Genomic DNA, 72,089 nt, shown 5'->3' on the forward strand with positions numbered 1-72,089 from the left:
ATAAATTGAAAGGTACATTTGTGAATTATTCTTGTTGCAGTCATCTATACACGAGATGCCTAAAATTATATTCATGTCAAACCTATTGGAACTTCAACCATAGAAAATGTAGAAAATAAATTGAAACTCTTAGGAATTCAATGATAGGTGAATTCCTTGAACCAACCATTGGGAAAATTTCCTAAATTTCAATAATGACCACAAAAAGATCTAGTTGGTGTAAGTTGCATGCATAGAGGATTGATATACTTAAATAAGTTCTTTCTTGTCACTAAATAAGGAATCAAATAGTGATATGACCATGTGATAAAGAGGATGATCCTAAGAAGGTGAAAAATAAATCTACCACTACACTCATAAGAGAAATACAAAATGAATGGTTCCTCGCCATCAAAAAAACTAGAGATCCTTATACCCTCATACCAAGTATTTACATAGTTAAAGGTCCCTGTAGGGATTTCATGGACACGTGACAAAACAACACCCTAAGAACCCTCTCATCCTATTACGACTTTTTATACACTTGCATTCTCTTATAAACCTTACTACAAATTGTTTTCCTATCTTTGTCATCATCATTTCTTGTGAGATTCAAATTTTAGTAACTCTTACTTCGATAGTTAAAGCTATTTGCATGTTTTTCATTTATTTTGTAGGTTCCTAGAGAGATTATAAACCAAAGAATTAACCTATGTGATGACATTCAACAAAGTCCATATGGTTTCTCATGATATCCTTTTATGTCTAAAAAAAGTTTTTTACATCTACATGTTTGTGAGTATTGTACATTCTTTGATATATTTGGAATCATTCTAGGATTCACATTCACCTCAAAGTGGGAAAAATGTAAGGTTGAAATTTGTTGCAAGAGTAATTATGAAGATGCAATATATGGGTCCCGACAACTAGGCCATGTTAGGTACCCATGCACAACTAATCATGCAACTAATCTCTTACAAATGGAGAAAAGGAGAAAAACTCATGCGACAAAACTCATCTCCAAAAAAGACATATGCAAGTGATAGATCATGTGATGTATGGAGGTCTCACATCAATGCCCACCTAGAACTACATCCATCACAAGAATACGAATACAATACAATACCATTTCCACTAAGTTTTTATGTCATGTTGGAGTTTACAACCTCCCATCCCAGGATTATGACTGCTAGCAACTTTCACAAAAAGAGAGAAATATCGTTCACCATGAAAAATATTATATTGAGATTAAAGTGAGATATTTACAAATGTACATATGCTCTGCTTATAAAGGCATGAGTGAGAAATAAAGTACCAATGAGGTGCGAGTGTAGGTACAATCACCTAACACAATTTATTAAATGGAAAGGTAAAAATAATAAACTTTACCTACTCACCTAGACACATGTAATAATACTATGTGCCTAAGTTGGACTTAAGCACCGTAAATAGGGAGAAAGGTTGTTTGTAATCATTGGGCTCTTTTTTGGCCTCTAACATACTTCCATGGTTTTGATGATACTTCATTCAGGGGGGTCAATGTTGTCTCTATCTTTCCCTTCATTGGAGGGGTGATTGTATTGGCATTCTCGTGATGGATGCAGTTATAGGGGGTATTGATGTGAGACCTCCATATATCACATGATCTATCACTTGTATTAATCTTGCATATCTCTATTTTGGAGAGGAGTTTTGTCCAATGAGGTTTTCTCCTTTTCTCCATTTGTGAGAGATTAGTTGCATGATTAGTTGTGCATGGGTACCTAACATGGCCTAGTTGTTGGGACCTATATATATTACATCTTCACATTAGTCTTGCATCATTTGCATAATAATTTCAATGCCTAAGTTGCACTTAAGGAGGGGTGTTGGAGTAAATTAGATTCATTCTGATGCTCTGAAAAAAGGGGTTAGAAAAACCTGTGGAATGGCAACACACACAAGAAACACAAGAAACAAGAGTCAGTGTTAACAACCAAAGATTATTCTAAAAAGGCATACCAAGAGAGACACTATAAGCAAAATAGAGCATTTAACTAAGACAACAAATGCAACAAGGCATATCCAAATGCCTTCCACCATGCTTGTAGCTCCTCCTCCCTTGTTCCTCTCCTCTCCAAGTTTCCAAATGAGTGTAACTCTCAGCAGCTTTTTGCACTATGGATGTCTAATGGAGATTCAACATTGAAATGTTTTAAACTATGCTATGCAAGTGTAAAACAAGCTAAATATGAGATATTATAAAATGAACTAAGATTAATTTTAGTCCAAAATGACAATATGAGTGATTTATGCTAAAATGCTCTTTTAAAATTGACTATAGAGTAAATGCATACAAGTTTTCAGGATCTGGTTTATGAAGAAATGAGCTCTATTTATAGGTAAAATGGAGCAATGGATGGTTGAGATTGAGTAATCTCATCAAGGGCTGGGATTGAAGGGCTTAAGATCCATGTGAGGAATTTCAACCCAATCCCAAGATGACAAATGTCAACAAGAGATGGGTCGAGAGGAAAGGGAATAAGCATTAAATGCTTGACATGACTTGAGGGTTAACTTGGGAGGTAAGGTTAATGTTGAGTTGAAAGAATAAAGCCATTATCCAATAAATAATGTCTTTATCCAATGGATAAACTCTTGTGCAAGAGTTAGTGAGGATAACCATGGTCAAAGCAATAAATGCTTGAGAAGACACATGGGTTACATGAGGGTTAAGTTTAGAGGTAAAGTCTCTAACCATGGGAGCAAGTGGATTTAACCATAAATGGTTATGTAAGAGCCATTAATGGTCATGTTAGAGCCATTAGTGGTTTGGAAGACTTTAGAGGTTAGCTTGTTGGACACATAAAGCATTAAATACTTTTCAAAGACTTTGAAGGCTTTGAGAAGTGACTCCAAGTTGCTTAGGAATGTGACAATATTTAGGGGATGGACTAGGCTAATTAGAAATGGTTAGAAAGTGGTTAGAAGGGTCTAGAAGGGGATTTAGGAGTGCAAGTGGATTTGGTGGGTGAGGGAAAATAGGATTTAAATTAAAATAAAATTAATTTATTTCAATTGTGGTTGCAACTTGCATTTGTAGGAAAATGCAAGTGGGGGGGGTTAAATGATTTAATTAAATGTTTTTAATTTATTTATTTAAAAGAAGAAAAGGGATTAAATTAAATAAATGGGATTTATTCATTTGATTAATTGTGAATTTGGTTTAATGAATTAATTAAAATAAATTGAATAATATATTTAATTAATAGGAGAATGTTTGAAGATGAATTAATTAAATGTTAATTTAATTAACTGCTGGCTAGTGGGTTTTTAATCAAATAAATAGCAAATATTCATTTAATTAAAATGGACAGATTTCTATGACTACACATTCTATTTACTCTAATTAAGTTTATTTATGATAGTTCATGTAAGTTATCTTAGATGTCATTCTAGATAGAGATAAGTTGGTTTTATGCATTTAATTTTATTATAGGGTAGTTGTACCTACTCCTATCTACTCTCTCATCTCATTGAGCCACATCGAATTACCTATGTTATCAATTGTCTAGCCTCTTGTCTATATAAGAAAGCTCATTTGTACATTGTATCATATCAATTCATTCAAATCTTCAATATCATTTGGTGTTCATTACTCAACTACAACATTCTCTTTTGTGTAGTTGGTTGCTGCTTGGTTGTGAAGCTTGGCCAACTTCATCTTGGGCATCTAATTTCTTCAACATGAAGTTGTCACTTACCTTGTAATATTACCCACGTATCTACACACACTGCTATGCGCTTATCCCCCACCTCATCTAAATAAATACATATCCTAAACTATTCATCTAGATTATGTGTTTCTATTTTTTATACATGCATGTATCCCTACACATTCTATTATCCATCTGGTTTAACCATATCTATGTCTCAATACATTTCCAAAAATATGAAATTGATCTGTTAGATATAGACATGACCACTAAATAAATTTAAAATTCAAACTTAGAAATTGGTTGAAGGTTCTCTATCGTTTTCCTACCATAAGTTCATTTAATAAATGTTTCGATGTCCAATTTATTACTATAAATTTATATCCAAATGCATTTAATTTCACTCCTAAATGATGATCATCAAGTAGCATTAAATATCGATAATGTTTTTGAAATGGTCATGTTAGAAATATTTTGATCAAAGTCCTTAAAAATGATTAGGAATATTTTCATCAAAGTATCTAAATGATTTTAGTTCTACAGCAAATCAGTTCGGAGCATTTGGATGACTATTTAAAGTCTATTGTTTATCATCTTTTACTTAAGCTTTCTAAGAGAGACAAATTCCACTTGTATGGAAAGTGATAGTACTCCACCTTGCTTACTAGGCAATGGGATGCTTGTCGTGTCATGGACTAAAGATGATTCTCTATTACCGGTGCCTATTACTACGTACAACATGACTAAGGTGTGGATGGTTGGATAGGATAGGTGAATACTATAAAAATAAACCCAGCTGTACAAAAGATTGCACTATTTGTTAATATGTGTCTGTGTGTATACACAAAGTCTCCCAAAATAAAATAAAAACAAAAAGCAAAATTTATAAATATATATGATTGTGAACCAAGAGGATAGATAAATAGAGTGCCTTGCAAAAGAAGAAAGCAATGTATCCCTTGTGCACTAAAACCTTCTTCATTAGTCGTGTTCTTCACTGTAATTTGAATAAGGTTTTTCTGAGCAAATAATTATCAAAAATAAATTTAATAGCAGTCAGTTTTGTAAGTTGGTAATAGAGTTTATAAGAGTTTTGACATCACCCCAAGGGCCCAAAGGCCATGTGGCCGTCCACAGTGCAAAGAAATTGAAGCTCGTTGCATGGTAAGAAATGAATAACAGCTCTTTCTAAAATATATATAGTTATTTGGGTGGGATCGCAATTATTACAAGTATAGCTTGTTTGGGCTTGAAAATAAAGAATGAAATAATGGGATGATCCTTTGAAGAGGTCAGTTGATGCCTATGCCTCGCGAGTGCATTCAGTAGGAAAGCCCTGTGGAAACCTTTTACTGTCGGAACAGTAATCATAAATCATGTAGTTCTTGCGCACCCATTCAAGTTTCTGCTGCTCACTCGACTCCAACGCCTCTGCAGCGTACCATGAATTCACAGAGCAATCAGAAGAGGCAGAGCATGTCTCTGCTTTGAAATTTCCATAAGACGCCACAAAGGGGGATTTGGTCCAGTCGATCTTCACTGCACCGCCTCTGGTTGCCCATTCGTCTGCGTTCCACAGGCTCGAGTATATCCTCATCGCTTGGTTCTTGGGATATGCCACTCCCAAATCCTCGCTGTTCTTGAACACTCTCACCGGCGTACCATCCACAGATAACCTGCAACATGAATATATATTATAACTACACTGATGATGTTAAATCTAATTGATTTGAAGTTGCAGGGACAATATTAACATGGCTTACATAATTTGTTGGGGATTCCACAGCAGAGAGTAAGTGTGGAAGTCTGCAGTGGGGTCGAACCAGAGGTAGAATTGCTGCTCGCGATTGCCTTTGCCTTGAGAGAAAACATTGGTGTGCATAATATAGGGATCTCCAGACAGATTTCCCAGGAACTCGAAGTCTATTTCGTCGTGCTTATCCCCTTGTGATGACAGCTGCGCCAATTCCAATTGGAAACCATCTAACATTTTATTAGACAACAAATATTAAATACTACTGCCCACTACTAATTTGGGGAGTATAGAATGTATGGAAGAGTAAGAGAGAAACTTACATAGTAAGCAGTGACAGTGCCAGCCGAGTTACCAGCCACTAACTTGATTTGCATATCGATCTTGCCAAAGAGATATTCATTCTTAGATTGGAACCCAGAACCTGGTTTAATATAGCAGAGGAAGAGGCAGAGGAATCAGCATACTGTTAGTAAAAGTCATATATATATTATATGTGCAGCAAGCAAATGAAATAAGGTACCTGAGGACTGATCGAGAGTGAGCTGCAAGCGTTGTCCATTGTCGAGTATCTTAGCACGATCATTTCCCCATGTGATGTCAAAGTCGTTATAAAAATTTGCAGAAACAAGGTGGGAGGAGAAGAGTACAAGGCTTAGCAGGAGGAAACATGGTAACAGATCCATTGGGAACACAGGACAAGAGTAGAAAATGTAGTTGTAGCAGTGGTGAATGGTGATGGCTGAGGAAAATCAATGGGATTTTATTGCAGGAATCCTAACGATAGAGGTATGCAAGTGGTGAATGGTGATTGCTAATGAAAACCAATGGGATATTTATACAGGTAAGGAATGGAATGGGAAGTAGCAAGAAATTTCGCGGAGTTGTTGAGTGGATGAGTTGGAGCGCGCTTTGGATTTAGATAGATATTTTAGTTGTTGGGTTTTATTGCACGCGGAATTCCAGCGAGAAGAAAAGCGTATTCTTGCATACGGCCGCCTTAGCTGTGTGCATATTAAAACAACTGTATTTCATAATTTGGGAGGCTATTCAAAATGATTGTCTCAGATGTTGACATCATTTCTAATCACACGAGCTGGATTTTAGCAGGTAACCAAATGCTTTGGAGAGAAACATTGTGGGCGGGCCCACGCGTCGAATTTCAAAGCAACCACGCAATAATGTAATATATTTATTAGGAAAAACACATGTCACAGACCGACGTCAACTTCTAAATCTCGACAGGTCTATTAATTATGATTTTAACTAGATAAAATCTCATCATTTGACTGCCTTACTTTTATTCTAAGAAAGTAATGCATCAAACCCAAATATGTCATTTCAAATGAATGAGCTTCATGGCATTTTCCGAATGCTAGTTTAAATTATATCATCAACATATAAATAGACTATAACTAGTTTTCAACATGTTTGCATTTGATGTAAAGTTTAGCCTCACTTTCATTCTTGTTGAAACAGCTTTTTAAAAGGTACTCATACATTTTTTGTTGAGACATGGATCAGCTAGGACTCAAACCTAGGACCTTCCATACGCTGTTGGAGTGCTCTACCACTGAGCTACTAGCCCCTCTTGGACCAGTCCATCATTGGTCTGTGGGTGGCTTATTTCCAACACCAACACCCCCCTTAAGTCACACCTCTCGTATGCTTGGGGCTCCTGGCTTGGACCTGGCTCTGATACCATGTTGAGACATGGACCAGCTAGGACTCGAACCGAGGACTTTCCATACGATGTTGGAGTGCTCTACCACTGAGCTACTGGCCCCTCTTGGACCAGTCCATCGTTGGTCCGAGTGTGGCTTATTTCCAACACCAACATTTTTCTATACCAAGCTCATGGTGCTTGCTTGAGTAGATAAATGGCCCTTTCTAACTTATAAATTTTTTTGTTTCTTTTCTTATAACCTCATATTATAGCATTCGTTCTATAAGCACTTCTTCATTTAAGAAACCATTTAGAACAACTTATCTAACATCAAATTGGTGTATTAACCACTTAGATTGTGTTGCTAATGCCCAAAATTAGTTCTTATAATATGCAATCTTGTCATAGGAGCATAGGTTTCATTATAAAAAATTCTTGTGAGAAGCCTTTTATTACCAATTTTTCTGTGTCTTTCAATGGATCCATTAGCATTATATTTTAATTTTTGGACCCATTTTAGTCCAATATCATCCTTAAATTCAACTAGACAATCTTCTAACTCCTCTATTCCATTCCTTTTAATACAAGCGATCTCCTCATCCATGGCCAACTTCATGTCTTGTTGCATCTTAAATTGTGGTTCTATTTGAAAATCAAATAGTAACAAAACTTTGTAAAGAAATCAAAACTAGTAGTTCTTTCATAATTTTTTTGAGATATTTTACCCTCCTTGGAGGAGGAAGTGAACTCAAAGGAAGAATTGATAATTAAGGTGTAAATGACTAGAACATAAGATGTTGCTTAGGCTAGTAGAATAAGATGAAACATCTTATTCCGTTTCTATAATTCATGGATTTTTTAGATATAATTTTTTATTTGATTTTCATTTTTTTTTTGGAAAAATTACATCATTTCTTACTAAATTGTGTGTGTTTTTACTAGATTATGTATGTTATAACTAATCATGTCCTCATTGTAGCCAATAAAAATGCATTTCTTACTATCATTGCCATTTTTTTTCCTTTTATGTCCTTTGAAATATATGAGCATTATCAATGCAACCAAATACCTTATTATGAGCCTCAAGAAGTTTTCTTCCATTCTATATCTCACAAGGAGTCATATTGTTTACACTCTCTTTTTTCAACGTCTATTTATCAACTAAATAAATGTAGCCATTATTTCAACTCAAATAGTACTTAGAAGACCATTGGTCTTGAGTGTGGTTCTAATTGTCTCTACAATTATACAATCCTTATATTCAACTACTCCATTTTGTTGAGGGATATGACTTATAATTAATTTTCTTTTAATAAACTTATTTTTTACAAAAATGTTAAAATTCATTTGAATTAAATTTTCTCCCCTTATATTTGTACATAAAATCTTAAAGGAACCAACAACTTTGTTTTCTATGCTAGCTTTAAATCACTATAGTTAAACCAAGAGGGATGTTGACCTTTCTTTAACTAAATATACCCAATTTATCCTATAATAATAATAATAATGATGATGATGATGATGATGATGATGATGATGATGATGATGATGATGATGATAATAATAATAATAATAATAATAATAATAATAATAATAATAATAATAATAATAATAATAATAATGTACAACTTGAGTTGGCCTAGTGGTGGAGAACTTGTACTCTTGAAATAGAGGTCACAAGTTCAAATCCCACAAAGGGGGTAGGGCATGTACACCTTATCGGCTTCGGCCTATTACCTATCAAAATAATAATAATAATAATAAAATGCCCATTTTGTTAAGTGATAAGGTCTACATTGGACCATAAATATTAGCATGCACTAATTTAGGAGGAACTTTTACTCTCCAAGCTTTCCTTAATAAAAAGACTCTTGGTGTTTTTTACCACTAATATTGCCTTCACAAACTTGATCATCTTGTTTGATAAATGGTAATCCTTACACCATTTTCTTCTAATAAATTAGTTTTATATATTGAAAGTGTAGGTGTCTATTCCCCATTTGCCATAACTAAAATTTATCATTTTAGACATCATTCAAATCTTAAGTTTATCTATATGGAAATCTAAGAGGAAAATTTGTATTTTAAAGCATACCAACTATTGCTACAATATAATTACCACCATTTTTATCACAAATAAAAAATTTATCAATTTGAAAAATAGTAGAATGTCCTTTTTCAACAATTTGTCTTATGTTTAATAGATTAAGATTGATTCTTTGCACATATACAAATAATATGATTATATATTAGATTGAACCTTAGTTGTTCTTAACTTTTCAATGGTTCTTTATCATCTTTGAGTACTTGTGTTTTTGGAGAGTCGTCCATCTTTAAAACATGCTTTATTACTTATCATATGACTACTCCAATTGCTAACCAAAATCCATACAATTTTTAGAGATTTATTTTCTAACATCACATGAAATATATAAGTTAATTTTTAATCCTCTTTTCTTCATGTTTTTTACCATGTTTCTTATGCTTTCTCCACCTCAATCATGTTCATAATGGTCAATTTTTTTATATAAATGACACTACATACTTGAAATTGGTAACGTTTTTACATATTACTCTTTCAATATAGTTATTTTTTATATAGCTGAAGCTTCACACCATAAAATGCAACTAGGTGCCCATTTTTTCCTCTAGTTGAGCTAGCATTACAACTATTGCAATGTTGGATGCATCTAAATGAACATGAAATATTTGTGTCCAATCTTCAAGTATCAAAATAATAGCTTTTACCATCTTATTCTATAGTATATAACATAATTTTTAACACTTGCCTATCCATTCAATTTTTTTATTTTTCTTCTCTTTTCAGATGTTCTTTAATGGGTCCAAAGATAGTTGCATGTTTCATAATGAACTTGTGGTGATAGTCGATGTATCCTTCAAAAAAAAATTATTTCTATTACATTCTTCTGAGGAGGTAAATTAAAAAATATGACTATCTTGAGATAGTCTACCATCATTGTTTATAGATAATGTGTCATAGTAGATTGTCAAAAGGATGAAATATGTACATATGTTTATTTTGAGTGCAATCATGAGACTATGACATCCTAATATTGGGACATGATATTTCAACATCTCACAAACTATCAAATCATCTAAACATAATTCATGGAAGTCTTGTGTAATTTTCTTGAGTGAATTTTTTATCATAATCTTAATATAAAATTTAAGCATGTTCATTAGGCCAAATGTCATTAGTGTGTACATAATTTAGGACCTCATTCAATTGAAAACATGATATTAGACTAATCTTCTTCTAGTGTATTCAATTGGTGATGCCCTTAAATTCAATTTTGGTGAGTATGTTTGATATCACCTCGACAAGGTTTAACCTTAGAGTTATGCTTGAGCCATTGTTTTCTAGGATTTCATGTTTATACTTTCTTATTATTGTATCAGTTTTAGATCTTATTAGGGGTTGTGTTCTTATTTTTAAAATTGATCGATACATCTATAGGTTTTATTATTTATCGCATCACATTAATTTGTACCACCTTATCCAATTTTTGATTCCTCATTAGAGTCTCATTTTTAGACTTTAAAGTTGTAACTAGGAACTTGTCGATACAATAGCTTTTGCCACTTGGACTCAAGCACAACAATAATGGCTAAAGAAGAGTATAAGAAATTATTTGAAATCCCTCTTCACCATCAACACCTAAGAAATTACTCAATGAATTCCATGAAAGAGTTTGAATCTATACAATATTTTTTACTCAAGTGACATGACTAGTAAATAAAAATTAGATATTATAGTGATAATTTAACAAATGAAAAAAATTGTTGAGGTGTGTACCAGCACATTTCAATCCAATTACATAGTATCTATTGAAGAAAGTAAGGATCTATCTTTCTTATCAATAAATATGCCTATAGTATCTCTTCAAACTCACAAGAAAAGGAATTCGAATTGATCTACCAAAAAATCTATTGAACAATATTTTCAATCAAAGTTTATAGTGTTTCAAATAAAAACCTTGGGAAAAGAGTAAAAATGAAGCTAAGTTAAAGATTTAATATGAGAAAAATTAAAATATTAAGTAAAGTGCATTGTATATTTAATATTATAATACTTAAGAATAGGCACTTAGTGTATAGAATGAGTTGTCTCTTAAAAAGAAATACAAATATTCAAGGAATCAAATGTTAGTGACATAAAACATGATGTCGACATAGAGTGCTAGAAAAATAATAAAAGGAGAAATGGCTAATATAGATCCGTAAAATTAGTAGAAAGAAAAAAGATAAGTCCTTGCACGATAGTTAATATATGAGTTTGTTGATTATAGGGAGAAATCAAGTGATTTGTTGAACCCATGGAAAGAACATCTATACAATAACTAACTCATTCCACAGATATTAAAATGACAATATAAAGTTAATTTTAAGAGAAAACCATGGAGAATGAGACAAAAGATGCATTTATCAAGCATTCTTTTTGGGTCCGTCTATACACAAGGTTTTTAAATATATGTTTATGTCAAACTTATAATGGTGGATCATAGAAAATTCAAAACATAAATTGAACTCTTAGAAATCTAATGATAGGTGAATTCTTGGCACCATCCACAAATATTGGGAAGTTGGAACTTCACATTTAGGAAAATATTTTGAATTAAAATAATTACCACACATTTATGTTGTTGGTGCTATGTTGTACGCATGGAGAGTTGATTTACCAATATAAGAACTTCTTTATCACTAGAGAAAAAATGAAATGAGTGATATTGACTTTGTGATAAAGGGAATGATCTTAAGAATGTGGAAAACAAACGTATTGAATTACACTTGTAAGAGAAGCATCGAACGAATTCTTCCTCACCATCAACAAAATTAGAGATCCTTACACTCTCATTCCAAGTTTATAGGTAGTTATAAGTGCCTATAGAGGTTTATCTTGAAGACATGAAAACCCAACACCCCAAGCAACTTATCATCCTATTACCACTTTCGGTATCCTTGAAATTTTCTTAATTTAATTGCCTTCTCTTTGTCTCTTTTATGATAATTTCTTATGAGATTCAAATTATAATAACTCTTAGTTTGTTTGTGGAAGCTAGTTGACATATATTTTTTATCTATTTTGTGGATTTGTATGGAGAGATTGTACCAAATAATGAATTTAAATGACAACATTCAACAAGATGCACCAATCTATAGAGATCCTTGTGATATCCTTTTAAGTATAGAAAAGTAATTCACATTGACGTTTTTGAGTACTACATTCTTTGATATGCATGTGATCATTCTGAGATTTGCATGCACCTCAAGGCAAGGAAAAATGTAATGGTGTAATATGGATAGCCCTACCATTTTGATTTAGTTCTCTGTTTAGTTTGACATAATTCCTTCATAGATTTAAACATTTATAGATGGTGTAATCTTGTACAAAGTTGGATATCTTAGCTTATGATCTTACCCATCCATTTACCCACATTCCTGTGCACTTATACCCCACCTTATCCACATAAACACATTCTATTATCCCTATAAATTCTATTATCCATTTGAATTCACCATATCTATGTCCCAAGTCATTTTAAAACATGGGGAGTTGACCCCTTAGCCATGGATTTGACCCCTAAATTTTTTAAATTCAAAATTAAAATTTTGTCGAAGATTGCTTATCCTTTTCCTACCGTAAGACGATCAAATAACTGTTTGGATAATTAAATATCATCTACTTATAATTAAACACATTTAGCTGCACCCATTTGATGATCATCAAATAATATTAAAGATCATTGACATTTACAAAAGGTTCACAACAGGAATATTTTGATCCTAGTACCTAAATGATTCTATTTCTACTTCTAATGAGTCTCTTGAAATAAATTGGTAGCCCTCCAGAGGTATTTTTAAATGCCCAGAAAATATTCAAAGTTAAAAATTGTAGAGAATAGAAAGGTAACCCAATTTCGTCAAAGAGAAAAATTACACATTTAGTAAGATAGAATCCATGGATAACAAATAGTTGGATGGAGAAAATATCTAAACGTTGAGATAGAAAATAAATATTTGATAGAGTTTAAGGAGTTAAAACTTATAGGTAAAGGCTAGGGGAATGCACCAAACTATGCACAATATTGTCTAATTTGTCAATGTGTACACAAGATATTATATCGAAATGGACATAAAATTGAATGGAAGTGACATCAGTATGAAAATTTCACAATTGCATTTTCACCCATTTTTAGGTGCATATAAATTTTAGAATGATCATGTATCTGACAATATATAGTGAAGACAAACATACATGCAACTTGTAAGCAAAGTAATGGAAGTTAATAGATGTTTCATCATTCGGATTTAACCTTTAGCATGCACTCTCCGTGGAGAATACAAAAGAAAGGAAAATTAAGCGACGTGTAGCCTATTTAATATAATTATCAACAACTATGACTCACTATCAACAATCGTATGAGAGATAGAAGGGAGGTGGGGGAGGGAAATAGGGATAGAAAAAATTAACTTTTCATGCATCATCAGATGCTTGTCATGTCAGGGACTAAAGATGATTCTCTGTAAGCAATGCCTATTACTTTGTACATCGTAGATAAGGTGTGGAAGGGTGGATGTGATAGATAAATACTAGAAAAATAAAACGAAAGATTGCACTATTTATTTATATATAAACATTCTAAGAAATACGAAAGTGTATATTTATATATTTCTGAACCAAGGGCATATATATAAATAAATAGAACGCTGGTTTCTGTGAAAGAAAATAATCTATGCGTTGTGCACTAAAACTCTCTTCCTGAGTCGTGTTCTTCACTATAATGTGAGTAAGGTTGTTTGGGTAAATAATTATTAAAAGTGAATATACTATCTGTCAGTCAGTTTCTTAAATACGTTGGTAAGAGTGTGGAAAGAAATTGAAACTCGATCAATGCTCACAAATGAATAACAGGTATTTTAAAAATATATATTTACTTGGGTGGGATCACAATTGTGACAAGTATAACCTCTTTGGGAAAAAATAAAGAATGAAAGAGTGTAATGATCTTTTGAAGAGGTGAATTGGATGCCTATGCCTGGCGAGTGCATTCAGCAGGAAACCCCTGTGGAAACCTCTTACTGTCTGTACAATAATCGTAGATCATATAGTTCTTTCGCACCCATTGAAGTTTCTGCTGCTCACTCGACTCCAACGCCTTTGCAGCGTACCATGAATTGACAGAGCAATCAGAAGAGGCGGAGCATGTCTCTGCTTTGAAATTTCCATAAGATGCCACAAAGGGGGATTTGGTCCAGTCGGTCTTCACTGCACCGCCTCTGGTTGCCCAATCGTCCGCGTTCCACAGGCTCGAGTATATTCTCATCGCTTGATTCTTGGGATATGCAACTCCCAAATCCTCGCTGTTCTTGAAGACTCTCACCGGCGTTCCATCCACAGAAAACCTGCAACATGAAAATATATTATAACTATAGTGCTAATGTTAACGAATTAACTTGATGATGCTAGAATAATATTAACATGGCTTACATAATTTGCAGGGGATTCCAGAGCAGAGAGTAAGTGTGGAAGTCTGCTGTGGGGTCGAACCAGAGGTAGAATTGCTGCTCGCGATTGCCTTTGCCTTGAGAGAAAACATTAGTGTGCATAATGTAGGGATCTCCAGACAGATTTCCAAGGAACTCAAAGTCTATATCGTCGTGCTTATCCCCTTGTGATGATAGCTGCACCAATTGCATCAACATTTTATTAGACAATAAATATTAATTAAATACTACTGCCCACTACTAATTTGGGGAGTATGGACTGTATGGAAGAGTAAGAGAGAAACTTACATAGTAAGCAGTGACAGTGCCGGCCGAGTTACCAGCCACCAACTTGATCTGCATATCGATTTTGCCAAAGAGATATTCATTCTTAGATTGGAAGCCTGAGCCTGTTTTAATTCAGCAGACGAATCAGCATACTGCTAAAAAATAATATGTATACATTATATGTGTAGCAAGCAAATGAGATAAGATACCTGAGGACTGGTCGAGAGTGAGCTGCAGGCGCTGGCCATTGTCGAGCATCTTAGCACGATCATTTCCCCATGAGATATCAAAGTCGTTATTAAAATTTGCAGAAACAAGGTGGGAGGAGCAGAGTACGAGGCTTAGCAGGATGAAACATGGTAACTGTTGGAAGTGGATTGACTCTGAGAGGGGGGGTGAATCAGAGTCAATAATCAATTTAACTCTCTTTAATTTTTTCTTACTTTGGAAAACTTTTTTAACACACATATGACACCCTAACTTGTATCGAAGCATGCATTTCTGATTAAACAATATATATAATTGAGTAATCTTGATATGCTTCTTATTGAACTTGTCAAAGCATCAAATTATGACTGGTAGAATTAATTAAAAAACAAAGTGACCAGCATAAAGAATTAAAATTTTGTAGAACAACAATGAAGCATAAATAAATGTATCAGAGCATTCATCTAATGGAACACATAAAGTGGATTAGCACACAACACAGATTTTCATGAGTGGAAAACCCTCTTGGGGTAGAAAAACCACTCGATAAAAGAATATTTTATTATCTCAAGAAGCACCCACTCCTTACACTGTATTTAGAAGTCTCAAACTTCAAGGAGCACCGACCCCTATGTCACAAATGATATCAAGAAAATATCTCCAACTATGAGCATTGATAAATTCAGAAGTGCATCATATTATGCAACTCTCAACTTGTCAATCACTGAACAAGATTAATACAAAAGATGGTCTATCACCGCCATATCTATTTTTTTTCGTTACACCCTGTTATATTCAAGAGATCTATCCTTCATCAAGCAAAACCAACTTATCAGGGTCCCAAACTATAATACGGGTTTTATAGAACTGAATCGCAACCGGAATAAAACTGGTTTGATAGAACTGAATCACAACCGGAATAAAACTGTTTTGTGTGTTCATCCTTGAGTAGGGTTACCAAACCCTAACTTAGGTTGGAGTTAATAAAAATTTATCACCAAAATAAATGTACTCCATAGGATCTCTTTAGAAATACTTCTTTCCTTTTCCCAATTTTTGTTTCAAAAAAAAATTACTTGTGATTATTTCTTTGGAAGAATATAGTAGCAAGAAAGATATTTTTAATCTTTGCATTTTTGATAACTAGAAAAATACTCGGGACCATCTTTTTCATTTTTTTTAAAAAAATAGAAGAGTAAACACTTTTATCTTTCTATTTTTTTCTTTCACTTCCATTTTACTTTTTACCCTTCATGGTTTGACAAGAGAAAACACTTTTATCTTTCTTTCTTTTTTTCTTTCACTTCCTTTTTTTTACTTTTGACCCTTCACGGTTTCACAAAACATACTCCAAAAATAACAATTTGACAATTTGATGCTAAAACAATTGCGAGAAATCCCCACAAAATTAGCCATAAAATATTACCATCTGAAGCATTCATACCTGTAGATTATTAAATCAAAAAGTACCACAATGCGAATTTGAAGAACCACTGGTCACTGAACCTACCTTCTTCTCTTCCACAAAAAGTTTCACTATCAATGAATACCAAAAATTAATCTGCTTACACCTGTCCACTATTCATAGAGATAAAGCTATATAGTCACCAAAACCTTTTTGTCATCAAGGACAATGCAGCATAACAAAGGTAACAAACTCCCCCTTTGTCCTTGATGGCAAAAACCTGAACCATCATAAAACTGAACCATCATTAACTGCTAGAAACAACATCATGATACCATAAATACCACCTGAGTAAACTGCAAATTAATTTGTGAAACCTTAGAACAACCTGTAATTCCAACTATCTGTGAAACTCAGAATAACCTGTAAGAACAACTGTCTTCTCCCCCTTTTTGTCTCAAGGACAAAGGGAAAAACTTGGGGAGAGTGATACTCCCCCTCATAGAATGCAAGATATTAAGCAAGAATAGATTGAGAGATAACTCCCAACCTGTCTCTGAAATGTTCAAATACTTCTTTAGATAGAGCCTTGGTGAAAATGTCAGCCACTTGTGCCTGGGAAGGCACATATAAAAGTTGAAATTCATTAGCTAACACCTGTTCACGTAGAAAATGTAACTTTATTGCAACATGTTTAGTGCGTGAGTGCATAATAGGATTTTTAGAAAGATTTATGGCACTAGTGTTATCACAAAAAATAGAGATTGGCTTGTTTACTGTAATACCCATATCAGCAAGTTGATAAGACATCCAGATTAATTGGGTACAACAAGCTGTTGCGGCAATATACTCAGATTCTGCAGTTGATAAAGTGACACATTCTTGCTTTTTGCTATGCCAGGCAACAAGACGATCTCCTAGGAAGAAAGCTGCACCACTGGTGCTTTTTCTATCATCTACACAGCCAGCCCAGTCAGCATCCGTAAAACCAACAAGAGTAAAATCATTATTTCGTGGATACCATAAACCATAGTCTAAAGTATCTTGAATGTACTTTAAAATTCTTTTCACAGCTATCAAATGAGATTGTTTAGGGGCAGATTGAAATCGTGAAACCAAACAGACTGCATGCATTAAATCAGGCCTAGATGCAGTTAAATAAAGTAAGCTGCCTATCATTGATCTGTACTCAGATTGATTGACTTCAGGTGAGTCATCTGCCTTGGTTAATTTACAGCTAGTCTCCATTGGAGTACTAATAGGTTTGCAATCTATCATATTAAACTTCTTTAGCATTTCTTTTGCATATTTGGTTTGTGATAAAAAAATGCCTTGTTCAAGCTGCATTACTTGAAGACCAAGAAAGAAGGTTAATTCACCCAAAATGGACATTTCAAATTCAGATTCCATGAGTTTTGAAAAATTTTTGGATAAAGAATCATTATTGCAGCCAAAAATGATATCATCCACATAGACCTCAACAAGTAAAATATCATTACCTTCAACTTTGACATATAAGTTACTGTCAACTCCACCTCTCGTAAATCCATTTGCTGTAAGGTGAGCATCTAACCTGGAGTACCAAGCTCTTGGAGCTTGTTTAAGACCATATAGAGCCTTTTTCAACCTGTATACATAATTAGGTTTATCTGCAGAGACAAACCCTTCTGGCTGTTCCATATATACCTCTTCATCAAGATAACCATTTAGGAATGCTGTTTTAACATCCATTTGATAAATTTTAAAATTTTTATAACAGGAGTATGCCAGAAATATTCGTATTGACTCTAGCCTAGCAACAGGTGCAAATGTTTCACCAAAATCTACACCTTCTTGCTGTGCATAGCCTTTACACACAAAGCGTGCTTTATTCCTAACAACTTTACCAGATTCATCAAGTTTATTTCTGAAAATCCATTTACCCCCTATAACATTTTTATCATCCGGTCTAGGCACTAGTTCCCAAGTTTTATTCTTTTCTATTTGATTGATTTCATCTTGCATTGCATTCAGCCAACAATCATTAATAAGAGCTTCAGAAACAGACTTAGGTTCAAAATCAGTTACCAGACAGTAATGCTCAGCCATTTGAGCTTGTTCACCAATTCTTGCTCTTCTCCTAGTCAAGATTCCTGCATCTATTTCACCAATAATTTGACTTTGAGGATGTCTTTTAGTAATGATTCTAGAGGGTGTATGTAAAAGATTTTCTGCTTTAGGACTTGATGGAGGACTCTTCTCATTTGTAATTTCTGCTTCAGCAGATTTAGAAACTTGTTCCAGCCTTATTGGTATATCCTCTTCAACATCCTGCATACCATCACTTAGAAAGAATTGCTCATCAAATCTTAAATTAACAGTTTCAACAATTTTGTTCAATCTATTATTGAAACACCTATAAGCTTTGCTATGAGTAGAATATCCAAGAAATATACCCTCATCAGTCTTAGCATCAAAGCTTCCTAGATTCTCTTCATCTCTTTTTATATAACACTTGCACCCAAAAATCTTGAAATACTTAATTGAAGCAGCTTTACCATACCAGAGTTCATAAGGAGTAAAAGTAGATTTTACCCTAATTTGCACACGATTCAGAATATAAACAGCTGTGTGAACAGCTTCTTTCCAATATCTGTCTGGCAGATTTGCCTCATTAAGCATTGTGCGAGCCATCTCTTTGACTGTTCTGTTTTTCCTCTCAACCACCCCATTTTGTTGAGGTGTTCGAGCAGCAGCATACTGTCTTTTAATGCCATGTTTTTCACAATAATCAACAAATTCTTGTGATGTAAATTCACCACCCTTGTCTGATCTTAAACATTTAAGTTTTAAATCAGTTTCACGTTCAACCATTTTCCTAAAAATTTTAAATCTGTCAAATGCTTCAGATTTATGTTTGAGAAAAGTGACCCATACCATTCTTGTATAATCATCCACAAAGAGCATGAAGTATTTTTCACCATTGATGGATTGTGTCCTTGTTGGACCACATAAATCTGTATGAACAAGTTGTAAAGGACTAGTAGAAGAGTGTTCTTTAGATTTAAAAGAAACTTTTGTCTGTTTACCTTTCAAACACTCTTTGCACACAATATTTAATGGTTTGCTCAAGATGGGTAAACCTCTAACATTCTGGTTCTTGCTGATTCGAACTAGATTATCAAAGTTTACATGTCCCAAGCGCTTGTGCCATAACCAGTTTTCTTCTACTTGACCCATAAGACACATACCTACATTATTTTCATAATCTGTGGAGTCAAGTAAATTGTAAACATTCCCAATAGTCCTCAAACCAGTACCAACAATTTTACCAGATTTATTTTTGATAGCACAACCTTGAGAACTAAAAGATACATTATAACCACTATCACAAATTTGACTGACACTCAACAAATTGTGTTTTAATCCTTCAACAAAATAAACATCATGAATAGGAGTGTCATCATTTAGCAGTAATGTGCCTTTACCTCTGACAAAGGCTCCTGAATTATCACCAAATCTTACAAAACCTCCATCAAAGTTTTCAAAATGAAGGAATTTATTTCTGTCTCCTGTCATATGGTGTGAACAGCCACTGTCCAACACCCACAATGACTTTTTACTTGAAAGAAATGCAGTTTGCACTATCATAGACTGTTCAGAACTAGGGACAAACTTTGGTTTCCACACCTTATGAATTTTTTCCTTTGACTTGCATTGAGAAGAAGTATGTCCAAAGAAGTTACACTTAATGCACTTCACAGTATTTGGAAAACCAGAGGCTTGATTATGTCCAAACATAGAAGTTCTATGTTGCAAAAATCTGCAAGTGTTAACCTTATGGCCAAACTTGTTGCAGTAAAAACAGTAACCATGAAAGAACCCAAACCTAAAAGGAGTCATTCTGTTGTAGGCCTGAAATTGTTTTTTGTTTGCAAGTTTAGTAATTTGTTTTGATGATTCAGCACTATCAAAACCTATACCTGTCGAATTCTTCCATTGTTTTTGTTTGCTTAACATTTCATTCAAATGCAAGGTACTTTCATACTGCTCAATCTGCTTATGTAAAGAACTACTTTGCTGTTCCAAAATGTTAACTTTCAATTCACTATCAGCAAGTAAGACTTTCAGATCCTCAACTGTTTGCTTTGAATCTTTTAATTCAATTTGTAAAATCTGTTTTTCACTTTCATGAGAAGCTACAAGTTTCTTAAACCTTTTGATTTCTTTGAGAGCACACAGTAACTCTCCTTCAAGATCAATTTCACCTTGATCTAAATCATCAGATTGATCTACTGATATGTTATTTAAATCTTTCTTTGAGGAAGTTTCTATTGCAGCCATAAACAAGGTTTCATCACCTTCACAAGGTGAGTCATCTGAATCATTTTCAGAATCTTCTTTAATAAAAAGACTCTTCTTTTTCTGAAAAGGATTGAATTTCTTTTTAGAGTTCCATTTTTTCATTTTGAATACTTTTTCTGGTTTTTCTTCTTCATTATTTTGATCACTCAGGGGACATTGAGCAGCAAAGTGCCTAGCTTTGCCGCAATTAAAACATTTGAAGGGTAATTTTCCCTTATACTTCTTTTTTAACTTTCTAACTAGCAAAGCTTCTATAGCATCTGAAAGTTCAGACTCACTATCTAGTTCCTCCTTCTTTTCTACTTTAAATGCAGTTTCTTTAGAACTAGAAGGATTACTACCTATCCTCATTTCATAGGCTGTGAGTATGCTTTGTAGGTTGTCAAGAGACATAGTTGAAAAGCTTTTCTTTTCTTCTAAAGTTGACACCTTAGTTTCAAATTTAGGAAGTAAAGTTCTAATAACCTTTCTGACAACATCTTTTTCATCAACATTTTCACCAAGACCCCTTCTTGAATTCACAACTTCATCAATTCTAAGAAAATAATTTGCAATAGTCTCATCTTCTTTCATTCTCAATGACTCAAATTGATTCTTGAGTGTGAGAATTTTAGATTATTTGACCTTTGCATCACCTTGATAAATGGTTTCAAGCTTGCTCCATATTTCATGAGCAGATGGACAATGCATAACTTTAACAAACACATCCTTGGTAAGACCACACAAGAGAGCATGTTTTGCTCTAGCATTTAACTCATACTGAGATTTAGCATCAGGATCTGAAGGAATAGCATTAGGAACAACATATTTTGTGATAACAATGTTCCACACATTTACATCAACAGAGATAAAGTACGTTTCCATTCTGATCTTCCAAAACACATAATCTGTGCCATCAAAGAGGGGAGCTCTTGAAAGAGAGGCACCTTCTTGTAAATAAGCCATGACAAGACTTCCAAAAGACCAGGAACAATCCCTAGGATAGACCTAAATGATGGGACCCTATGCTCTGATACCACTTGTTGGAAGTGGATTGACTCTGAGAGGGGGGGGTGAATCAGAGTCAATAATCAATTTAACTCTCTTTAATTTTTTCTTACTTTGGAAAACTTTTTTAACACACATATGACACCCTAACTTGTATCGAAGCATGCATTTCTGATTAAACAATATATATAATTGAGTAATCTTGATATGCTTCTTATTGAACTTGTCAAAGCATCAAATTATGACTGGTAGAATTAATTAAAAAACAAAGTGACCAGCATAAAGAATTAAAATTTTGTAGAACAACAATGAAGCATAAATAAATGTATCAGAGCATTCATCTAATGGAACACATAAAGTGGATTAGCACACAACACATATTTTCATGAGTGGAAAACCCTCTTGGGGTAGAAAAACCACTCGATAAAAGAATATTTTATTATCTCAAGAAGCACCCACTCCTTACACTGTATTTAGAAGTCTCAAACTTCAAGGAGCACCGACCCCTATGTCACAAATGATATCAAGAAAATATCTCCAACTATGAGCACTGATAAATTCAGAAGTGCATCATATTATGCAACTCTCAACTTGTCAATCACTGAACAAGATTAATACAAAAGATGGTCTATCACCGCCATATCTATTTTTTTTCGTTACACCCTGTTATATTCAAGAGATCTATCCTTCATCAAGCAAAACCAACTTATCAGGTTCCCAAACTATAATACGGGTTTTATAGAACTGAATCGCAACCGGAATAAAACTGGTTTGATAGAACTGAATCACAACCGGAATAAAACTGTTTTGTGTGTTCATCCTTGAGTAGGGTTACCAAACCCTAACTTAGGTTGGAGTTAATAAAAATTTATCACCAAAATAAATGTACTCCATAGGATCTCTTTAGAAATACTTCTTTCCTTTTCCCAATTTTTGTTTCAAAAAAAAATTACTTGTGATTATTTCTTTGGAAGAATATAGTAGCAAGAAAGATATTTTTAATCTTTGCATTTTTGATAACTGGAAAAATACTCGGGACCATCTTTTTCATTTTTTTTTAAAAAATAGAAGAGTAAACACTTTTATCTTTCTATTTTTTTCTTTCACTTCCATTTTACTTTTTACCCTTCATGGTTTGACAAGAGAAAACACTTTTATCTTTCTTTCTTTTTTTCTTTCACTTCCTTTTTTTTACTTTTGACCCTTCACGGTTTCACAAAACATACTCCAAAAATAACAATTTGACAATTTGATGCTAAAACAATTGCGAGAAATCCCCACAAAATTAGCCATAAAATATTACCATCTGAAGCATTCATACCTGTAGATTATTAAATCAAAAAGTACCACAATGCGAATTTGAAGAACCACTGGTCACTGAACCTACCTTCTTCTCTTCCACAAAAAGTTTCACTATCAATGAATACCAAAAATTAATCTGCTTACACCTGTCCACTATTCATAGAGATAAAGCTATATAGTCACCAAAACCTTTTTGTCATCAAGGACAATGCAGCATAACAAAGGTAACAGGTAACAGATCCATTGGGAACACAGGACAAGAGTAGAAAATGTACAAGTAGGAGTATGGAAGTGGTGAATGGTGATGGCTGAAGAAAATCAATTTGATCTAGTGATAGAGGTATGGAAGTGGTGAATGGTGATGGCTGAAGAATACCAATGGGATTTTTATACAAGGAAGGAATCGATTGGAAAGTAGCAAGAAATTTCACATAGAGTTGTTGAGTGGATGAGTTGGAGAGCGCTTTGGATATCGATAGATATTATAGTTGTTGGGTTCTATTGTACGCGGAATTCCAGCAAGAAGAGCGTGAGCGTGTTGGCTGGCTTATGATAGTTGTGTTTCATAATTTGTGACGCTACTCAAAATGATTGTCTTAGATGTTGACCTCCTTTCTAATCACATGAGCTGTATTTCAGCAGGTAACCAAACGCTTTGGAGGGAAACATTGCGGGCTGGTCCACGCGTGGAATTTCAAAGCAACCGCGCAATCATGTTCTCCAAGCCAATTTATTTATTTAGGAGAAACACGTCACAGCCCGTCAACTTCTAACTCTCCACATACATAAGAATACCAACTAAAGTTGCATTTTCTTTTTCATTATCATCATCTTTGATCAATTTCTAATTTACATTCAATAATGTGTTGATTGATTTGTAATTTTTTATTTTAAATTTATCACGTAGGTCAATTATATATTTTTCTTGTAAGATAAAAATCTCATCATTCGATTGTCTTACTCTTATTTTCAAAAATTAAGGGTCATTTCAAATGTATGAGTTTCATGGCATTCTCAAATTGCCAATTTAAATCATATCATCAGCGTATAAAGAGACTATAACTCGTTTTCAATATGTTTGCATTTCATGTAAAGTTTAGCCTCACTTCCACTCCCGTCGAAGCAATTTTTAAGAAGGTACTCATACACTACTAAACCAAGCTCATGGTGCTTGCTTTTGGTAGATAAATAGCCCTTTGTAATTTACAATTTTTTTGTTTCTTTTCCTGTAACCTCATATTATAGCATTTGTTCTATAAGCACTTCTTCATTTATGAAACCATTTAAAACAACTTATCTAACATCAAATTGACGTACTAACCACTTAAATTGTGTTGCAAATGCCAAAAATTAGTTCTTATAATATCCAATCTCACCCTAGGAGCATAGGTTTCACTATAATCATTGTTGTGAGAAGCCTTTCACTACTGATATTTCTTTGTGTCTTTCAATGGATCCATTAGCATTACAAAATTTTAATTTTTAAACCCATTTAGTCCAATCCTTTTCTACTCAAGGATCTACTAACTCTTGTGTCCCATTCCTTTTAATACAAGTGATATCCTCATCCATGGCCTTAATACAAACTTTATGAATGTCTTATTGCATCTTAAATGTCTTGGTTCTACTTGAAAATCAAATAGTAAAGAAAACTTAACAAAGAAATCAAAACTAGTAGTTATTTCATAAATTTCTTTGAAATTTTTTATCTTCCTTGGAGGAGGAAGTGTATTTGAAGGAACAATTGATGATTAAGGTGTTTGAGTAGAACATAATATGTTGCTTGGGCTGCTAGAATAAGATGAAACATCTTGTTCTATTTTTATAATTCATGGTTTTTTTAGCTGTAATTTTTTTATTCAATTTCCATACATTGTTTTTGGAAAAAATTATATCATTTCTTACTAAGTTGTGTGTTTTTTACTAGATTGTGTATGTTATATCCTCATTGTAGCCAATAAAAAAACATTTCTCACTATCATCATCGTCTTTTTTTCTTTTACATCCTTGGAAATAAATGAGCATTATCAATGCAACCAAACACCTTACGATGAGCCACAAGAAGTTTTCTTCCACTCCATACCTCACAAGGAGTCATATTGTTTGCACTTTTTTTTTCAATGTCTATTTGTCAACTAAATAAATGTAGTCATTTTTCAACCTAGAAAGTACTTAGAAGACCATTGGCCTTGAGTGTTGTTCTAATCATCTCTACAATTTTACAATCCTTATATTCAACTACTCCAGTTTGCGAAAGGATGTAACTTATAATCAATTTCCTTTGAATAGAACTATTTTTTGCAAAAATGTTAAACTTCGTTTGAAGTAAATTCTCTCCCCTTATCTTTACATGAAGTCTTAAAGGAATAACTAACCACTTTTTTTCTATGTTGGCTTCAAATCACTATATTTACATCAAGAGGGATTTTGACCTTGATTTAACTAAATATACCCAGTTTATCCTATTTTAGTTATTAAAAAAAAATGCCCATTTTGTTAAGTGATAAGGTCTACATTGGACCACAAATATTAGCATGCACTAATTTAGGCGGCACTTTTACTCTCCAAGCTTTTCTTAATAGAACAAAGTCTTGCTTCTAATCAATTGGTTTTATATATTGAAAGGTAGGTGTCCATGTCTCATTTGCCATAACTATGATTCATCATTTTAGTGATAATTCAAATATTAAGTTTATCTATGCAAATCTAAGAGGAAAAAATATGTTTTAAAGCATTACCAAATTTTGCAACAATATAATTACCATCATTTTAATCACAAATAAAACATGTATTCACTTGAAAATAGTAGAATATCCTTTTTCAATAATTTTTCTTATGCTTACTAGATTAAGAGTGATTCTTGGCACATATAAAAATAATATGGTTATATAAGATTGAACCTTAGTTGTTCTTGAATTTGCGATGATTCATTTTCCCATAGTGTTAACTTATTTTTCATCATTGAGTACTTGTGTTTTAGGAGACTCACTCATCTTTAAAAACATACTTTACTAATTATCATATGACTACTCCAATTGCTAACCAAAATTTAAACAATTTTTAGAGATTTATTTTCTACCATCACATGAAAAATATAGATTAATTTTTAATCCTTTTCTTCAATTTTTTTTTATCATGTTGCTTATTCTTTCTCCACCTCAATCGTGTTCATAAAGGTCAAAAAAGTTGACACTACATACTTGAAATTGGTAAGGTATTTAATTATTTTCCCGATGATTATAGTGGAGGAAAATGAGTATATTTAATTAAGAAAGGTCAAAAAACTTAATGATATCAAGATTTAAATCAAATTAAAAAAACAAATTGGTTGTTCCTTGAAGACTATGTGTGAAGGTAGAGAGGGAGAATATACTAGCAATTAATTTTAATATTTTTACAAAGAGAATTACCAATCAAACACAATTGATTATGATTTATACCCTTACATAATCATAAAGTTATAGAGATGATCAAAAGAATGCTCAAGGCTAATGTTCCAATTAGTACTTTTTGGGCTAAAAAGTAGCTACATTACTTATTTGATAAATAGATATCTAACCAAAAGTGTAAATGATATAAATCCTTTTGAGACATGGATCAAAAACAAACCTTGTATGCCTCATCATAAGGTTTTTTTTTTGCATTGCTAATTATCATACAATTGAACATAAAAGACAAAAAAAAAAAGTGATTAAAGTGACATAATTATTTTTATTAGCTATAATGAGGACACAATGGGTTATAGGTTATATAATCCAACAAAAGGAATACCTGATTTAGTAAGCCATGGTGTAATTATTTCCAAAGGGTGAATGAAAATTGAATAAAAATTTATATCAAGAACATCCAAGAACGGTAGCAATAGAACAAGATGCTCCAACTTATTCTACTAGCCAACGAAACATCTCATCTTCAACTCAAACACATTCATCGTCAATTATTCCTTCAATTTCACATCTTTTTTTAAGGAAGGTAAAAATTATCAAACAAATTTATAAAATTACTACTAGTATAATTTGATTCATTTATAATTTTTTCTTGACTATCTCATATTCAAGTAGAAGTCTAGATCAAGGACATGGATGAGGAGATCACTTCTATTTAAAGAATGAAAATAGAGTATTTAGTAGGTCCTTCATCACAAGAGGATGTTATTGGACCAAAATGGGTCAACAAAATAAAATCTAAGGTTGATGGATCCATTGAATGGAACAAATTTAAAGAGTGGTTGCAAAAGGATTATCATAGCAACCAATGATAGATTATAATGAAAGCTATGTTCCTATAGTGAGATTGGATATTATAAGAACTATTTTGACATTAGCATGACAATCTAAGAGGTTAGCACATCACTTTGATGTGAAATAAGATGTTTGAAATTGTTTCTTAAATGAAGAAGTTCTTGTAGAGAAAACGTTAGAATATGATGTTGTAGGATAAGAAAGAAAAAAATTATAATTTATAACGGGCCCTTTATGAACTCAAGAAAACATCAAGATCTTGGTATAGAATAATATATGAGTACTTTTCAAAAAAAATCCTTCAATGAGAATGACAATGAACATACACTTTATATAATATGTAGAGGCATTGAAAACTTAATCATGGTCTATTTATATATATGTTGATATTTGATTTAAATTGGCAATGGTGAATTATTAATATAGAGAAATTCAAGAATATCATGAAGCTTACACATTTAAAATTTGACGAATAAGGATTTGATATGTTACTTTTTTTTTAATAAAAGTAAGGTGGTTGAATGATGGTATTTTTATTTCACAAGAAAAGTATCTATTCAATCTACTTGATAGATTTAGAATGAAAAATCAGAAATAAATGAACACATTATTGAATGTGAATGAGAAGTTGGTCAAAGATGATGATAATGAAAAGAAAAATGCAACACTATATTGAAGTTTAGTTGGTATTTTTATGTATCTTACTACCACTGGACTTGAAATCAAGTATGTCATAATCTATTAGTATCAAGATTCATACAAAATCCCACTAAGATTCATTTATATGCAGTAAAAGGAATACACAAGTATGTTCTTATTTCATTCAACTTTGGTATTTTGTATACACCTATTGATAATTTTTTATTGAATTAACAAAATAAAAATGCATTGTAGCAACAACAACAAAATGTCAAACAATGTGGTTGAACATAATATTGGCACATTAACAAAATAATCAACAATTATTTATCATGAAATTAGCTCTACAATTGCAATAGCAAAATGTGACAATTTTCATAGATGGAATAACCATATAGATATTTGCAATCATTTTATTTCAAATATCATGGCAAATGAATAGATTGGTGTGGATTTCCTAAATTTAGGGATTTTTATTTATTTTTTTCATTAATTCAAAATTTATATTTTCATATATTAAATTATGATTTTTTTTTAGGGTTTTGTTTTATGGATTCACTTAAGTTAATTTACAAATTAAAAATCTACAAAAAATTAAAATGGTCTTACATTTCATAGGTCAGTGAAAAAATTCCAAAAAAAATGATGTTTTGTTATTATTGTTTCTTTGTCATTTGGGTCAAATTTTTAAAATATGTAATAATAAGGATAAATAGAACTATTAAAAAGCAACAAATAAATATATATTATTTGTTTCACTTTCCAAAATAGAAATAAAACAAAAGAATTGTGAAAATAACGAATGTTAGCTTATTCAAAAGTATTCTAAAAAATAAAAAATATACCTATTTAATAGATTTGAATTTAATTTTTAATTTTTAAGTTAGGTTTTGAAGTTAAAATTTTAGGTTTAACAATTCCAATATAATTACCTTTTATTTTAAAAAACAAAAAATGTTCTTCTAATAAAATATTAAAAATAAAAATAAAAAAGCTAAAATTTTAACTATTATCAAAAGTTACAAATAAAACCAAACTTTTTTTATATTAAGAATAAGGAGATCAAAAATACAAGAGATCGCAGAGTATCAGAGAACAGAGGCTAAGCCTCACACCATCTAAAAAGAGTATTTACAATGAACCAGCAACATATATAACTTAAATTACGACAACTAGTAAAGCACATCATCCCAGGTGTCCACCCAAGCCAGCCAACCCATAGCGCCATCCATCCACACCATGCTTTTCTGATCTTGAATTTGTTTCAGCATGTAAACCGACTCATTAGTAGCATTGTGAGGTCTTATTTTAATCTCCTTTCTAATTCTGCTGAAAGTTTGATTGAAATCATGTATATTATCCAAATGCAACCTCCAGAAATATACATTCTTAACGTCATTGGAAAAAAAGGTAGCATGACCGTCCTTGAACAGCCTTTTGAATTTAGCCTTGTTGATTTTCATGGTGATCTGAATCTGCGAAAAAAATTTAAAATATGTGAGACTTCGAAAAGACTCAGTAAGCATTTTGGGGATATTTTGAAACCTTTCTTCATTTTTGCACTTCCAAATTTGCCATAAAAATGCTAGGTGAGGTAATATCCCAAAACATGTTAACATCTTTTTTAGCATTAGAGATAAACCCAGTAATAACTTCAAAGAAATTGAAATTACAAGGGATAGAAATACCGAACATTAACCAAACCTCTTTAGCAAAACTGCACTCAAAGAAAATATGATTTCCCATTTCCGGGGTTCTGCAAATGGTGCAATAGTTAACATCAGAGAAAGAGCTCCTAACAGGAAGCTTATTAAGAATAAGTAACCATTTAAAACATTTAATTTTAGGATCAATGGAGCTTTTCCAAAGATAATAAAAATACTTTTTCCAAGAAGAAATATCCAAATCAGTATTCCAAATATTGTTAACATGATTGATAACATCAACATTATAATTTAAAATAGAATAAATATTCTTAGCCTTAAGCTTAGAAATGATAATACCATCAGGCCATTTTATCTTTAAATAACTATTAGAGTCCACATGACACAGAAAAGGAATGTTTTTACTAGCTTTAACAATCATACTATAAGTCTTTTTATGAGAAACAGGAAATTTAAACTTATTCTTAAGATCATCCCAAAGGATAAGTCTGTCCATTTCAAAGATATCAATGAATTGCTTGATTCCAAGGCTAGCCCAATACTTAGCCGAGCACCCTTGGGTAAGAGCAAGAGGTTTATCACCAAGCTTAAGGTTCCACCAAATGGACCTTTCACCGTGGAGGGTTTTATTATCAAAAAAATCTTTGTTAGTGATGAATTGCCTAACATGGTTCCAGGCTTTCCAGATGGATTTAAAGACCGCTGAGCCTTGAACAGTAATAGGAAATTCACCACAAATGAGATCAGTGAGAGGAAGATTTTTCCAGAATTTGGCACTTTTAGGATATCCCCTCTCAATATTGTTACGAATCAAAACTTTCCAAGGCTCATCTCCCTCCAAGGCATGAAAGATCCATTTGGAGGCCAAAGCAAGACCGCTAAGTCTCAGGTCTTTCAACCCCATGCCCCCAAGGAGCTTATCAACATGACACCACTTCCAATTGACAGAATGCATCTTTTTATTTCCCTTCCCATCAGACCAAAGATAATTTCTTATAGCCTTCTGGATTTCCATAACTTGATAGTCATTAAACATCCAAGCAGAGGCATAATAAATGTTGTAAGAGGACAGAATTTTTTGGCAGACTTGGATCCTTCCAGCAAAAGATAGAGACCTATTGTGCCACTTGTTTAGTTTATTATGGATCTTATCCTTAACCCAAGCCCACATCTCTTTCAAAGAGGGGTCAATAGAAAAGGGGATACCCAAATATCTGACAATTTTAGAGGGGCCACCCCATTGGAAATCAAATTTATTAAATCAATTAGGAGGTTGATCATCCCAACCAAGACAAATAGATTTGGCATGAGACAATCTAGCTTCTGAAATTTTACAGAAGAAATTAAGTTTATTAATCATAGCAACAAAATTGTCTTCAGAGGTTTCATGAAACAGAGAAGTATCATCGGCAAACTGGCAGTTAATAATCTCTTTATTATTAGGAAGAATGACACCTTTAACAGCTGGGGATAAAGTTTTGTCTCTAAGAATATAAAAAAGAGCTTCAGAAGCAATAACAAAAAGGGCGGGAGCAAGAGGACACCCTTGTCTAATCGATCTTCCCAAAGGGAAAGAAGTAGACAGGGAACCACTAACATCAATTTGAGCATGAGCATCCTTGAGAAACATATTCACAATGCCACAAAAGAAGGACAGGAAACCAAAGGCCTGGAGCATCATATTAATAAAGCTTCATTCAATTCTGTCATAAGCCTTTTCAAAATCCAGCAAGAACATAGCAACCTTTTGATTAGAATGCTTAGCCCAATTAAGAGCTTCCTAGCTGGTAACAAGATTCTCTAAAATATATTAGCCCTTCACAAATCCAGTTTGGGTAGGACAAACAAATTTGGGGAGAATGGCCTCGAGCCTATTTGACATAATCTTAGCCAAAATTTTATAAGAAACATTTAAGAGAGTCATAGGCCTCCAGTTTTTAATAAGGGATTTATCACCCTCCTTAGGGATAAGCTTAATGATACCAGAATTAATGTCCCTACCCAGGGTTCCAGTATCAATGGCTTCATTATAAATATTAATTAAGACTTTGCTAATCCATTTGATGTTGGCCTTGTAGAATTCAGCAGGCAGCCTGTCAGGTCCGGGAGCTCTATCATTATTAAGGGAATTGATGGATTTCTCAATTTCCTCTAGAGACAAGGGCTGCTCAAGATTAGAAGCATCCTCAGCCGAGATCTTATTAGGAATGAGATTCTTACATTGGTCTCTAAGGGCCCTAGCCTCCTGAGTATCCTTTGAAGTAAAAAGATTTTTATAAAATTCAACAAATTCATTCTTTATAATCTCTATGTCCATAGTCAAGTGATTGTTAATAAGCAGTTTATCTATAGACTCTTTAGCTTGCTTATGTTTAATAAGATTAAAGAAAAAATTACTTCCTCTATCTCCATATTGAAGCCAATGGGCTCTTGAACGAATTTTCGCACCAAGAGCTTTATAATGTTGATGATTTCTGAGAGCATTTTTAGCATGGGCAAGCTGGTGACAGAGATAAGGATCATCTGGATTATTTTGGATATCATTCTCAGCATTATAAAGATTATTATTAAGCCAAGATTCCTTAAACCTATAATCTTTGGCCTTCTTTTGGCCAATAGTTTTTAAAAAATTCTACCAAGCAGAGACATCAAGATTCCACCTAGGGATATAGGATAGAGAGGGAAAATGGGACTCATTGATGAGTCTAATAATGGAGATGGCAGCAAGAATGTCATTATCCTCAAGAAGGCTAGTGTTAAGAATGAATTTATGGTCAAAATGATTACTAGAATTAGGTGAGCAACCAAGATTAACAGATATAGAGATAGGGTGGTGATCCGAAAGGGTGGTAGGGGAGACAAGCACCAAGTTATTATTTTTATCAGGTATCACAGAAAAGAAATTGCTATTAAGATAGAATCTATCAAGCCTAGAGTAGATTCTGTATTGACCTTTCTGAAAATTACACCAAGTAAACCAGAGGCTAGGGTTATTATTCTTGTTTCCCCTTAAAGGATCAAAAAGGGATTTAGCTCTTTTAAAGTTGTTCCAGGTAAGTTTTTCCTGATCTTTCCAAGAAAAAGGCAGACCTCCCATTTTATCTTCCTGATTCTCAACCATATTGAAGTCACCTCCAAACATCCAGGGAATGTCAGGAAGCGAGGTGAGCCAAGTCCAAAACGAGCTTCTTTCCATATAATCATTGGTAGCATAAACAGAACAAACGCCAAATTCCATATCATTATGATTAAAGATTAACCAAATAGCTCTATTACAAGGAGAAAAGCCGAAACTTTTAATCTTAGGTCCCCATTTGGGGCTGAGAAGAATCGCCACACCACCCCTACCCTGAGGGTGATTAGTGGAGAATTTGATAGCATCTCTCCAAATAAAATTAAGATTGGATTCAAGATTGAATCTAGTAGATTTAATTTCTTGCAGCATAATCATATCAATATTAGTTTGAGACTTGATAAAATCCTTGATAATAAACTTTCTATCAAGACATTCCAGCCCTCTAATGTTCCAAGAAACACAATTCATTGTGACATGATTAGAGCATTAGACGCCTCAGCTCCCACAATGTCCTCCATAGGAGAAGCATCTTCAGAGTCTGTTTGATTTTGCTTTTTACTGTTCTTGTTTTTATTCTTGGATCTTGGAGGTCTTCCTTTCCTTCTAGCGGTGAGGATGTCCTCATTATCTGACAGAACAGGGGAGGAAGCCTCCAACTCCGAAAATTGATTATTAGCGACAGGGGTTGCCGGAATGACTTCAACTATGAAATCATCTGTAATCTCTTTAAAATCTTTCACAAGGGGGTTCTGTTTTGAGGAAGTGTGTTTGGTGGGAGCTTTAGGAACAGTCAGAGGGGAGCCAGAGGGTTTGGCAACATCATTAGTAATCATATTAGTTGCTGAAGGAGGGGGTATAAGAAGCATATTAGGGGCTGAGTCCTTTTTGCTCGACCGATTCTTCCTTTTTTTTTTAACAGTTTGAAAACCATCTGTATCCACAATGCTGGTAAATGACACATTTTGAGAGACCGTTGTTTGTATCAGAGAGGGGAAAGATTGAGAGGGAGCATTTAGGGAAGGCACAGGATTAGTTTTAGCAGAGGAAGGCGGAATTGGCTGGTTAGAAATGGGGAGGTTAAAAGGGTTAATAACTTTTTGACTTTTATTTCTGATAATCGGGCAATCTTTCCTAAGATGCCCTTCTTTCCTACATAAAAAACTCGCATTCAAACCACCTAGGGTTTCAATAGGGCGGGAAATTTTCTCATTAACAATGGATATGTTAATTTCTTTGGGTAGATCTTGACCAGGTTTCAGAGCAATAAGAACCCTTGCATCTAAATGCGGGACTAACCGAGCAGAATCATCCATTCTTAGGAATTTCCCTAGAGGTTCAACCAACTGAGGTATAAAACGCCATAAGAAAGGAGGAATTTGTTTTATGAGGACCCATCTTGGAGCCGAAAGACCAACTACCTCATCAAGGTTAGCCTCTGCATTCCAAGCCAGAGCCCTAAACGTGGTGTTGTCGACTGTCCAGTACTCTTTTTTTAGCACAGCCTGTTGAGAATCGTTATTGACAAAAAATACAACAAATAATCCTTTCTGAATCTGCCTACAAAACGAGATTTGATAACCAAGCTTTAAGTTCCAATAATTATAAAACCAGTCATCTAAAAATTTTCTGGCAGGCACTTTATCAATTTCAACCGCAGAGAAGAAAATGGTTGTGTTACTCAACCTTTCTTTTTCCTTAATAATCTCATTCAACATTTCAGGATTGGGAGTAACATGAAATGCAGAAGGGTCCCCAGGATGCCTACCATTTGTTGTGACTTCATTTTGCGCAGGTTTGGCGAATCAAGCATCAAAAGCGATTGCAGGAGAAGATTTAGCAACCGCCTCCAGAAAAGATCTCGGCTTATTGCCAGGGTTTGGGCTCGGTTTTGACACATTGTTGGCAGCGTTTTGGATTGATTTCGCAGCAGATGAATTAATACTACGAGATACTGAAGCAGCCGAAAATTTAAACGGTATATTAAATTTAGGGCTAGAGATTAAGGGCGGATCACACCTGGTAACTTGTCCGGTCGCTGAGTCATCATCCTTATTTCCTGCCACCTCGCCAGTATCGGAATATCCCACGCATCCTGTGATGCCAGTGGTATCCCCTGGCGGATCGTGACCTGACATACTAATTATGTCGGGAGTCACCAAAATTCGCACTTCCGCTATATCAGATCTGCCAAAATTCGCACTCTATATTATAATGCTTGATTGCTGCAAATTCGAGCTTTTTCATAAAACCAAACTTAAGAATTAAAAATCTTAATATTCAATATATATATATAGACACACACACACACACATCAATTATTTATATCTAGCTCTCTCTCCCTATTTCTCTCTCCCTCTCCCCTTCTCTGTATATCTCCTTGCATCTCTCTATCACTCTGTCTCACAATCAATATCTCTCTATCTTTATCTCCCCCTCTCCCTCTTCCTCTATATCTCTATATCCCTCTCTATCTCTCAATTTCTCTCTATCCTCATCTCTCCCTCTTCCTCTCCCTCTTCCTCTCCCTCTATATTCCTCTCTCCCCTTCTATCTTTAGACATTTCTCCCTTCTTTTATCCAAATTCTTTTGTGTTTTCTATTCCAAACTAATCATTCTATTAGTAAGAACTTGACGCATTATGTCTCTTGTTCTTATATGTGATCATTGTGGACACTATTGACTATAAATAAACAATGTATGAATAAAAGAAAGTATTGCTTTCTATTCTATATTTTAATCTTTTAAAGATCATAAACTCCTCTATAATTTCATTTTCTCAGTCTCGAACTCATTAAACCTAGACCCTCAATCGTAAGATATATTTATTAAGGTGCCAAGGTATCATAATAGTTAGACCTGACCAATGTTATAAGTTGACGGTCTGTGACCTGTTTCTCCAGAATAAATAAATTGGCTTCGAGAACGGTATTGCGCGGTCAACATCTGATTAGAAAGTAGGTCAACACAACTCATCTGATTAGAAAGTAGGTCAACATCTGAGACAATCATTTTGAATAGCCTCCCAAATTATGAAATACAACTGGTATAATTAATATGCACACACCACACAGTTAAGCCAGGCGTATGCAACAACACGCTCTTCTTCTTGCTGGAATTCCGCGTGTAATAAAAGCCAACAACTATAATATCTAAATACAAAGTGCGCTCCAACCCATTCACTTCAACAACTTTGAAGTTTCTTGCAACTTTCCATTTTTTATTTCTCATTTGCTCTCTGCGCAGTGCGTATATAATATATAGGATTTTTACAGTATGTTGATTCCTCTGCCTCTTCCTCTGTTGTATTAAAACAGGTTCAGGTTTCGAATCTAAGAATGAATATCTCTTTGGCAAAATCGATATGCAAATCAAGTTGGTGGCTGGTAACTCGGCCGGCACTGTCACTGCTTACCATGTGAGTTTCTCTCTTACTCTTCCATACATTCTATACTCCCCAAATTAGTAGTGAACAGTAGTATTTAATATTTTATTGTCTAATAAAATGTTAATGGTTTCCCATTGCAATTGATGCAGCTGTCATCACAAGGGGATAAGCACGACGAGATAGACTTCGAGTTCCTGGGAAATCTGTCTGGAGATCCCTACATTATGCACACTAATGTTTTCTCTCAAGGCAAGGGCAATCGGGAGCAGCAATTCTACCTCTGGTTCGACCCCACAGCAGACTTCCACACTTACTCTCTGCTCTGGAATCCCCAGCAAATTATGTAAGCCATATTAATATTGTCCCTGCAACTTCAAATCATGTCCTCTTTGGCCTGGCCCTGTAGTTTTAATATCCTTTTTGTACTTATAATGTGTATTTTTTATACTCTGTAGGTTTTCTGTGGATGGAACACCGGTGAGAGTGTTCAAGAACAGCGAGGATTTAGGAGTGGCATATCCGAAGAATCAAGCGATGAGATTATATTCTAGCCTGTGGAACGCAGACGATTGGGCAACCAGAGGCGGTGCAGTGAAGATCGACTGGACCAAATCCCCCTTTGTCGCCTCTTATGGAAATTTCAAAGCACAAACATGCTCTGCCTCTTCTGATTGCTCTGTTAATTCATGGTACGCTGCAGAAGCGTTGGAATCGAGTGAGCAGCAGAAACTTCAATGGGTGCGCAAGAACTATATGATTTACGATTATTGTACAGACAGTAAAAGGTTTCCTCAGGGCTTTCCTCATCAAATTCTTTCATTCTTTGGTTTTTTCCCAAATAAGCTATACTTGTATCCCACCCAAGTAAATATATATATTTTTAAATGACCTCTTATTCATTTGTAAGCATTGAACGAGCTTCAATTTCTCTCGACTCTTTTTCCAACTTACTTACAAAACTAACTAATGAACATCATCCATTAAGGTTTATTATTTTATTTACAAGTCACATGGATGTTTGTATTTGAGAAACATGATCATTCTAAAATTTATATGCAACTAAAGGTGGGGGAATGCAATACTGTAGTTTGCAATGTCATTGTTCTTCAGTTTTGTGCCCATTTTGATAGAATATATTAATACATTTCCACATTCACAATTACACAATATTGTGCAGTAATTGAATGCATTCTCTTAACCCTTACCAATCTATTTCAACTCCTTAACCTCGTTAGTTCAACCGGTAGGAACCTCGTTGTTTATTAGATTAGAGTCCCTTCCTCTCCATTCCCAGCCCGATCAGTTATTTCACTGGAGCCTTTCTCCACGACTACCAATATATTTCTAAGAGACTGATTTGATTAAATTTCTCTTGACTCTCTTTCTCAACTTTACATTTTTTTAAATGACACTGGACATAAATACTGTCAGATCAAATGCATAATAGAATGTATAGGGGTAGGTGCATGTATGGGCATAACAAATGCATAATCTAGGAAAATATTTTAGGATATTCATGTGGATAAGGTGGGATAGAGGTGTATAGGAGTGTGTGTAAATGGACGGGTAAGATCATAAGGTTTAAGAGACCCAACTTCATACAAGATTACATCATCTATCAATATGTAAACTTATTTAGGAATTATTTCGAAATGGACATTGAACTAAATTGAAATGGTGGGATTATCGAAATTTTTTCATTGCTAGTTTTGTATACACTTTGAGGTGCATGTAAATCCTATAATTATCGCATGTACATTAAAGAATGTAGTACTCACAAACATGCATGTAAATTGCTTTCTTTGAGACATCAAAGTATATCAAGTGGATCAATATAAGTTAGAGTACCTCATTGAATATCATCATGTAAGTTCATTTAGTATGTACTCTACATAGGAACCTACAAAATTAATAAAAAAATATACAACCAGTAGCTTCCATAAACAAACTAAGAGTTTTTACAATTTGACTCACACAATCAATGATTATGAGAGACAGAGAGAGAGAGTGTTAGAAAAAAATACAAATGTATAAAAAAATGTAATTAGCTAATAGGGAGCTTGGGGTATTGGTATTGCATATTCTCATGATAAGTCTCTATAGGCATCTGCAACTAACTACAAACTTGGTATGAGAGTGAAAGTATTTCTAGTTTTGACAATGTTGAGAAGCCATTCATTCATTTTTTATCTTACCATTTTAGTGTTAGATGTGTTGTCCACATTATTAGGATTAGCCCCTTCATCACATTGCCATGTCACTTATTTGATTTCTTGTTTAGCACTAAAGAAGATCTTATCTCGGGACATCAATTCTCCATTTGCATACAGCTTAGCACCACCTAGATCTAGCTATGGTCATTATCAAAATTTGGGATATTTCTTTCATGGATTCAATCATTTCCTCTATTTTTCTCTGTCATTGACAACCTTGTTGCTTAACTATCATGCAATGACTTATAATTTTTTCCTTTTACTTTTTCGGGTTCTACACTACCTACTTTTGCCTTTTATTGTTTTTATAGTCCTCTATGTTGACCTCATGTTTTATGTCACTACAATTTGAATCTTTGAATGCTTGTATTATTTTTAAGAGGTGACTTATCCTATAAACTAACTACTAGGTCTAACATACTATAATAAACACACAATATTTTTTAAATCATATTTAATTTTCTTCATATTAAAGCTTTAATTAAGCTGCACTGTTATAACCCTCTAGTACATTTATCAAATTCCATAACTCTAAGTTACACAAATTGCGTGTATGTGAACTACATGGTAAGACCGTAAGTAGAATATCTTCAATATATCCATTCTTTAATACTTGCTATCATATGGTAATATTATGTATCTTAGTTATAATTACTTAGCCTTTATGTTTCAATCATGCGATGTTACATAATCCTAAAAAAATATTGCCTTCAAGGACTGGGATATGTTGTCAACAAGGTAAAAAGAGAGCTTGTAAAAAAGTTGTTTATGCTTAAAGGGTTAACAAAGGAGAGTGGATAATCTCTCCTATACTTTAGGCTCACTTGAGCCTAGGACCATGCTCCTAGAGTTAATCTTAAATAAAACTTAACCACAATTATAAATATATTAAACAATAATAAAACTATGATAGTATCCAACTATATGATTTCACCCCAAATTTTGCAAATATATCAAAGACTAACCCACTACTATGACCTCCATATATAGCTCATAAAATACATGTAAAACATAACTCTTTTTAAGATAAAACATTCAAGGTTTATTGTATATATTCCTTGGGTATGCAAACAAGTCACAAATGACATACAAACCTTTTTCTTACCTCCCTACTACTTGTGAGCAGTTTAATTCATCTTAAGCACATGGAGGGTCAAGTGTTCAAGAACAATGTTTTCTGTAGCTTACAAAACTTTGCTCAATTGAATAAACAACACGATAGAAATAACAACAAAGGCATGATACCTATCAATCAAGCAACCTATTAATCCTTCTAAAAGCTTGCACACATTCATATGCAATAATAAAATGACCAATGTAAATATGATTTCTAGTGATACTAAGTATTGCTACACTTCTTGGATTCATATTGCAATCACATTTGGAAATATGGTGATAGAGAATGACAAAATGAAATAATTTGTCACACATCTTTTCTCAAAATTATCCAAAACATCAAAAATTGGTCAGTGATATATATATATATACCTTTGAACACATGAAAATAATTCATAATTATAGTTCTCATGTATGGGCAGTAGCTTTAGAGTGAAAATGCCAAGGTGTAGAGAACTCCCAAAGATTTTTAACTAAAAAATATGGGGCATGAGACATGCAATAAATTCAAACATGTTATAATTTGTACTCTTTGGAGAATACCCAAACCACTTTCAAACATCCATCCTTTATAATTTGCACTTAAAATTGGGGCCAAATGTAATTTTTGTATGGGGGTGGCATGGGAGAACATTTGTAGTTGATGTGCAATTTTTTCCTCGGTATTGGAGTTCCAGTTATATCATGCTAGCACATGACTTCAGCATATAAAATAAGAAAGAAATCTTAGCGGATGTGTGAATCCATTATGGTGACTCTACGACATCTTTTAATGGCATGCAATAAGTAGGTTGAGGCATCATATAAGGGGTTTTGATGCTTAAACTAGCTTTCAATATAAAAAATTAAAATTCTAGTCTAGGATGAGGTTCTAGGTTTGTGAATGACACAAGGACCAATGGTTAGGAGGAACTAAGAATTAGGGAGTAGAAGTAAAAAGGGGAGAGACTTACTTGGAAGTTTAGACCCCAAGGAAGGAATAAAATTTCAAGTGTGGGAGCATGAATGGCTCAAAAACATGAGTTGTCTGAAAATTGTCTTACGATTCAAGCTCATAGAGGGAATCAAGATAAGGTCATAAGATGAAATAAAAAGTATAGACTTTTGCAGCATGGGAGGAGGGTAGAGGAAATGGATAAAAATTAGGGGCTAAGTTTGAAAAGATGATGGAATTGGAAGAAAAAATATATCAATAATGATAATTTTATCACATAGTGAGATAGTTCTCACCATGGTTTTTCCCAATTATCTTGGTGTCCTTGTGTGGTTCCTTTTGTGGTTTCATTTTTTTACTTTCATGCATAAGGTATATGAATAAATGATAAGTAAAAAAGGTTAATTCTAATTAAGTTTTCGTATATTTTGGTTACCCCCCACCCCTCAACATCTTCTTGTGTTCAACACCTTTGTGGACTCAAGCACCAACTGAGAGTTTGGCATAGTAGAATATCTAAGTACCTTTTAAAGAAAATCTTTAATAGGAGTGTAAGTGAGCCTAGAATTTATATCAAATGCAAAGGTATTGAAAACCTAGTTATTGTCTATTTATGAGTTGATGATTTTATCTAAATTGGAAATAGTAAAGTATTAATATAAAAAAATTCAATACTTCCACAAACCTCATGCTTTTGTTCAATGATGAATTAGGGTTTAACACACTACTTTCTCAGAATGAGAGTAAGATGTTTAAATGATGCGATTTTTATCACAAAAAAATTATTTAGTCGATCTACTTGATAAATTTAGAATAAAAAATTAGAAATCAATGAACACATTATTGAGAATGAATGGGAAGTTGGTCAAATATGATGGTATTGAAAATAAAAATGTAACATTACATAGAATTTACTTGGTATTCTTATGTATATTACTGCTACTACACTTGAAATCATGTATGTTGTAAGAGTATTAACAAGATTCATACAAAATTCACGTAAGATTAATTTATGTGGATTAAAAAGAATACATAGCTATGTTCATAGTACATGTAACTTTTGTATTTTGTATGGATCTGTGGATAATTTTTTTAGTTCTTGGATATATAAATAGTGATTGAGAAAGAGATATCAATTATAGGAAGAGAATATCATGTTGTGTGTCTAATTTGGCCCAATCAAGTGTAATTTATTGGTTATCTAGAAGAAATGATCAACTTTTCACTATCAACAACAAAAGAAGGATGGATAGTTGCAACATAGGCAACATGTCAAGCAATCTAATTGAACACAATATTGGCATATTTCAAGGTAGAAAATAATATGGAAATAGTTATTTATTATGACAATAGCTCTACAATTTCTATATAGTAAAAAATGATATTTTTCATTGTTGGACTAAGTGTCTAGATATCGGTCGTCATTTTATCAAAAACATTATGGCAGAAGAAAATGTTCAACCAAATTTTTTGGAAACTAAAGATCAACTTGCTGATTCATTACTAAAACATTAACAAACAAAGCATTTGTGAGGATAAGACAATTTTTAGGAGCTACTACATTAAGAATTAAAGGGGAGAATGACAAAGATAATTCTTAAATGTATGTCTATTTATGACACATCATGTATTTTTCTTTCCTATGCTTAGCTGATGCTAATTGGTGATAGTAAGGGTTATTGTTTCAATTTTTATAGACTAGACACCATTGCTAGTGCTTATATCTCTATTGGAGTTAGTACCCTTTATCTACCCTAAGCTTTGTACTAGAAAATTCAATTAGGTGGTCTTTTCCTCCTCTCATTTGAGATAGAACCACACCTATTATAGTGTAAAATGAATTTGTGTGAACATGAAATGGCTATGTCCAATCTAGAAATATAAAAACTAGATATTTTACAACCTTATTCTTTATTATGTAAAATATTTTTGACATTTTTCTATCCATTCTTGAATTTGTTATTGTTTCTCTATTTTTGAAGTTTTTCAATAGGACCAAAGATAGCTAAATCTTTACTTATCAAAATGCAATGATAGCTAAGGAATACTTTTTTCTATTGCATTCTTCAAAGTTAAATTAAAAGTCATGGCTATTTTGAGAGAGTCTACGATCATTAATTATAGAAAAAATCTACTATTAGAGTGCCAAATAGGCTAGAAAATGTACACATATTTAAGTTGAGTGCAATCTTGGGACTATGACATATTTCAAAAAATGGTCCTAATATTTGGAAATTATATTTTAACATCTCACAAACTACCAAATCTTCTAAGCATACTTTCAAGAAGTCTTCTACAAAATGTCCTTGAGTTCATTTATTGTAATCCTACTAAAATCTATAAGTACATTAATTGAGATAAATTGAGTTATTGTGTACATATAGGATCCACATTCAACTACAAATATAGTCTTATACTTATCTTCTTCTAGTATTTTGGATTGGTGATACCCTAAAAATATATTTTGGTGAATCTGTCTAATATTAATTCTACAATGTTTGACCCTAGATTATGCCTCCATTATTTCTAGTACTTAAGGTATGTATTTTATCATTAATCTATCATTTTTAAATCTCTTTAGGTATATGTTTCTATTTTCCAAATTTATCGTTACACCTATCCCCATAGATTTTATGCTTTATTATGTTACATTATTTTTCACGCCTTACCCACCCTTGGGTTCCTCATTAGAGTTTTTTTTTTAGATTTGAAATTAGTTACTCAAACTACACATAGATGCACAAGTTCTTGCCACTTGGACTCAATCGCAATGAGAATAGCTAAAGGAGATTGGTAAAAAGCATTTAAAATCCCTCCTCATTGTTTAACAAGTAACAAAAGATTTTAAAAAAATAGAATTATTCTAACAAGAAGCTTGAAACAAAGTTGATATCTTCTACAGGAGGCATTTCAATGAACAAAAAGAGTAAAAACTATCAATCAACAAAACCCTAAGAGATATTTTTTAAAATATTTTCATGAGATATTATGAATATGTACAATATTTTCTACTCATGTGATAGGAATAGTAAATAAAATTATATCTTATGCCAAGAATTCAATAGACCCAAAAAATTATCAAGACACTTGTTTTAACATTTTGATCCTATTGTAGTAGCTACAAAAGATTCTGATGGTATAAAATATTCTATTAGTATATGATCTTATAGGATCTCTTCAAATAAGCAAAGGATGAATCATTCCACCAAAATTTTATTGAACAAGAGTTTCAATCAAAGCTTAGTATTTTAAAGAATATCCTTGGGAAAAGTATATGATTAATCATCTCATAAGGGAACAAGAAAGTTTAGAGGAAGAGAACATGAGAGTAGGGGAAGGAGCAATTGATGAAGCAAAGGCTACAATGGCATAGGAATATTTGTATAGTAATAATGAAAGAGGTAATTGAAAATCTTATGAATTGCAAGTGTGTAATGTCATTGTTGTAAAAGGTTTGGTTAGTATGAGCATGATTGTTAAAAAATGCATAAGTAAGATGGTATTTTTTTCTAAGAAGGAGAGATAGGGGGAAAATAGCCTATAACTTTTAATGTGATGTTACAAAAGAAATCTAAAAAATGTTTGAATTTTGGATTGCAATAAGAGTAGTCATATAACATGTAATAAAACATTTTTGCAAAGATGGATGAATTTCCTAAAATGCAATTATAACATGGGGATGATTTGAGGTTGTGAGCAAAAGAACAATTGCGCTCAAGATTAACTAAGGTACAATATAATACAATCATTTTATTTTATATGTTCCTACAATAACTCATATCCTATTGAGAATAGGACAACTTGTTGAAAAGGGATATTCTAGACACTATTTTTAAAATGAAAAAAATTTCATCTATGTTTGAAAAATGATGTAAATTAGACTGTCGAAAAAGTTAGTATGGTTGAAAACATAATTTTTCCTCTTACTAGGCTTGCATATATAGAAAATCAAGATTTAAATGTTTTCTTGAGTAATGCATCATGGTTATGGTAAATGAGGTATGGATAGCGACACTTTCAAGAGTTAAAACTACTTTATATTACAAGCAACTGGTGAGAGTATTACCATTCATCAAACAATATGATCAAGTTTATGAAGGTTTTATTAGTGGCAAACAACATTGAGACTTTTCAATTATGAAAAGCTTCTCTAGAGTAAAAGCGACACTTGAACTAGTGCGTGCTAATATTTGTGATCCAATGCAAGCCTTATCATTTAATAAAAGTAGGCATTTATTGTTTGTTGGATGACTCATACAAGAACAAGTGGGTATATTTACATAAAAAGAGGTCTATATCATTCTTAATATTTTAGTAGTTAAAAGCTAGCATAGAACAATTGAGTGATTCTTCCTTAAAGACTCTATGTACAGATAGAGCGGGATAATAATTTTCAATTAAATTTTAATTACTTTACAAAAATGGAGTTTGTTGAATGTAAGAATGGCATTTAAATTCAATTAATTTTGAGTTATACCCCTCAACAAAATGGAGTTTGTTGAATGTAAGAATCATAAAATTATAGAGATGATAAGAAACATGCTCAAGCCCAATAGTTTTCTAAATACTTTTCGGGTTGAAGTAATAGACACATCTATTTACTTGATAAATAGGCATACAACCAAAAGTGTAAGTTACAATATGACTCCTTGTGAGGCACAAAGTGGGAGGAAACCTGGTGTGGCTCGTCATAAGACATTTGTTTGCATTGCTAATGCTTATATAACTGAACATAAAAGACAAATATTTGAAGATAAAGTAAGAAATGTACATTTATTAACTATAATGAAGAGATAAAAGACTTAAGTTATATCATCCAATAAGAAACATTTATTATAATAAGACCCATGTAATTATAAAATTTATTTCTGGAAAATCAAAGAATTGTGGATGATCCATCTTATTCTAGTAGCTCAAGCAACATCTCATGTTCTACACAAACACCACCATCATCAATTGTCACATCCTCGAAGAAGGGTAACAAATCTCAAATTTATAAGTTGACGGTGTGTGACCTGTATCTGCTGAACACACTAATCGGCTTCGATTAATACAAACTCGGGAACATTCTTATTCTTGCGCGGTTGCTTTCAAATTCCACGCGTGGACCAGCCCGCACTGAAATGACGCTCCAAAGCGTTTGGTCACCTGCTCAAATACAGCTCATCTGGAAAAAAAAGGAGGTCAACATCTAAGCCAATCATTTTGAGTAGCCTCCCAAATTATGAAACACAGCTATCATAAGCCAGCTGTATACAAGAACACGCTCTTCTTCTGGCTGGAATTCCGCGTGCAATAATACCTAAATACAAAGCGGGCTCCAACTCATCCACTTAACAGCTCTATGTGAAATTTCCTGCTACTTTCCACTCCTTACCTGACGCTGCGTGTATAAAATCCATTGATATTCTTCAGACATCACCATTCACGATTTCCATACCTTAATCACTAAAATCCCATTGATTTTCTTCAGCCATCACCACTCTCCAGTACTGCTACAACTACATTTTCTACTCTTGTCCTGTGTTCCCACTTCCCAATGGATCTGTTACAATTTTTCCTCCTTCTAAGCCTTGTACTCTCCTCTTCCCACCTTGTTTCTGCAAATTTTTATAACGATTTTGACATCACATGGGGAAATGATCGTGCTAAGATACTCGACAATGGCCAACGCTTGCAGCTCACTCTCGATCAGTCCTCAGGTATTTTATCTCATTTGCTCTCTGCCAGTGCGTATATAATATACAGGATTTTAACAGTATGCTGATTCCTCTGCCTCTTCCTCTGTTGTATTAAAACAGGTTCAGGTTTCCAATCTAAGAATGAATATCTCTTTGGCAAAATCGATATGCAAATCAAGTTGGTGGCTGGTAACTCGGCCGGAACTGTCACTGCTTACTATGTGAGTTTCTCTCTTACTCTTCCATACATTCTACAGTCCACAAATTAGTAGTGGGTAATAGCAGGGAGTTGAGTATTTATTGTCTAATAAAATGTTGATGGTTTCCATTTCCAATTGTGGCAGCTGTCATCACAAGGGGATAAGCACGACGAGATAGACTTCGAGTTCCTGGGAAATCTGTCTGGAGATCCCTACATTATGCACACTAATGTTTTCTCTCAAGGCAAAGGCAATCGCGAGCAGCAATTCTACCTCTGGTTCGACCCCACGGCAGACTTCCACACTTACTCTCTGCTCTGGAATCCCCAGCAAATTATGTAAGCCATGTTCATATTATCCCTACAACATCATCTCTGCCTTAGATTTAACTTCATCAGTTTAGTTATAATATATTTTCATGTTGCAGATTTTCTGTGGATGGAACGCCGGTGAGAGTGTTCAAGAACAGCGAGGATTTGGGAGTGGCATATCCCAAGAATCAAGCGATGAGAATATATTCGAGCCTGTGGAATGCAGATGATTGGGCAACCAGAGGCGGTGCAGTGAAGATTGACTGGACCAAATCCCCCTTTGTCGCCTCTTATGGAAATTTCAAAGCAGAGACATGCTCTGCCTCTTCTGATTGCTCTGTGAATTCATGGTACGCTGCAGAGGCGTTGGAGTCGAGTGAGCAGCAGAAACTTGAATGGGTGCGGAAGAAGTATATGATTTACGACTATTGTACAGACAGTAAAAGGTTTCCGCAGGGCTTTCCTCCTGAATGCACTCGCCAGGCATAGGCATCCAACCGAGGATCATCACATTCTTTCATTCTTTATTTTCAAGCCCAAACAGGCTATACTTGTAACGATATTAAATATTTATTTTAAAAAGACCTTTTATTCATTTGATAGCATTGGTCGAGCTTCAATTTATTTCCACTCTCTTACCAGCGTACTTACAAAACTGACTGACAACCTTATTCACATTAGAGTGAAGAACACGATTCATGCACAGGGGTTTAGTGCACAAAGCATAGATTATTTTCTTTCACAGAAAGCAGCGTTCTATTTATATGTATGCTCTTGGTTAAGAATCATATAGAATACATATTTTGTATTTCTTTTGGAAGAATGTTTTAATATACGTATATGTGTATATATTAACAAATAGTGCAATCTTTTGTATGCTTCATTTTATTTTTCAGTATTTATCTATTTCCATCCAGCCTTCCACACCTTATGCATGGTGTACATAGTAATAGGCACTTCTTAAAAAGAATCATCTTTGGTCCGTGCATGCCAAGCATCTCATGTGCATTGTCGTCCGTCCATTGCCTACTAAATAAGGTGGAGGTTTTCTATATCTATTTCCCTCCCCCACCTCCCTTCTCTTTCATATGACCGTTGATTGTGAGATTCATAGTTGTTGATAATTTAATTACATGAGTTAGGGGAGAGGACCTAGTACATGTGTACATTTCAATGTTAGTGATAATAGTTGTTGATTTAATATCTATATTTGTTGATTTAGTATCCATACTTGTTGATTTAATATTCAATTTTTTTGACAACATTTCACCAATAATTGTGACTTTAAAGTTGTTATTGCTGATGATGACTACCCATAGTTGTTAAAAGCAACCAATCATGTGATGCCACATCAGCTGCACAACTATGAGTCTCTCTTTTGCACAGCCATTGGTCTCACCTTTTTTGTGGCTGTTTTGGACACCTTGGCAAAAAGCATGCTACAGTGGCATCATATTTGATGGTGTGGCCCTTAAAACTTTAGTTATAAGTAGGGGACTTTCCAAGTAAGCTGTTGTAAAAAATTGAGAGTGATTTGAAGTTTTCACATTAGATTTTGAGAAGCATGAAATTAAGGTGTTCAACTACAAGATCCTCTCCCCTATGTGTTGCACAATTCTCCTTTCTTTTGTAGGTTTACATGGAGAGTATATGCCAAAGTTTGAACTTGCATGATGAAACATCCATTAAGCTTCATTAGTTTAATTACAAATTACATGTACATTTGTGATCACTACATACTTTGAGGTACATTATCAATCTAAAACTCACATACTCCTAAAAGTGGAGGAAAAATACAATGGTCAAAGTTGCATATAGATGCCATTTTCCTTCATTTTTGTGCCCATTTTAATACAAGTACATATTGAAAAATTGCACAATATTGTGCATAGTTGGGTACATTCTTTACCCTTACCTACATCTTAAAAAACTCCTTAAACTCTATGCAATATTTATGCTCCATCCCAATGTTTGGGCCTTTTCTCCATCCAATTATTTGTTATCGATTGATTTTATCTTGCTAAAAGTGTAACTCTTCTCTTTCACTCAATTGGTTTACCTTTCTATTCTCTACCATTTTTAACTCTAAATATTTGCTTGGTATTTAAAAATGCCTTTAGAAGGCTACTGATATATTTCTAAGAGATTGATATGATGCAAAACTAGAATCGGTTAGGCAATATTATCAAAATATTCATAGCATGACCCTTTTGTCAATGTTAGCAATATTTAATATTCTTTGAGGATCATCAAATGAGTGCATCTGTTCATTTCAATACATGGCAATAAATTGTCCAAACATTTATTTAATCATCTTGTGGCTGGAAAAGAATAGATAACCTTGGAGGAAATTTTGAATTTGAATATTAAAAATTTAGGGATCAAATCCATGACTAAGGGTTCAACTTCTCATTTTTGGAAATGACTTTGGACATTGATATGGTCAAATCAAATGGATAGTAGAATGTATAGGGAAAGGTGCATGTATGGGCATAATAATGCATAGTCTAGGCAAATATTTTAGGACATGCCTTTATATAGATAAGGTGGGCGATAAGTGCATAGGAATGCATGTGAATGGATGGGTAATATGATAAGGTAAGTGACACAAATTCACACAAGATTACCCTATATATATTGTAGGTGCAACATTCTTTGATATATATCAAAGAATGTAGCACCTACAAACATGCATGAAATTAACTTTTTATACATTTAAGGATATCACAAGGATCTATATAATCGGTGGACCTTTCTAAATTTATCTATATAGATTCAATATTTGGTGCACTCTTTGCATAGGAGCCTACAAAATAAAATAAAAAAATATGATGACTATCTTTAACAACCAAAGTAAGAGCTATTAAAATTTGAAAATCTCATAATCAATGATTGAGAGAGAGAGAGAGAGAGAGAGAGAGAGAGTAATACAAAACTAGAAAGATTCATGGATACAAAAAAAGGTAAAGGATGATAACGTGCTTTGAGTGTCATTTTTTCTTTCTATTTTTTGGGTTCTATAAATTATCCTTTTCCCCCTTTCATTATTTTTATAGCCCTTTGTGTCAATATCATATTTTACGTTATTATCATTTGACTCCTTGAACACTTGAATTTTTTTTGTAACAGCTAACTTGTTCTATACATTATGTATTGGTTGTGCAATGTATTATATATAAAATGTACAATTTTTTACGTCACTTTTTAATTTTCCTTATATTAAATATTTAATTTAGTTATATTTGTATAACCCTCTAGTAGCTTCTTTGTCAAATTTTGTAGCTTTAAACTTTACACAAGTTGATGTTCAATGATCTATGTAGTAAGATCATAATACCACATCTTTAGGTTGTCCACTTTCTTAAAAAAATTATCATATAGTAATGTTGTATCTCCTAGTTGTATTTACTTGGGCTTGATGTTTCATTCATGTCATGTATTCAATTTTAATTCATTTAGATTTAGTTGCATGTCACAAGTGACTTTCCATAAATATTATTGCACGGTCCTAACACATTTATTACCTTCAAGGCCTAGGATATGTCATCACAAAGGTCAAGAGGGATTTCATCAATAGATTGGATATGGATAAAGAGTTCACAAATGAGAGTGCACAAGTTCTTCTACACTTTGCTGGGGATACGATACACATCCAAAAGCCTCATGCTTTTGGTTGAAGTATACTGGTATCCTATTCATTGTAATTCCTTTCCTTATAGTTTATCAAACTTTCACCAAGGATATGTAAAATGGCAGCTCAAGGTCCTTGGGGGAATGCTTTTGGTTCGTTGAACCTGACTCTACCCTTACATGTTCTTCCTGATGGTTCGCGGAAGAACTTTCCCAAGTTTTTGGGTGATGGTGCTCAGCATCCTGATGAACACATCGCTGCATTTTATATTGCATGTGGTGTTTTGGGAGTTGAACATGAAGATATATCTGTAAGGTTATTTATTGAAACCTTACAAGGTGTAGCTACTGATTGGTTTTATCATTTGCCAAATAATTCTATCACAGATTGGGCTAGCCTCAAAACAAGGTTTGAGTCAAGGTTCAAACCTACAGAAGATGAGCATGCACTCTTGGTGCAATTGACTCAAATGAAGAAAGAATCACAAGAGCCCATGCGGGAATTTGTTGCTAAATTCAACAAGTTGCATAACCGCATCCCGGTTGCTTTTTAGCCTATCGCTGCAAATTTGAAGTGCTTCTTCATGAATGCTCAGTCACCTGAGGTGAGTTTCTTGTTGAGAAGAGTAGTTCCAAGAGACCTTGCAACTGCACAAACCTTAGCAGTTGAGGTTGAAGATGATCTTATCCTTGCGGGTAAGATAAAGATAGAGTCAAATGGGTCCAAAGAAAACTCTTCTTTGGGATCATGGTCTACCAAGAGAGCAAATACCATGGTGCAAAGGTTGGCTAATGAGTTGCTTGCCCTCAAAAAGCAAATAGCTCAAGGTTTATTTTCTTCCTCTTATGAAGACATTCCTAGGATGCCATATCCAAATACTGCTCCTAGTTATGTAGCTAGAAATCAAGACAAGCTTCCTTCACCACTAGAAGGGCTTGCACTTGAGGCACCATCAACAAATGCAGCAGTGGAGGACTCTGAATTTGAACAAAGTGATCTTGCTAGTATATTCCAAGAGGAGGAAGTAGACATAGTTGGCGACTCTCAAATCTGGTTTATGCAGTTCCAGAAAGCTATTGAACAAAAAGAAATGACCATGCCAGGTACCATGGAGGAGGACAATCACATCATGAGATGTGAAAAGGTGAACATGCATGAAGATCTCAGTCAAGTTGAAATGAATGCTTTCATGCTCCAAGGTAATGAACTTGGATGTATCTTGCATAAGAGACCTACCCCAGAACTTGATGAAGAAGATCACTCTTTTCAACATGAGGTTGTTACGGTTGAAAAACCAGTTGTTCAAGTTGTAGCTAGTAAGAAGGTTTCAATTTTTGCCTCATCAAGAGGATGTCCAATCAGACATCTTGCTTGGTTGGAAGCCAATGGAGAGCCAGAGTTTCCAATTGTACATGAGCTTGAAGATACACTTGAGAAAGAAGCCAAAAAAGTATATTCAGCTAAGCAAGAGCGGTCTGGTTTCAAAACTCCACTTTGGGGTAGCAACACATATGATTCATCCCAAGAGGAAGGTGAATTTGTTCATATTTTCCAAGGAGTGTTGCATCAAGTTCTGGTACCCTTGTTTGTGCTTCATCTATACAAAGTTTCCTATGATCATGCAAGGCATTGCAAGCTGCTGAAGAAAGGAAGCTACTTTGGTGAACCCATGATTGGTTTCATTTAGGAAGGTCTCAATTGTCAGTTAGTTTAGGTTAGGTTAGTTTCCATTTTTAATAAGTATAGTTGCATAAGTTCTCATCTTGTTTTCAATTGGTTGCTTTGTGTTAGTCTTGTTGTTTGTGTCTTTGTTGCTTGACTCTATAGCCCAATGGATACAAGCACTTGGAGTTATGGATTCTACAAGCTTCAAGTGGTGTAGCTTGTTCCCCAGTCAAAGCTAGTTGTTGTCCCTAATTTCAGCGCAGCTAAAATCGTGAGGAAACCCTACGAAACTGGTTCATTTCATACCTCATGTCCTCCGGGAAGGTTAATTGACTCCGTTGGTTAGCCTATTTTTCTTTTCACCTTTTGTTTTTCTTGTTTTTAAGTTTTTTTATTTTTGCAGTTTTACCTGCATATCGGACTTTAAAGTCCGACCTACAGGGTTTTTCTTTGTTAGAATTGCACATCGGACTTTAAAGTCTGATGTGCAATGTTTTGGTTCTTTCCTTCCAGAGTGGACTTTAAAGTCCGACCTACAGGTGGTTCTTTCCCTGCAGATCGGACTTTAAAGTCCGACCTGCAGGCAGTTCTTTCCCTGCAGATCGGACTTTAAAGTCTGACCTGCATGGAATTTTCCCTTGCACATCGAACTTTAAAGTCTGATGTGCAGTTTAGCAAGAAGGAAGTTGCATGTCGGACTTTAAAGTCTGACTTGCAAGGAGTCTTTTCCTGGATTATTATTTTTGTTTCAATTCGCCAAGGTCCATGTGCAGGTCGGGGAATTTTTCCCGACCTGCAGGTCTAAGTGCAAGTCGGGGAATTTTTCTCGACCTGCAGGTCTAAGTCCAGGTCGGGGAATTTTTCCCGACCTGCAAGTTAAGTTTTTCCCTTCTTGAATATAGGACTTTAAAGTCCGATATGCATTCTTTGATTGATTTTCCTTGCACATCGGACTTTAAAGTCCAATGTGCGAATTTTGAGTTTCCTTCCCAGGTTGCAAATCGGACTTTAAAGTCCGACGTGCAGTTGCTTGTCAAGTTTTTCCCTTGCAGATCGGACTTTAAAGTCCGACCTGCGTATGATGTTGTTGCAATTCAGACTTTAAAGTCCGACCTGCAAGTTTTTCCCATTTTGTCTCCTAAGTCATTTCTGACTCCTGTTTCTTGTTCTGATTGATGAAATTTTCTCGTCTGATGGTGATCATTTTCAAAACACTAATGATCGATGTTGAAATGTCCAAGCCCTCTCCAAGCAAATTGACAAAGAAAAGAAGATGCGCTGATGAGATTGCTGATATGGCGCTAGACAAAGCTAAGATGCAAGTTGATTTAGCTCGGTTTGAAGAACTTCAAAAATCCAATGAGGAGGAGAAAGATGATTTAAGTGTCCCCTTTTTGACACTTTCTTTTCATGTAGTTGCATTGTTAGATGTTGTAAGCTTTCTCGCAGTTGCATATTTTCTTTCTGCTGAAGTTGTAGTCAAGTGGGACTGTGCAGTTGAATAAGTCAATTGTGCCCACCTTTTCTCAACTTTTTTTCCTATATAAGGAGGACCTTTTTGTAAATATTTTATCTTTTTCATGCTTAGCAAAACTCTGCTAGATTTTTATCCCAATTAAGACTTTGGGCTTTTGTGGTGAAAATTCAATCAAACAAATAAAGAAAACAGTTTTGTTGATTGCAAACTTTGTGTTGTATCAAGAAAGTTGTTTATATTATTTAATGTTCCTATGTCCATTGAATACATATTACCTTTACTTCTTTGATCTTTAAGGTATTGCTACGTGGTTAGAGAGCTCTCAAATCTTTCCAATAGACTTTGTGCTCTTAGCACACTTGAGAAATCTGTTGATAAATTAAGTGACTCGTAGTAAGCTTTGTATTGCTGCGGTTATTTGTAGTTTAATGGATTAGAAATCTATACTTGAAGACTTTGAGCTTTAAGCTAAGTTTCTAATTGTTTAATTTGTAACGATCAGTGTGAATTAGTCTTACCATAAAGGAGACTTTGTGCTGCTTAATAGTAACTCTTTGTGTAGTTTGTTAGACTAATAGTTCTTTTCTTTAAGTATCTGAAGAGGTAGAGAAATTGTAACTAGGTGAAGGGAGAATACATAAACTCTGAAAAAAGAGAGTTATATGCCCAACACCAACCCACAAATTTAATTTCTTATTAATTAGAGGAGAAATTTCATAGGGAACCTCCCCGTGATGAGAGGAGAGATTAATTTCTTAGCATAGCGTTGTGTGAATTCTATGTTTTGTCATTAGTACGCTGGTGACAAAATATTCACCCAACACACTTTAGGCTTAGTTGGGCTTGGGAGGACTGTGAACATTCATAGAGGCAATATTTAATAAAATTTAACCTCAACTAAATCAATTACAAAATAATCAAACTACACTAGTATCTAGATGCATTGTTTGAGCCCAAATTCCTTTAACTAGATCAAATACTAACCATTGCTATCAATTCTGAGCACAACACATAAAATGCATGCAAAATAAGACTCTAAGTTTAGGATAAAACATTCAAGTTTATTGTAGATATTCCTTTGGTGTAAAAATACTTCATGAACTATATAGAAACCTACTTAATACTCCTATGCTACTCGTGAATAATTGTGTTCCCATTAAGCATGTGGACGGTCAAGTTTTAGAATATCAGTCTTTATGTGGGTTATAATGTCACATTCAATTGCATGAACAACACACTTGAAATAATAAAAAAAGGTATGATACTAAACAATCAATCATACAAAAAAGGTATGATACCAAATAATCAATCATACAAAAAGGTATGATACCAAGCAATAAATCATAATTAACAATCCTTCTAGAAGCTTGCACACATTCATAAATAATAATAAAGTTACCAAGACAAATATGTTTTCTAGTGACTTAAAGTATTGCATCACTTAATCATGTATTACTTTTACAATCACATCAAGAAATATGGTGAGGAAGAAATGCAAATGGAGAGAAACTTCTCACACTTTTTTGCCTAAGATTCTTCAAAATAATAGTTACTTCTTTATACATTTTCTAACACACAATTGGAATTACAAATGGAAATGTAACATTTGAAATCCTAGATACTCGGTTGTATTGTAGTATTGAATACAAAAACTACCCAACCATTCAAACATGGAAATAACTTTTATCTATAGTTCCCATGAGCACATAAGCTCGAGGGCAAGAAGTGCCAAGATGTAGAGAACTCCCAAAGATATGTGACCAAAATAAGAGGGGCCACAAGACATGCAATAAATTCAAAATTATTTTGATTGGCATCATTTAGAGGATACTTAAGTCTCTTAAGTGTCCTTCCTCCAAGAGACACACTTAAAATCATTACCAAATTTGTCAAGTTGTATTAGGGAGAAATGGGAGAACACTCTTATTTGATCTATAAATTAACCCCTAGCATTCAGGTTCTAGTTATGGAATGTTGGGGATTTGAGCATACAAAACAACAAGAGAAATCCCTTTGAGAATATCTAAAATCATTCTGATAACTCAGGAATCTTTCCATGGCATGGGGTAAGTAATGTAAATTTTGAAATTTTGCTATCAAGGGAGGTTTCAAGTTAAAGAATGACTTGAGGACCATAAATAAAAATAATTTACAATCAGGGGATAAAAGGAATGAGGAACCATGAACATGGGTGAAATGTGAGAAGGGGATATGTTGTTTTTTTTAATTTTCAACCAAGGAGGGAATAACACATGTGTCCAATGCTAGGAATAAAAACTCGTTCATGAACATGAGAGTTTGGAGAGAAATAGAATTATGGTTTAATATCGCAAATGAAATATCAAGACAAGGTCATGGGATTAAGTACCATGGTTCCATCATTAGATTGACATTCAATGCCATGGGGTGACAATAGATGAATGGGCTAAATTTGACAAACCAGAATAAAAGAAAAACCTATGATGATAATTAAGAAAGGAAATGAGTCAAGGAGAAAAGATGTGAGAGGAATAAGCATCAAGAGGAAGTGGGAGAAGAACCTACAAGGATCAAGTGTCTCTGTGGACCTAGTACCAAGGGGATTAGGAATAGGGAAGCCTCTGGGATCAAGCTCCTATAGGGAATAGGAACCATGGAACCAATTTCTAAGGTTTCATTCCCATCTACAAACTGAAAACTTGGGAGATACAAGAGGGCCACATAGAGGGTTAGGGGAAAGGGAAGTGGCAAGTTTTGAAACACTCTAAGACAAAATTTGGGGCTTGAGGGGGTTCGAGAACATATGAACCAAGATTTTACAATGTTTTGGGTAAGTGCACCAAGATGGTGAACAAAAAGGGGGGTATAAGTGGCCACTTTTTTTCTGAAAATAGGTAACAAAGAGATATTTGAAGGTCATGCACTAAAAACTAGGAGTTGAGAAAACAATAAGAATTGTATTTCTCTGAATCTAGTTTCTAAAATACTATTTTTTTTTTTAAATCGGATAAGATTAAGAAGGTCAAACCTCTCGCACACGAAAAATTGTTCCTAATTTTTTCAAAAAAGCATAACATAGTTGTTTTCGTGTGCTGCACAAAATATATAGTTAGATTTAGTATTTTGCAAAACCCTTTGGTAGGATGATAGGTAAGCGTGAGATCTATAAGTTGTGTATTTTTTGTAATTTTTCTCCGAGTATTTTTTTTTTTTGAAGTAACCGCATCCTTAAAATTTGGTACCCGTTCGTGCGCTGGACATAACTTGCATTAAAATAATCGAAAATGCAAACTTCATTTTTTTAAAGTGTATAGAATCTAGTGTAGAACAATAATATGTAATTTACTTTGAATTTGGTCAAGTATATCAAAAGTTATTAAAAAAATAGTAGACATATGTCTGTGAGGATTGTCAAGGCACTGATAAAGAAAATTAAAGTTTACTATGCTAATTTGTTCTCCAAAAATAGAAAAATTATATGGTCAAAAAACTGAGAAGATGTGTGAGATTATGGTGGTAATTCTAGAGATACCCACTTGATCATTTGTAAACTTCTAAGACGAAGTCGAGAAATCATGTTGGAAGATGAAAAAACATGTAAATGGACAAAAATGGGGGAGAAATGGGCTTGCAAGCCTTAGGGTCATTTTCCAACCCTCTTATTATGCCAAAACTCGCACGGGTTTTGAAAAACAAAAAGTACTATTCACAGTTCTCCATAACCCGCACAGGTTTTGAAAAACAAAAAGTACTATTCACAGTTCTACATAACCTGTACGGGTTATGTAGAACTAAAACCATTATTTTGTGTTTAACAAAACGCGTACGGGTTATGAAGACATAATAATGTATGCTTGTAAACTTAGAATTTACTACACATATGTATAGACATACATATATAATATGTGTTTATGTATGTGTATATGCATATTTGTAGTTATATATACATATATTTATATAGATATATGTATATATGTTTGTATACAAGAATGTCTCTCTTCTTTTCCTCTCTCTCTCTCTCATCTTCCCCCATCACCATCTATGTCTATTCTGAGCCCTAATTATCCTCCTTGAGTTCTATCTCATCTCTCTCCCCCTCACACTTCTCTCTTTGTCGACTCTCTCTCTCTCTCTCTCTCTCTCTCTCTCTCTCTCTCTCCCCCCCTTCTCTCTCTTTCTTTACCCCTCCCTCTCCCCCCTCTCCCTCCCCCTCTCATTATCTTATCCTACTCTCTCTCTCTCTCTCTCTCTCTCTCTCTCTCTCTCTCTCTCTCTCTCTCTCTCTCTCTCTCTCTCTCTCTCTCTCTCTCTCTCTCTCTCTCTCTCTCTCTCTCTCCCTCTCCTATTTGGTTCCTAGTTCTACATAACCCATATGGGTTATGCAAAACTAAGGCCAAAACTTCTAGTTCTACATAACTCGCAGGTTTCTAAAAATATAATGTTCCTCAAAACCCATACGGGTTTTGAGAAACTTTTGATTTTTTATTACGGGTTTTGAGGAACTTTTTGTTTTTTTAATTGTTTTTGGCTAGGCTTGGTGTTATCATGCCTATCACATTTTTGAATTTCCAGAACACGCATGGGCTATGAAAAAATTTAATTTTTTTTACATGTGGCCACTTTTTTGTTCACCATCTTGGTGCACTTACCCTATTCCCTATTCATATTTTTTGTTATGGTTCACTACCCTTGTTGGATCCGTAGTCATCTTTTGAACTTCATCAGTGATTTGAAGAGTCCTTAAACTTGTCAACAAAAAAATTCCTTCTCATTTCATACTTTGTGACAGAATCAACAAGTTTCTAAACAATTTAACTCATATGTTAGATATTTTGTGAGTCTTGTCAGAGGATTAAGAGTCTATTGAATGTATGAAAGCTCTGATAGTTAATGTGGGACATTTGAGAAAAAAAACCTACACATTCCTTGAATTTTTAGAAGCCTAACAGCATGAGGAAAGCATGGGAATGATAGGAAGGAAAATAAAGGAAAATTTTGGCAAAAGTGAGGAGTATATTAGATGTTTCTTAGATCATTTATCCATGATAGACACACTAGCCTATTAGCAACAAAGGGGAAAAGACTTAGCCAATTTATAAATTTTGAGGCTTATAGATTTAGGCGCTAATATTTGTTCTTTCTGAAATTTTCCAACTATATTAACCTCTCCTTTCAATATTATTCTTTTTCCAATATTTTAGTGATTGCCACCCCTAGATTACCCATGGATTATATTTGCAATGCTTCATATGGATTATATTTGCAATGTTTCATCCAATCCATAGAATAATTGGAAAGTATAGTAAAATATTAAATGTTGTTTAATAATCCTAGAGTATTGCAAGTTTAAATCTAGAGTTTGATACTTCTTTTGTCCACCTTTTTAGGTGCCTTACCCAAGATCTAATTGAATAATTTTTTGATCCATTTTCTTTTGGATAATATGTACTTTGAGACAATCTAAACAATTATTTTATTGAAATTTCTTTAATAATTTGGCTAGAAAAGTGTTTCCCTCTTTCACTTGTAATATTCAATGGGAATTTAAACCTTAGAATGGCATTCTCATATTTGATTCACTTTGTTGTTTCTTCAAAACTCAGATATACTTATACACACCAAGTTATATAGTCAGTGCTATTTATAATGAATTGTATGTTTGGGTTTATAAGAAAGAGGATTGATTGGTAACGATATAAATGTCATTTCTTGCTTTGTAGTTGATTTTTTATAATTATTTTTAAAAATTCATATATGTGGGTATATTTATTAGAATATTTATGGTATTTTGCCTTCATTTTTTACCCATTTCTCAAAAGTTGAAATAAATTAAATTTTTAAAACCTAGACTTTATTTTATACACAATTAAAATTTTGATTTTTGATTACTTTCCAAAAAAGTGGGGGCACATGCTCAATTTTTTTCTAGGATGTGTCAACTTTGAAAATTAGTAAAAAAATACTAATTAATTAAAAAATAGTAGAAAAATCAGGCATAAACGTCATTTTCACCAAAATTATTTTTGAAATACTTAAAAAATGTTATCATTTTAGTGGGACCACACTAGAAGCTATGTTCTTTTTTTATATATTAAAATAGAGTGCCCCCCTATTTCAACCCCTTAAATATCCACCATTTAAAAAAAATAAGTGGTTTAGAAAGTAGATTTAGAGCATTGTGACTTTTGCTCTTATTGTTTAGAACTACAAATTTCAAGTGTATCTATTTTCAATTTCTTGTTCAATATCAATCTTAGCTTATTTTTTAAAAAGTGATCTTTTAAGACCCCCTTTTGGTCTTACATTTCCTACAATTATACTGTTAGGAATCACAAAGGTTGAGATACCTTAATCCTAACAAATTTATTTATTTTATATTCCCTTTAATTAATTATTTCCTTTTGTGGTAATGAATTGAAGGGTGGACATTTATGACCACTAATGTCTTCATTGTATGTACTTGATTTATCTTATGAGTTAGTTTGTAAGTTCCTAATATAATGTTTTTGATTAAGGCAAAAACAGGTTTTGAAGGGACCCAAAATCCTTTACAAGGAAATTACATATGATGTATCAATTAAGCCCATCAAAACAGAATAGATGAGATAGACAACAAGACTGATAGAAAAACAAGACAAACACAACCCTATGTCAGCAAAAAGCCAGCAGAAGAACATAGCAGCACCAACAAAAGGAACAACACTAACCCAAGATCTTTAAAGTTTCAGCAACTTCAGCTTCAAGTCGATTTATCTTCTGGGCCTCTTCCTTCAACTCTAGGATGTCCCGAGGCAAATTAGCAGACTTCTTCTTTGTACTTGCCCTAGTTCTCTTGCTCAGACCCAAATTATCCTCAGTTTCTAGGTCTTTATCTTGGTCCAAGTCAACAAAAACCCTATCCTAGTGAAAGTTTTCAAGCTTGGGCACCACAGTACTCATGTTATCTGCTGAAGATTTAACAATTTTATGACTATCCTCTGTAATTTTGCACAGAGTGGTCTCACGTTTATTAATCCTCTATTCCACTTTTCTAAACTTATTATCATACATGTCCTTCATTTTTTCAATAGCCTCCACATTCTTTGTTAAACAATTCACCATCATTTTCTTCTCATTTTCATTCCAAAGGGCATAAACAAGGGTTCCTTGAGGTTTCTCCTTCACACCACCATAATACAAGGGCACAACAATAACCTACAATGTCTCCCCCAAATCCTCCTTAGCATGTAAGTCTTCAATCTTAGAAGAAAGTTCTCTCTATTTGAGGTTGAGGCTTTTAATCTCATGAAAATCCCATCTGAAGAGTCTAAAGAGATACACAGAGCTGTTTTTGGCAGTCTCCAAAACCCCAAAAGCAATCTCCTACTTGGGTTGAAAGTCCTAAAAGCTGAAGTCCATAGACTCTTGAGAATTCCCCTCCTTGTCATCAGGAGAAAGAGAATGCTCAGATTCAGGAGGGGAGATAGGAACAGCATGCTCCTAGGAGCTATCAGATATCACAAGGGCTGAGCCTTTCCCTTTCCCCTTGACTTTCTTTGTAGACTTATCTCTTGAGTTGGATAGACCCACATGCTACTATTATATTTCTCATTTTTTGCTTGTTTGCTGCAATAGTTTTGTATATCGCTCCTTTCCAAGTGGTAGCATTATTTACAGGTTTGTATGTATTTCGCCATCCAATGTTCAAGCACAAGGTTCCTTATGTTCCCATGAATCACTTCATGAAATTACCTGCACGAACTGATAGTATGTTTTGAGCAGTTGATCCCCTGAAATATTAGGAGGTTGTTATGTCAAAGTAGTGATTTTGTCCATTATCTTTGTGAAAGTCTGGGAATAGGGGATTTGAGAGTTTTTAAATAGTATTTGACTTGGTTGGTCACATTGAAATTTTTGTACAAAGTTTTGAGGGGTTGCCTTTTTGTTAGATTGATGTTAACTTGAGATCCATAAAATAAAATAATATAATATGTACTACTTTGTATAAATGTATATGGTCTCTTGCTTTAAAAGTGCATCTAGTATTTCATGTTCTGCTTGAGGATTTATTGAGGTACCCATTTTTCTCAAAAGGATCTTTTATTTGGTTTATAATGGAAACTAATTATTGAATTTCATTCTTATGGACATTTTTCGTTCAAAGATCATTGAAGGTGAAGCATAGGTCATCACATTGAAGTCAAATAAACTAATACATTAATAGAATTCACAAATATTTTTCATTTTTACAAATATTTTTTATGAGTTTTGCAAAGTATTCTTAACTTTATGAGTCACAACTTGATTTATTTTTTTAAGTCTTACTTTTTAGATTGGCTTTTGGCAAGGTTCAAATATTCTAAGAGTACTACTTTATCACAATAATGAAGACCTTAAGGATTCATTTCAAATTAATCAGGAAAAGAGTCATTTCTCAAGAATAAGTCCCTTTTTTCTTTTCTTTTTTCTTTCCCTTCTTTTATTAGAGATTTCTTTTTATTTTTGTTGAGCATATAAGTTATAGTTTGCAAATATGGATTTGATTCAAGCTTGGTAAATCAAAAATTATTGATTGGACATAAATTTGTGAGTTTTTTACAATTTAAAAAAAAATCTGAAACAAATATAAATTTTTGAAAAAATATAATTATAAAATGTATTAAAGAAATTCAATAGAGGTTTTAGAGTAGTGTCTCTAATAAGACCAAAAAGTGGAGCATCTGAGAACACTAAATTTAAATAAAAAACCTTTGAAATCACCCATACCTTAATAACAATGGTCCTTTTTATAATATTCAAAACCATTAAAAACAATATATTTTTGCTACAATTCTCACACAAATATTCAAATCCTAGAAAGAAGCTTTTCTTTTTCCATACCCAAACAATGTCATGATTTTAATCTTTTATTTTTAAAAAACTCACCAAAATTGGTGAGTACTCATTGATTTCCACTATAGTGACTAGAAGAAATGAATCATGAAAGAATTAAGTATCAAGGAGCTAAGGGTGACTTTAACATGATGGTTTTGGAATATGAATATTATCAAATTCTATTATATTGTGATGAGTACTAGTTAAATGAGCTCACTTTGTTATCCATTTAGGTGGTATGTAGTAATTGTTTTGGTTATAAATTTTCTTATGATGAAAAATCTATCTAATATGAGACCCTAGGATCGTTTTATGCGACATATCTTATGACTAGATTTCCTAGGAAAAAAGAACAAGTGCCTCAATCCCTAGCCATTAAGAAATGTTGGACTCCTTCAAGAGAGTTGCCAAACATGAATAGTAGGGTGAGGGATGTAGAAGAAAGATAAGTTAGGGGAGAATATTTTAGGTGCTATGTTGATGTGGTTGAATGCAAGTTTGCAACCCTCATTAGGCTTTGATCTTGAAAACATGACTCTCCACATGCTTAAAAGGAAAAAAATCATTCAAAATCATTCACCAACAATTTAGGATTAGGATGTGGCTTTCTACAAGTTCATGACTGACTGTTACATCCAAGGAATATGTACAATCAACCTTAAATATTTTATTCTAAAAGTGTCATGTTTTGCATCTATTTTATCAGCTATATACAAAGGTCATAGTAGTAAGTTAGTCTTTTATCTAGTTAAAGGATTTGGAGTCAAAGTGTACAAATCTAGATACTACTCTAGTTCACTTATTATGTAATATCTTTAATTGTAGTTGAATTTTATTAAATACCCTCTAGGAACAACCTCAAGCCTAGCCAAGCCTAAAGTGCAAGAGAGCATGTCTACTCTTTTTTGTTGGGTCTTTAAGCATGTTTGATATTTTGACAAACACCATTTTTATGTTCTTATTGGTATATATCAAAATCCCTCTAGGTAAAAAATATTTGAGGACTGCGCACAAACATTTTTAGGTAGTAAGAAAACCAATAACTTGTGACACACAACCAAACCTAAGAAAATTTAAAACCAAATACATGACATGATCAAACAAGTCTAAGTAATTATAACTGGGAGATACAATATTACTATATGACAACCAATTTAAGAAAATGGATAAACTAAAATCATGACACTAAGGATCTGACTGCATGAATAAAATATAATTAACTTATATAACATAAAGTTACATAATTTGACAAATGAGATACTATAAGGCTATGTTAGTGGAGCTCAATTAAAGCTTAAATATGATAAAAATTAAAATATAAATTTGTCAATATCATTGTATAAGTTTAGTACATTAGATCCATTACTTTGTATAGAATATTTTACCTCTTAAAAAGAAAATACAAGTGTTCCAATAATCAATTAATAATGACATAAAACATGACATCAACATGAGGGACATAGAAACAATCAAAGGAAACAAAGGTTAGTGTAGAATCTAAACATTAAAAACAAAAAACATGATTCATCCCATGATAGTGAAGTATTGAGGTTGTCGATGATAGATGTGAAAATAGAGTAAATAACTAAATCTATGAAAAACTCATCCACGTCATAACTAAATCATCATAGATATATAAATTTAAAAAAATATAAAAATAATATCAATGGATGCCCATGGAGAATAAATTGAAAGGTACATTTCTCAATTATTCTTGTTGGAGTCATTTATACACAAGATGCCTAAAAAAATATTCATGTAAAACCTATTGGAACTTGGATCATATAAAATGTAAAAAAAAAAATTGAAACTCTTAGCAATTTAATGATAGGTTAATTCCTTGAACCAACCACAAATATTGGGAATTTAAAACATGATATTTGGGAAATCTACCAAATTTCAATAATGACTACAAAAAGATCTAGTTGGTGTTAAGTTGCATGGATAGAGGATTGATATACTTAGATAATCGCTTCCTTATCACTAAATAATGAATCAAATAGTGATATGACTATGTGATAGATAGGATGATCCTAAGAAGGTGAAATATAAATTTGCCACAACACTCATAAGAGAAATACGAAATGAATGGTTCCTTAACATCAACAAAACTAGAGATCCTTACACTTTCATACCAAGTTTTTAGGTAGTTATAGGTCCCTATATGGAGTCATCATGGACACATGACAACACAACATCCTAAGCACCCTATCATCCTATTACAACTTTCTAAACACTTGCATTCTTTTATAAAACCTATTACAAATTGTTTTCCTATCTTTGTCTATGATCATTGTTTGTGACATTCAAATTTTAGTAACTCTTACTTCAATAGTTGAAGCTACTTGTATGTTTTTCATTTATTTTGTAGGTTTCTAGAGAGAGTACAAACCAAAGGATTAGCCTATGTGATAAAATTTGACAAGGTTCATATTGTTCCTCATGATATCCTTTTATGTCTAAAAAGAGTAATTTACATGCATGTTTGTGAGTATTGTAAAAAAAAAATTATATATGTGATCATTCTAAGATTCACATGCACCTCTAAGTGGGAATAAATTTAAGGGTTAAATTTGTATACCTCCACAATTTCCATCTACTTTCAGTGTCCATTTTGAGAGAACATCTTAACAGATTCTACATATTGATGGTTGGTGTAATCTTGTGTGAAGTTAGGTCTCTTACCTTATAATTTTACCCATATATTTACACACATTGTTATGTACTTATCTCCCACCTCATCCAAATAAATAAATCCTAAAATATTCATCTAGATTATGTGTTTATTTTTTTTATACATTGATGCAGGAGCATCCCTGGTTCTTGGCAATCTTGCATCACCCAAAATATTTCCTTTCAGTTTCTTTGTTCTTTTCAATAGTTTTGTTTCTGAGAGTTACCGGATACCTTGGCATTGATCATTTCTCTTGCGGAGCTGGATATGAAATTCATTCTTGTTCATATTTCTTGTTTTGTATCCGCTTTTCATTTGGATCTCTTTCCAACAAGTTATCGCTTCCGGATTGGTTGGCAATTTTCTTTTTCCCTCGGATACTTGAGCTTAACGAACAGTTGGTGTTCCCAGATCTTGTGGAGCGATTCCTTGATTTGTGGAGATGACTTATCATGTGTGGGAGGATCTTCGATGCCCAAATGACCCTCTTGTTGGTCCATGCTTCGTGGTGATTCTTTTCCTGAGGATTTTCATCTCATCTTTGGGCCGACCTATCTACATATTTTATTTTTCTTTCTTTGGGGAATGTGATCTGTCCTAGCTGGCCCGAATATTCTCGGATGCTATATAATGATGTATTTGATCGTAATAGATAGAGGATGGAGGACATAGATTAGTAAATTATAATTTGAATCTGATTTTTGCTTCCGGATTGATGCATATGGATGTATTTCTGTAATAAGGCAGTTGCCTGCATGTAAGCTGAATGTTACTAGTAGTTGCATTTGAATCAATGAATTGATCCACGCCTGATCTGGATTCTCTCTCTCTCTTGTATTGTATTATGTTGTTTTGATCTTTCTGCATAGGTCAGACTTCCTCTTTGGGGATCCTCCTATCCGTGGTTGCACCAGTTGGTATCAGAGTGAAGGTTCGTCCGATTAAATATTTTTGTAGGGTGTCGGATTGCGGATCCAACCTGCAGCTGCAGAGGACTTGCTCCTATGGCCCGAAGAGTTAATGTGAGAGGTGGAAACTAGAGAGGTGTTGATCTAGTGATGATGGACATGTTAAGAAAGATTGTGACTTGTTTGGATGTTGTTGAGACCGCACAGAGAAGAGGTCGACATATTGAGGATGTAAGTGATGAAGAAGAAGAACATAATGTTGAACTGGAAAATGGAGGTCAACTGCAGTTGGCACAAGATGACGAAAGATTGATTAGAGCGTTGACAAATGTGAACAGTAAACCACACTTTAACCAACCAAAGTATAGTGGTAAGTTGGATTTGGATGAGTTGACAGATTGGATTACCAAGATGGAGAAATACTTTGATTTCGAGGGTACCAATGAAGAGAAGAAGGTGAAATTTTCTTGCACAAAGTTGAAGGGACATGCTTTCTTGTGGTGGGAACATTTGCAGATTGATAGATAGAGGAAAAGAAAGGAAAAAATTAAATCTTGAGATCAGATGGTGAGTAAGTTGAAGGCGAAATTTTTGTCGGTGGATTACCAAGTCAATTTGTCTCGGAGATTGTAAAATCTAAGGCGGAAAGAATCTAGTGTGAAGGAGTACACCGAAGAGTTCTACAAGTTGAATATCAGATTCGGACATGCTGAAGATGAAGTTGAGCATATTGTGAGGTATATTAATAGTGTAAGAATGTCTGTACAAGATGAGATTAGTATGGTAAAATTATAGAGTGTGGAAGAAGCTTATCAGTATGTCCTAAAATCTAAAGAAAGATTGAATAAGAGGCATGAGCAGAGACAAAGAGGAAGAGGGGGAAGATTTCAGAGAGGTAGATCCTTTACTGGAGGTGGCAGATCCATTTCAAAATAGAATAAAGGCTTGCAGAAGACAAGAGTAATGAAAATTCAAACCGGAGGAATGAAGGAAATTACTACCCGAATGGTGGACAAGGTGGTTATCGAAATGAGGGTTTTAAGAGAGATGATAAGTTAAAGTTTGCTAGAACCTGTTTGAAGTGTGGTGAAGAAGGACACCAAGATTTTGAATGCAGACAAGGGAATAAGAGGACTGAGAATGGTGGAAGAATTGCTTTTGCAGAAGAAGAACCTACCGGATTGTTGAAAAAACCAGAGGATGGTGAAGCTTTGATGGTAAGAAGAGCCTCGTGTCAGAATGAGATAGATGAGGAACCGTTGCAGAGGAAGAATTTGTTCCAGACAAGATGTAAGGTGGAAAGTAAGTGTTGTAACATTATTATTGATAGTGGCAGCTCAAATAATTTGGCCTCGGAGGAGATGGTGAATAAGTTGAAGTTGCAGAGGTTGAAACTCCCTAGACCCTACCAAATAACATGGATTCAGGATGATCATAAGATCTTTGTAAGTGAGAAATGTTTGGTTAAGTTGAAGATAGGAGAATACTATGATGAAGTTATGTGTGATATTATGCCTATGGATGTTTACCATATTTTGTTGGGAAGGCCCTGGCAGTATGATAGGCAGGCTATGCATGTGGGAGAAGGAATATCTACACTATTGTTGCAAATGGGAGGAAGAAAACTTTGTTGCCTCTAGAGGAACCCCTAAGAAGTGAGAAATGCACGAGTGTCAGAATCTATTTGGTTGATGGGAGAAATTTTCTGGATGGGTTGAAGAGTGAAAATGTGTGTTATGCATTGATACCTAAGGAACCTGATTTGAAACCGGAGGAAGAACAAGCGAAGGAGATAAAAGAGTTGTTGATGGAGTATGAAGATAGCATTTCAGATAATGTACCTGATGGATTACCCCCTATGAGAAGCATAAGTCATTGCATGGATTTGATTCTCGGAGCTAGTCTACCTAATAAGGCAGCACACTGGATGACACCAGTAGAGAATGAAGAGTTGAATAGGCAAGTGCAGGAGTTGTTGAGGAAAGGTCTGATTAGAGAAGGTTTGAGCCCTTGTGCAATACCTGCTATGTTGGCACCGATGAAGAATGGAGAATGGAGGATGTGTACCGATTCAAGAGCAATAAACTACATTACAGTAAAGAACAGATTTCCTTTGCCGAGGATGGATGACATAATGGATTGTTTGAGTGGAGCTAGATATTTCACAAAGATTGATTTGAAGAGTGGATAACATCATATTAGAATCAGAGAAGGTGATGAATGGAAGACAATATTTAAGACAAATGAAGGATTGTATGAGTGGTTGGTAATGCCCTTTGGATTGACTAATGCACCGAGTACTTTTATGAGTGATGAATGAGGTATTGAATAAATTCTTGGGTAAGTTTATAATTGTATATTTAGATGACATTCTGATTTTCAGTAAGACAAAAGAGGAACAGTTGTTTCATGTGAGACAAGTTTTGTAGAGACTGAGAGAAGAAAAGTTGTTGATTAATCTAAAAAAGTGTAGTTTTCTTGAAGGAAGAGATTGTATACTTGGGTTTTGTGGTATCTATAGATGGACTGAAAATGGACCCTGAGAAGGTGAAAGCAATTTTTGAATGGCCTACACTGGAGAGTATTGGAGAGGTAAGATCATTTCTGTGTGGGGGAAAAAGTGAAACTAAGCAAACATGCCCTAATCTCACTTTCAATCACACATTTGTGGAATACGAAAGAGCCTAGAGGTATCACACAATTGGCTACTTCTTTTTGTGGAAGAGAGAGCCACAGGCTACCTTTTAGGATTTCTATTCCTTTGTTGTAATTGAAAGATAAAATGATGCAAGTTCAATTCCCAACCCCAAAGTGCAAGTATGAACTAATAACAAGATTGCAGAATTGAACTTAAACTATGGAAAGCTATAAACACAAGAATAAGACAAGAATGAAAATGCGTACCCGGAGTCAAAATCTGAGTAAAAATGTTCGAGACGGGGGCATGGGCGCCACTGTCCTGATTCTGCCCCTGAAACTACTCTGGAAACTGTTGTTTTGCAACCTGAAAAGCTGTCAAAAATGCTGAAAATTGCTGTCTGACAGAAGGACCAGGGCGCCCAGCGCCCCTGTCCTGGCAGGACCAGGGCGCCCCACGCCCTTGTCCTGGTCTTTTTCTCTGAAACTTGGTGTGTTGTTCCGTCTCGGTCTGCTTCTTCTGGATCTGCAACTTGCGGCGTCGTCCGAATTCCGAAACTTGCACTTATATCTGAAAAGGTGTGGTGGGCGGCTATATAGGGTTTTGCCTTAGTCAAACCCCCGCTTTGGTGATTTCCACCTCCACGAATAGCCAAGTTGTATTGTAAAAGTAATGTGTGCAGACCTTGTGTGTGTGCAAGATCCTAAAATGAAAGTAAGCAAACTAGAGCAACCTAGAAAGTAAACCCTAATTGTAAATGCTCCAAATCAAGATGCAAAGTGATCTAAAGCATGAATACAAATGATATAATGAGGCTTACGCAAAGACATGAAAACAACATGAAATCATACCCAACCCCAAGGGAGGGGTACAAGCCAATCTTCAGTTGGTGATCCCTTATTGTTCTTCAATGCCTTCAAAGCCCTAAATGGACGAATGAAATTGATGGATGCTTGATGGATGGATGTTGAATGTTGTTGAAGTCTTCAAAGATCTGCTCTTTCGCTGTATAGAAGGTCCTTGAAACCAGAATTCCGGATCCTTTCAAATGAAGAAAGAGAGCTCTTATATATGAAACCCTAGGTCTTAATTTCACCTTTTGGCCGACCTAGAGATTGAATCTCCCGCCAATTTCTTGGGGTTAAGATTTATTTTATGATTGGGTCGCGCTCCTAAAATTTCAGGAAAAATGTCCGGGACCATGTGCACGTCGGGCGCCATGGTCCTCTCCGGGCGCCATGGTCCCGACAACTTTTCACCAAATTTTCAGGGCCGTCGGATATGATGATTTTAGAGAGAATCCCGAAGTTACAGCTAATTTCGAGATGTTTTGACCCCCGAAATCAAGCCCCCTAGTTCAAAATAGGACCTAATTAGGGTTTTTGATTAAATGATGTATTGAAGGAATAAAATGAAAGGGGCACATTTTAATGAAAGGGCCCAACTTTATAATGTGGAAGATGATGAAATAGGACCTTAGACCTAATTAATTTGATTAATTAAGTGCTAAAGAGGAAATGCAATGCAAAATGCAAAATGCGCCAAGGCGGGTGCTAAACTAGGTGTGAAATTGTACCACCCTAGCAAGTGCGTACAATTTATGACGCTACATTTAGCCCCCACTTTAGTAGTCATATGAACACTACGTGCATATGCAAGCTAAAGTACAGAAAAGTAAACATTATTTGAAAAAGGATATATCCATAAGTCTGTCGAACGAAGCCCCCAGCAGTATCTGCAGTACACAGTTAGGAACCGCACCCTACAAAGCACACGTTAGATCACAAAATCACCTAATGCTTACTAAGGAAGGTGATGAAAATTCGAGGGTAGCTATATGCCCCCCCCTGTTTCGGCTTGCTAATTTTAGTGAGTTGAAACAGGGTATCATGTTTACCACTTCGAATTGTTAAAGAATATTGATAACAAATGCTCACAAGAAGATTTGATATGAGATCAAAAACTAATGGAGAATCATTTGGTAAGAAAGAGGACTAAATCTCAATTCTAACACAACAAAGAGTGTGAGGATTTGAGAGTTCTCTAACACAAGATGAAGGATGTGAATGGAAACAAAATGCAAAGAGAAGAAAAGAAAAAAAAAGCATGAATACACACATTGGTGATCCATGAAAAGAATAGTGAGAGAGAAAACATGGACTTCTCGCCCCTAGATCTTGTCTAGGTGATCCATGGGAAAAGGACATGGAAAACTAGCCCCTAGGGTCTGTCTAGGTGATCCATGTAAGGGAGGAGAGTGAGAAAGTCTAGCCTTATGCCGCTAGTTCCACTCAACCTCATGCATGTGTGTGTAAGGGAGGTTAGAAGAACCTCATAGGAGTCTATGCCCGAGTATGCTACAACCTGTATATGTATAGTACAAAAGCATGACATCTCGCTCTAAGAGTCTGTGCTCTGCTTCCGAGAATAATCACCTTGCATAAAAGAAAAATGGAGACATCTCGCTCTAAGAGTCTGTGCTCTGGTTCTGAGAATGACCCATTGCTCAAAAAGTGTAATGTTTATGTCATAAGCAAAGTAGAACAAGGATACCTACCTTCATCACAAAAGAAGATACCCCAAAAATGCAACAATGTCATAGATCCAAGCAAGAGAGTTTTTTGCACTCTTTAAGCAAGGATAAGATAGTTGAAAAGGGATATCTTGTAGTATGTGTAAAGGAGATCCTTAGAGGAGAAGAGATCTTTGTACAAAAGACACCTATCCCTGAGAGGAATTGTCTTAGACAAATATAACATTTTCTAGAATAAGACAAAGAAGAGAATAAGAATGCAATACTTCCTTCTTTTGCGAGGTGAAAGTGATTCTTAATGAAGGATGACGCTCTTTTTAACCCAATTGGGAGAGTGAATTCATTATGGATGTATTTTACCAAGTGCAAAAGAGGTTGTAGTCAAGGACTTATACCTCTTGTAAGAGAGAATCCTTGAACAAACAACAACAAATGCATACAAGGAATAACATCAAGTAATAAAGTTCACACCATCCATGAAATAGGAAAAAGTGGATCCTTAGATAAAAATAAGAAAAAATCATTGCCTCCCAAGGATAAGGTCAATGAGAAGGACTTACACAATCTTCTAGGGAGAGATTTAGACATAAGAAAAATGTACTACATACTCACATGAGTTCATGCAAGCAAGATATTAGTGTATGTAAAATGCTCCTCACAAGAAGTGGGTAGGATAAGAAAGAGAATACACATCTTCTCTCATATCTAGGAAAAGAGGATTCTAAAGAAAAGATGATCAATATTTCCACACTATTACCCCAAAGGGAAATTTTAACCATAAAAAGAAGAAATGTATGAAATCACTCTTGTCCCCATAGGAACAAGAGATAACATAGAAAATTAGGCTATTATGTTGCTTCAAAAATATGATTGCACTGGAAATTGTACCATCATGAATGACAATGAGCCCCCAGTAAATGAGCTACCAATGTCACATAATGATGAGCAACATAATAGCCATTAATGTTATTTAAAGACATGATAGATTGAATGAGGTATTTGAATATGACATGCTAAATGCTCAACTATAAGCGAGATCAAAAACATGTATAAAGTGATAAAAATTGAAGAAGAAAAGTCACAAGAAATCTTAGAAGAAGGATGAGTGTAATTTACTAGAGCCTTATCCCTAGAGGAA

The 72,089-nt window shown here is 34.0% G+C and overlaps 4 protein-coding genes across 5 annotated transcripts; 2 read left to right on the forward strand and 2 right to left on the reverse strand.

The window, feature by feature from the left end:
- Positions 1 to 4,836: 4,836 nt before the first annotated feature.
- LOC131058369 (xyloglucan endotransglucosylase protein 1) lies at positions 4,837 to 6,253 on the reverse strand. The gene is made up of 4 exons (XM_057992244.2): positions 5,951 to 6,253; positions 5,751 to 5,851; positions 5,438 to 5,631; positions 4,837 to 5,350 (listed from the first exon to the last, which is right to left on the reverse strand). Exons 1-4 carry the CDS (start codon positions 6,111 to 6,113, stop codon positions 4,978 to 4,980), a joined length of 831 nt encoding a protein of 276 aa, XP_057848227.1. The 5' UTR covers positions 6,114 to 6,253; the 3' UTR covers positions 4,837 to 4,977.
- Positions 6,254 to 14,005: 7,752 nt separating this feature from the next.
- On the reverse strand, positions 14,006 to 23,509 carry LOC131058367 (xyloglucan endotransglucosylase protein 1). Its single transcript, XM_059220096.1, has 5 exons — positions 23,364 to 23,509; positions 15,097 to 15,246; positions 14,909 to 15,009; positions 14,604 to 14,797; positions 14,006 to 14,518 (listed from the first exon to the last, which is right to left on the reverse strand). Exons 1-5 carry the CDS (start codon positions 23,374 to 23,376, stop codon positions 14,146 to 14,148), a joined length of 831 nt encoding a protein of 276 aa, XP_059076079.1. The 5' UTR covers positions 23,377 to 23,509; the 3' UTR covers positions 14,006 to 14,145.
- A 12,451-nt stretch (positions 23,510 to 35,960) lies between these two features.
- On the forward strand, positions 35,961 to 37,033 carry LOC131058368 (xyloglucan endotransglucosylase protein 1). 2 transcript variants are annotated; one of them, XM_057992243.2, is made up of 3 exons: positions 35,961 to 36,168; positions 36,288 to 36,421; positions 36,594 to 37,033. In XM_057992243.2, the coding sequence occupies exons 1-3, from the start codon at positions 36,115 to 36,117 to the stop codon at positions 37,024 to 37,026; spliced, it is 621 nt and encodes a 206-aa protein (XP_057848226.1). In that variant the 5' UTR covers positions 35,961 to 36,114; the 3' UTR covers positions 37,027 to 37,033. The 2 variants fall into 2 exon arrangements, with proteins under 2 accessions (XP_057848226.1, XP_057848225.1); XM_057992242.2 differs by having other exon boundaries at positions 35,965 to 36,168; positions 36,288 to 36,481.
- Positions 37,034 to 45,814: 8,781 nt separating this feature from the next.
- On the forward strand, positions 45,815 to 47,188 carry LOC131058366 (xyloglucan endotransglucosylase protein 1). The gene is made up of 4 exons (XM_057992239.2): positions 45,815 to 46,103; positions 46,203 to 46,303; positions 46,427 to 46,620; positions 46,710 to 47,188. The coding sequence occupies exons 1-4, from the start codon at positions 45,941 to 45,943 to the stop codon at positions 47,080 to 47,082; spliced, it is 831 nt and encodes a 276-aa protein (XP_057848222.2). The 5' UTR covers positions 45,815 to 45,940; the 3' UTR covers positions 47,083 to 47,188.
- The last annotated feature ends 24,901 nt before the right edge of the window (positions 47,189 to 72,089 follow it).

The sequence above is a fragment of the Cryptomeria japonica genome, chromosome 4, assembly GCF_030272615.1.
Source record: "Cryptomeria japonica chromosome 4, Sugi_1.0, whole genome shotgun sequence".
Lineage (NCBI taxonomy): Eukaryota > Viridiplantae > Streptophyta > Pinopsida > Cupressales > Cupressaceae > Cryptomeria > Cryptomeria japonica.

Bases quoted from the DNA above. Each gene is read 5' to 3' on its own strand.
- LOC131058369 (XM_057992244.2), bottom strand. From the start codon at position 6,113: ATGGATCTGTTACCATGTTTCCTCCTGCTAAGCCTTGTACTCTTCTCC. The intron at 5,852-5,950 runs GTACCTTATTTC...ATATTAAACCAG, and splicing joins CACTCTCGATCAGTCCTCAG to GTTCTGGGTTCCAATCTAAG. The intron at 5,351-5,437 runs GTAAGCCATGTT...TTCATGTTGCAG, and splicing joins TGGAATCCCCAACAAATTAT to GTTATCTGTGGATGGTACGC.
- LOC131058367 (XM_059220096.1), bottom strand. The intron at 15,010-15,096 runs GTATCTTATCTC...GAATTAAAACAG, and splicing joins CACTCTCGACCAGTCCTCAG to GCTCAGGCTTCCAATCTAAG. The intron at 14,798-14,908 runs GTAAGTTTCTCT...CAATTGGTGCAG, and splicing joins GCACTGTCACTGCTTACTAT to CTATCATCACAAGGGGATAA.
- LOC131058368 (XM_057992242.2), top strand. From the start codon at position 36,115: ATGCAAATCAAGTTGGTGGCTGGTAACTCGGCCGGCACTGTCACTGCT. The intron at 36,169-36,287 runs GTGAGTTTCTCT...CAATTGATGCAG, and splicing joins GCACTGTCACTGCTTACCAT to CTGTCATCACAAGGGGATAA. The intron at 36,482-36,593 runs GTAAGCCATATT...TATACTCTGTAG, and splicing joins TGGAATCCCCAGCAAATTAT to GTTTTCTGTGGATGGAACAC.
- LOC131058366 (XM_057992239.2), top strand. From the start codon at position 45,941: ATGGATCTGTTACAATTTTTCCTCCTTCTAAGCCTTGTACTCTCCTCT. The intron at 46,104-46,202 runs GTATTTTATCTC...GTATTAAAACAG, and splicing joins CACTCTCGATCAGTCCTCAG to GTTCAGGTTTCCAATCTAAG. The intron at 46,621-46,709 runs GTAAGCCATGTT...TTCATGTTGCAG, and splicing joins TGGAATCCCCAGCAAATTAT to ATTTTCTGTGGATGGAACGC.